Raw genomic sequence first — 60,964 nt, 5'->3', positions numbered from 1 at the left:
GAGATAAAATCATTCCATGCTTAAAAACTGCCCGCTGTTATTCATAAACCATATATGTTCCATTACATGGAGACGTATAGCTTGACGTTTGTTTAGGGCACCTCATAAGTATAGATTACGGCCAGTCTGCCTGCTAGCGTCAGTTTCTTTAGAAACTTGGTAACTTGGTTCATATGGGAGAATGCATCATATTGGGGCAACCAAGTGCAGCATTAAAATGACTGCGCCGACCATCTAATACTGGAAGACACTGTAGGCATACGTGCGACAAATTAACATCAATATCTGCGATATATTTATGGGTGACGTGGTTAAACTTCGTTCTATCTTTTATATATAGAGTCAAGGCTAACCTTGCTATATTTAGGTACTGATTTATTATCGCAAAGTGAAGTCCCGAACTAGTATGCCACTCGTTCTTTTCTCTCCATTCCCGAATTACTAACTACATGGTCACTGCTCTCAGTGGTGAAAATATGCTGTAATGCAATACAGAGGTTCCGTAACGAATTACACGGTCCTCGTGCCGGGGCAATGACTTCAAACACGAACCGCAAATAAAACAGGTTGTCAGGATGATTGCATTTGCACCAAGCGCGGACGTTGACCTAACGAGATGGCTTATCGAGCAAAAACAGAGTTGCAGCTGGGCTGCATCTCTGCGGGATTTCACTGGGGTGGCAATAGGATGTCGGATGAGCTTCCGGCAGAAGAAAGAAAGGGGACCATTGTCCTTTTCAATTTTTTTTCTTTCTTTTATACTGCGCATTGCCATGCATTGACGTACGTATATACATTTATGTAATGTTATGCGTTTCTACTTTGGAGGTGTGACATGGTGCTTTTGCTGTGCTTGTTAGTCCCAATTTTGGAATGTTTCTTGGCTTTGTGATTGCTTCCCACAATTGTAACCACTATGTCTTGTATAGGAGGACAATTCCTCGTCAAGCCACCTTTTGGTCTTTCCAGTGTGCCCCTCAACACCACGATGATGAAATAAAAGATTGATCGAATGGTTGAATGATTGATTGATTGATTGATTGATTGATTGATTGATTGATTGATTGATTGATTGATTGATTGATTGATTGATACTGTCAGCCATTTAAACCTCGCGACAGCGGAAAGGGATCGGTCTGAAATACTTCTGGAACATTGCGGAGCAGGCAAGGCATATATGCGCTTTGCCAACGGTGGCACTCGCTATGTTGAAGCTCTTCAAATGTACTAAGGAGTGTCTACATCGTGCTTCTTATGGTCATTTCTCAGTGCAACTAAAGAGACAATGAATGTTGCTTTGAGGATGAAATGGCAACTAGCAACATATGAAAAAAATTGGCAGACGATCACGAGATTTATGCGCCATATACACGTGAACATCACTCTTCTATATGCTACATGATATTGTTATCACCTATGCAATGAAATGACGGATACTCGCTTCTGAATAATTTATCGTTCTCTGGCAATTTACTTCTTGTTGACCTTTACCACATATGATGTCCAATAGACGCCAATTTTTCTCTAACGAGAAGCTTTTGTGGTTATTGGCACCATCATATCGTACTTTCATGGTCACAAAAATGGACGCTCTTCTGGCATCGAACGAGATGCGCAAGGGTCATATTTCGATATGAAAGGAACTGTCCGAGTCGGCAGCTCCTTTTAACTCGACTCGGCAATCACGTCTGTGATGTCACACAACCTGAGGACCACATTAGAGACATGTTCGCGATTTTTCGAGTCTGCGATGCTTCAACGGGGGAAGGGGGGGGGGGGGGGATACGAAGAGTGTGAGAGAGGGTGTCACGGTGTTTGTCATCAGCCACCTGCCAAAGGCATGCTCGTAATTTGTAACGCTGTAAGGCTCCAAACGGGCGACGCCGACACCGACACTGCTTGGCAATTTTATTACTACATGTGGGTAATAAAGTTCTCTCTCCAAATGTCTGCTTCGCCGGGTCATGACCGGACCGGTGTTTTTGCACGTTACTGGCTGACAGCTTGAGCTGTGCTACATGACGCATGGGTCTCGCTAACTTCTTTATTCTAGGTTTTTCGCGTCTTTCAACTGCAGCTTATTCAAGTACGACAGAATTCTGCGTAACTGACAGGTTTCACATAAGTAACAGGTATCATCTGAGAGCATGCCTATCATGATATTGCTTGATATTCCTTTTTTTTTGTCCACCTTGACGTGCTAGCAGCCGTAAACATATAGAGCACCGCCGGATTCGCCGTATAGTGCAGTAACCTCTTTCAGACATCTGCGACAGGCATGGCGCAAAAGGCAGGAATTAATTACGTCACCTGGCAGCGAGGTGTGCGTTTTAAATATTGCACCCTGCACCTCCACTAGTGTAACGACTAAAGCCCCAAGGAGCCGTGAAAGTACGCGTAGGCGAAAAGCCGGGAATCAGGTCGGCTTCCAGCCCTGATATCAGAGTTCAGCCCCAGCGCTCCTCTCGAGCCAACGGCCGCTTTGTCGTCGTTGTACCCAAGCGCAGCGGCCGCGCAGTGCTAGGCACGTGGCAATATTCTAAGGGCATTGACCGCTTAATTTCACTGATAGATGCTCGCTTCCTTTGTGACGTATAGATACAGATATCCGAGAAAGCTCTGAGTGATAAATCGAACAACGAACATTCTGATTGACATCCGCTCGCGTTGCACTTTTTGAGTAAAGCTGGCACGAGGAGTGGAAGGTAGGGCCTAAATCTAGGGTCACTGAATACCTAGAGAGGAAATCTGGCACAGAGCGCCACCACGGTTGATGAGGACGAACAGAAGAGTCGTCGGTAGAGTGGCTGCGCCGGTCGCTCGATTGTCATCTTTCTATCTTGTGCGCAGGATTCTCATCGCAGCTTCAATAATCTGAATGTATTTTTATATTTGTGTAAGAACGCAGCCTGACGTACCGCCACATCTGGCTGCAAACTTCGCTACAAGCCGTGCAGTCGTAGCATAACGGGAACCACAACGGTTTTGTCGTTAGTGGCGTATTATGCGCGCGTTTTATAGCGCAACTTTTCTCTTGAGCTTCTTTTTAACGAGATAGTCTAAAGACGCCGTTCCGCACAAAGTCTGGCGTTGGATTTATATAGACTTCGGCTTTGTGAGCGTAAAATCTGGAGCATGCATCTAGTAGTGGTAGTTTTTCAGGTAGCATGGCCGTGATTGGTCGGCGGGTATCGTGACGTCACGAAACCACATGACATGACCGCGTTAGCAGGAGCTGCCGACTAGGGCAGCTCCTGTGAGATGAGAGGCTGAGTTAGTAATCGAAGCCATCGAGACTAGATCTTGGAGCCCGATTGGCTGAGTTAGGAATCGAAGTCATCGAGATTCGATCTTGGAGCCCGATTAAGACATTTTACTCTTAGGCCTTGCAAGCAGACTCGTACGTTATGGTTAAAGAGGGTCTTCATGGCTACGTCGGGTGACCTTTTGTATAATGTGTATAGGTTCCGAGTGTATGATAAGTATGCGTGAGATAATAGAGGGGTTAAATAAGTGATTAGTGATCAAGCGCATAACGAAGTGTATGCACGCGAACGAAGATTCACAAGGGGATTCGCGGACAGGAACCAATAATGCTGTTGCGTCATAGCATTAAAGGCGGAGCTTAGCAGTCTTAATCTTTCCGTTTTCTTGCTTTAGTATACTTGCCTTACAAACCTTACCAAGGAGAAAACATTTCTAAAGGATACAATTTTATTATGTAAGAAATGAGTTTTCTGCTGTCATTATTCACATGAATTTCCGTGTACTGCCCGCTGAGCTTGTATTGAACACGAATAATACCAATCGGAAAAGAAACTACAAAATATATTCTGTATTCGCAACAGAAATTGTGTCCAGACTTTGTCAGCGAACCTGTAGTGACGACAGAAATTTTTTAGTAACGTAATAATTTTGTGTTGAAACATAAGTGTACTGCAGAACTACAACAGAAAATTAATACAGAAAAAAAAAATCCACACAACTACTAAAGTACCATACCAACAGGAAAATTTCACGTTAAAACAGAACTGCAGAATATTTTGCCGTACTCTTGACAGGACTGTGTTGTTTTTTTCTTTTGGGTGAGATACTTATCTACAGCTCATTTGAAAAACTATAAAAAATTTAAGTAACTAACTCTATCGGGCAAAATGGCCACATTTACACTGTACCTCGTATGTCGCAGTATACAATGTATTGCTTGTGAGATCTGTAACGAAGCACGTACCTGCCATGCATTTCGACTCTATCATTCCATGGGTTTATTTGAGTCTCAATTCTATTTATTCTCCAAGGCGCATAAAAACTACATCCGCAGCAGGCATCTCAGTTTTGAAAGGCTCCCCTTGGTGGCACTGTAAGCATATTCCGCAGCCGTCCTGTTGACAAATCACAAAAACAAGCCGTAAGCGAGCCACTTGCGGGAGCGTGGGGCCGACACAGTTATCATACTTTGTATTCTTGTTAGTCCGAGTGCGCGCTTTCCATCTGCAAGCGATAGGCGTTGTTCTAATCAGTCCCACTCAATAAACGTCAGTTAGTGAAACTAAAGAAACAAAAACAAGCAAACAAAGTATTTGTGTATTGCCTTCTTGCGTTTTGCTCTCCCGTCTCTTGCAAAAAAGGTCACATAACTGCATTTTCCGCCATGCAATCTTTAGAAAATCAAGTGATAATCGGATAAGAATATCTATTAATCTAGTTTTCATAGTCTTCGTTTTTTATCGCTTCATGGTTCAGGAAGGAATGGCATGTTCCCTTTTACATTATAAAATTAATCGTGGGCTGGTGAAGGATATTCGAGTTCATTTGCCGTGCTCTGAACCAAGAAGGCTTTGGTCGAGGTTTGATCTCACAACTCGCAGTCAGTAACAAAATACCAAAGGCACCAAAGGCACCAAAGGCACCAGAGGTATCAAAGCACAGAGGCTGGTAATTTTTGCAGGTTTGTTCGACGCTCAAGAGCGGTGGTAGTCCTCAAATGCGTAATAAAATTGAGCAAGACCTCTAACTAACTTAAGTTAATGAGGAGAAATTGAACATTAAGAGCCAATCGTACACACGGACAAAATTTCCGACTGTGTAAACAAGTGATTTTTAATCACAAACTTTGAAAAACTTCGGGCGAAGGTCAATTTGTCCTCAGCTTAAGTAGAACCCTTTTCGTTACTCTCCACGTTTCAGTCCCATACGTGAGTACAGGTGAGATGCAACTGTTATATACTTTCCTCTTGAGCGATACCGGTAAGTTGCTAGTCATAGCCTGCGAGTATTTGCCAAATGCGCTCCATCTTAATCTATTTCTTCTGGCTATTTCCCTTTAAAGTTCCGGACCTGCAATTGACAACTGTCCTAATTATACATGTTCGCTTTGCTCTTCTTGTGTTTTGCTACCTATTGCAAGCTGGCGTTGCTCCGCTAGGCTGTTACCTCAGCTTTCTGCATATTAATTTTTAGGCCTGCCTTTCTGCTTTTCCTGTTCAAGTCATCAATCATTCTTAGCAATTCGTCCTCTTAGTTACTTAGCTAAAGCTTAGTTAAAGTTGAAGTAGCTCGCTGCCGATAATAATTTTTTTCTTTTTTTTATTGTTTTGGTATGTGAACGCTCACTCGAGCAAATGCAAACAACGAAAGAGACCGGCAATTGCCTGCGTTCGGAACGTTTTGACAACTTTCGTATGTAGTGGTGTTCAAATCCTCTCCACAGACCAGGGGCCAACTTCGGTGTCACTTTAACGGGTTCGTTCCCATTTGACCGATGTATTTCATAGACTATTTTGTTGAAGAAAACAATTCTCGTTATCTCTTTTCATCTACCCTCCATTAAATACGCCTCTAGCGCAGGCATCACCTTGCCTTTTCGCAGATTTTCTACCAGCAGCTGTGTCACATTCTCTGATTTAATGCGGCAACCGGACGTTTTTCTTTCTCTCTCTCTCTCTCTCGCGGAGCAGTATGACATCGAACCAGTCCTCACGCAGACAGAGAATTCAGCGGGCGGAGCACTGTTGTATAGTGCAACGGGAGCATTCGCATTTGCCCGTTTAGACGCCGTCCACCGAAGAGGAACGTACGAAAGGGAGCACTTGTGTGCCTTTCGTACTACAGGGGACAGTTGCTGGTAACCAGGCGCATGGCGGCGATGCGATGCTTTCAGCGCGCAGTATGGGTGTCTCGAAGTTTCTTCTCCGAGGCCATCCCGTCCACCTGTCGAGCGGACGTTATAACGACGGCAACGCCCAGCACATCTCACCGTCTTTCGTTCGACCGTCGGCGCTGCCACGGCAGGTATGTGTACGCCGCCGCGACATTAGTGTCAAAAAGGCCGAACCTATAGCGCTGTATGAAACGAGAAAGGGAACGCTTGGTTCGCGCTCAAGAATAGAATTTATTTCCACTTCTGCGACAAACTTGAGGACAGACGTTGAAGGGACATTGAGGACTATTAATCGTTTATCGATAGACTACCGGATTTTAACGATGAAAGCGATACTTCTAAGGAAAGCAGAATCCGTATTAGCTTTACAAACAAGAAAGAAATGAAACACACCGATAGGTTTCTCCATCACCGGCTGATTTCTTAAGGGAACTTCGCTTCCCTAAGGGAACAGGATTTCAGAAGCTGGGCTCAACTGCCGTTCACTCCAAAGCCGTTATAACGGAATACTTTTCGGCGTAAGCATCACGAGATTGAATCGAGTAGCGGGAAAATTAAAAAAAAAATATGCGTGCGATTTTCCCAGCAATAAACGCACCTTTGTCGACGCTTACCCAGTAACGAAATTTTGGTCTTTTTCTGGGAAAGAGTTTGCGAACATAACATTTCACGCATTGTGTAACTTTCGACACATAGCCAGAAACGAAATTTTGGTCTTTTTTGAGAAAGAGTTCGTGAACATAATTTTTCACATATTGTGTAACTTTACCACACAATAGGTATCAGGTATTCTCTCGGCAGCTTCCTAGTTTTATTCTTATTATTACTACAAAATGCGTCTCATTGATTTTCTACGGCAACTTGATCTGTTTTTCTGTGACTGCTGTACAAACGTTGGAAACCAAATATTGCTATTCATCGGAAGCTCAGACCATTTCTATCAGTATGTTCATAAAGGCATGTTACGATATTCCATAGGGGCCTCACAATTGAACGCGCGCCCCTCTGATTATCATAATTACTCACTGTGAGCGCAGGACTCACTTCAAAAGCAATCTTTTTCTGCTAATTGGAAGACAGCACACGGCAATGATGCGATGTGGTGACTGCGACTTTTGAAATAACACAAAGCATTTACATATACGGTCATGAAGACGTCTAGGTTAGCAACTGACCGGGCGCCCTTTGACGACGGCAACAGACACCGATAATGATTGTGTGCGAGCTTTATTGAAAACTAATCGGCATCTATGTGCCCGTGTGCTTGTAGAATAGGTAGAGATTCCACTGAGATTCCACAATTGCCGTATGCCAAGGAAGATACTCCCCTGATAAGGCTGGGGCAGGTAGGTCACCGCCGCTTGCGGTGGGGGCTAGCCTGCCACCGAATTTTTATCTGTTGTAGGCCGTCATTGCACCCGGTGGTGGACGACGGCTGTTGTTGCAGTGCGCGTCTTTCTCTCCCTCTTTCTTTTCTTTCTTCTCTATTTTCTCTTCTGTCTGCACGAGGCAGCGGAGGTGGCTCAGCTGCAGAGCCAGTAGCAGGCCCGTTCATTTTCTTTTCCTTCTTCCTACAGCCATACAACAACACAATTGCCGTGTGCCGTCTTGATCATGAAAAGGGCCTAGTTAGGCGATTTTCCAAGTTTTATTGCAAAGCTTTTCAGCATACTGCTGTTCCAAAATTCACTCTAGTTCCCTCGACGCAGCTACGAGAGGCTCATAAGCGTCTACTCCGCCTTTTCGAAGCCAACTGAGCTCGTCGCATTGTGAACCGGAAGTCACACCCATCATCGCCCGTAACGGTTTTCTAACCGCGCTTATACGCGGGAAACTGTCTCATTACTTTCAGGATGGATCCCGCATGACGACGTTGTAGTTAAAAGGCTCAATTTTTAATCCGAATCACTAATTAACGCTAATCGGTTAGAAACTGCAATTATTGCAGTGCAGTCGTACTTGATGTAGGCTATCCAACGATACATGACAACGCTGTCGTGCAAAGTTCAATTTTTAACCAAAATTAGTTAACAGTAAACAATTCAGACAATTATCCTGGCGCATTTATAGTCGATAGAATCTATATAACGGTATATGACGATGCTGTAGCATAAATACGCAATTTTAATCGCAGTTCACTAATTAAATGTAATTAATTAAAACTTACCATTACTATTGCGTTGCAATTATACTCGACGTAAGCCATTCAAGTTCCAACTAGATATGACTTAATACTGTAGCGTAAAGCTTAATTCTCAGTCACTGTTAATTAACGGTTAATAATTGGCTTACAGATAGTCCAGAGCGATTCTCCTCAACATAACCTCGCCAACCTGAAAAAATTGTAGTTTAAAGCTCAGTTTCAAATCACAGTTTACTAACTAATCACCATTAATTTCGACGCGTAATTAGTAAAGCACTATTATACTCGACATAAGCTACGCAATGACATAACACAATAAAGAACATGCCTTGTTTTAGAGTGAGTGCTTTACTCAATGCAGAAGTCGAGCCGCGGCTGACTGCGTCAGTTTCACCTTTTGCTCAGCGTCAATGTCAAACATACGAGTTCAGCCATTCCATAGCAACACAAGTTTGGTTTGGTTTTGTAAGGTTTAATGCACAAAAGTGACTCACGACTCGGGCAATGAGCGAACCGCGGTAGAAGGCTGCAGACATTTCGAATACCTGGTTTTTTTTTTTTTTTTTTTTTTTTTTTTTTTTTTTTAACGTGCACTAATATCGCACAGTACACGGGTGCTTTGATCTTCGCTTCCATCAAGAAAAAATCTATAAACCAAACTAAACCAAATTTGTGTTGCTATGGCTGAACGCGAATGTTTGACGGTGAAGCTGAGTTCAAGGTCAAATGAACGCAGTCGGCAGATCCAGAAAAAGCCATACAACAGATATTTTTTTTTTTATTGCGAGCCGGGCTGCAATGAGCAAAGAGGAAAGCTACCTAGAAAAAAAGAAAGCATGCGAGGAGTAAATTACATGGTAATATTTTTTTTTTTCTGGTCTTGCTTTCGACCTGCACATATATGGCGGTAGGTTCGGTGAGCGAGCTCTTTCCCACCGTCCTGTGTGGTTCGTGATAATCCCACGGCCAACCAATCGGCGCACACTCGTTGGGTAAATCGAAGACACAAAACTTGCGTCTGAATTTGAAAGGCTTCTACAGTGAATCGCAAGATATTTCGTTTGAGGACGGTGATTCCGCCATGGTACCGTAGGCCACTGACATCGCACGTAATGCAGGCATTCTTGCCTTTCGCCTCCATCCGACTACATCTCCTTGGACTCAACATCGGGAGGCCATAACCGTGCACTGTAAGACATCACCGAAGTGGGCGTTTGTGTTTACCGTAATAGGATATAAACAGTGCTCTGTAGCATATTAAGGCGAAAGCCTTTAATGGCCCATGCTGTCGTGGACAAAATGTGTCCCGCTTTTGCGGCGGCTCTGATTGGCCGAGGCGGGATGACGTCATAGAGGTCTCGACCAATCACAGAGCACCACCACAGTATGCGCGAATGGGTGCCTTATATGGCCGTATGCCAATCAATTAATAATTACTAATTAGTGACTAAGTAATCAATTAATTCAGAAAAAATTATTAATAAGGTAAGTCTTAATTTTAACGACTAATCAATGAGGTATATAAAAGCACTTTGTTAATGTATATTTACACAGTTATTTATTTGTTAATAATGGCTTGTAATAATTAATAATGATTACTAATTAGCTTCAGTTGCGTAGCAGAATGTGGCACTCAGGCATTCGCCTTTCACTACTTTAGTCGCTAAAGTCCTTCGTATTTTTTTGGATGGGTAATATGTATTTCGCTTCAGCGCGTGTTTCTCGGCTTTAGCACATCATATCCTATTCTTTCCTTCCAGAAATGAAGCCCTGCGCCTTGCTTATACACATCACCAACCACCTGACAGCGCGCACTCGACCTCACTACCACCGATCATCATGCTGCACTGCCTGTTCAGCTCCCGAAGGAAATGGGATGCAGTGTCCGCAGCGGTCGCCAGTGCAACCGGACGGAATGTAATTGTACAACAGTGCTCTGTTTTTCGCGCCACTGGAATGCAGTAGAAACATATGCTAAGCAACGAGACACTGAATATATGTAGTGATTTAGCATCAACTGACTGGAGTAAGTATACAACAGTTACAGCTGTTCTAAACTTCTCACGTTTGTCCGGCTCCAAAATCAAGAGGGTCAATTTTGGACAACAGGGGAAGGGGGGGGGGGGGCTTTTGGTTTAAAATTGAGGTCAGGTTCGGACCTATGTCAAACTGTCCGTTGGGTTAATGCACACAAGATCGCTAGTCAAGTCAAGCTTTTAAAATGTGTGAGGGAGTCGCACCGACCTCCTCTGGCCATTGAAATTGTAAAGGGGACGTGACTTTCTGTGTCGATAAATTCTTAAATTGGTTTAGAGAAAAGGAAAGGTACATGTATCTGTGACACTTCTCGGTGGACACCTGAACCGCGCCGTAAGGGAAGGGAGGGTGGTGTGAGTTTAAGAGGAAATAGAGAAAGAGGTGCCGCAGTAGAGGACTCCGGAATAGTTTCGACTATGTCGGGAGGGGAGGTGGTGAAGGGTGGCAGTTTCTGGCCCTACGGGGCTGATGATAGTGTTAGCTAGTCCCTTTGGGCTGGGACGGTAGGTCAGCGCCGCTTGCGGCGGGGGCTAGCCAGCCACCGAATTTTATCTGTTGTAGGCCGTCATTGCACCCGCCACTGCTTCGGTGGTGGACAACGGCTGTTGTTGCGGCGCGCTTCTTTCTCTCCCTGTTTTTTTTCCTTTCTTCTCTATTTTCTCTTTTGACCGCACGGGGCAGCGGAGATGCCCCGCCGGTGTGGTGCAGTGGTAAGACGCCCGACTACTGTGCCGGAGTACCCGGGTTCGAACCCGACTTTGGCGGCTGCGTTTCGATGGAAGCGAAACGAAGAGGCGTCCGTGTGCTGTGCGATGTCAGTGCACGTTAAATATCCCCAGGTGGTCGAAATTACTCTGTAGCCCTCCACTACGGCTCCTCTTTCTCTCTTTCTACTTTCACTCCCACCTTCCTCCCTTCCCTTACGGCGCGGTTGAGGTGTCCACAGAAAACAAGTGAGACAGTTACCGCGCCTTTCCCTTCTTATAAATCAATCAATCAGGCAGCGGAGGTCCAATTGCGATGTCAGTGCACGTTAAATATCCCCAGGTGGTCGAAATTACTCTGTAGCCCTCCACTACGGCTCCTCTTTCTCTCTTTCTACTTTCACTCCCACCTTCCTCCCTTCCCTTACGGCGCGGTTGAGGTGTCCACAGAAAACAAGTGAGACAGTTACCGCGCCTTTCCCTTCTTATAAATCAATCAATCAGGCAGCGGAGGTCCAATTTAGCTAAGACTGCATAAATGTAATGAGGACGCTATTTCTAAAAATACTTTCAGATGGTACACTCAGGCAACGATCGCAAAAGAGAGAATCTGCGCGGTAGCCTGTCCCCTGCCCATCTTCCACAGATCAGTATAGTTTTGCGCTACTGGCGGCTCCACCAACTCATCAAAGGTCGCGTCTCCCTCCAGCTGACACGGTCCATAAGTGATGCTCGCCGGGAAGCAGGGTCTTTTTTGTTATAATAGACTCTCCACCGCTTCATTTTGAATTATGAGCGCGCACCGCGACACGGGCCTTGCCCCTTCTTCACACGGCGTGCGCTTTAGTTCTTACCTGGAGCTAGTGATGTTCTGTCCGAACAAGTATCTTGACCAGCAATTTCTGTAAGTTCCAAACAGTTTAGTTTTACACCTAAATACCGATGTGAGTTTGTGCGCCCAGAAGTAGGCACTATTACCTTATTTCTTTCACGGACCTTTTCTGGTAATAAATGAGTTGCCGAAGGAGGGGAACATGGATAGATTTTTTTCCCACCGTAAATTTTATTAGCGCATGGCCCATCCTGACCACAATGACAATGACTACGAAAAATAATACGTAAATCAGCTTTGATTACTTTAAACGATGTTGTGCAATGTGCAGCACATGACTACAAACATTTACGGAAACGGCAGCAATAAACACGTGAACAGAGAGATACCGGATTGTTGCAGTTTTCCTTAACTGGCCACCCGTGTCAAAGGTTCAGTTCAGTTCAGTCGTTCAGTCGTGTCCGACTCTTCGTGACCCTATGAACCATGTCACGCCACGCTTTCCGGTCTCTCACTATCTTCCTAACATCACATAACTTCATCAAAGGTTAGGAGGTTTCAAAACAAAATTAACGGGCTCAAGCTCTGCCTGAAGGGCATGGCACCATAGCGGCACGTGGCCCTTCTGGGGGTATACTTCCGCATTGTGAAGTTAATGTAGACGCAAAATTTGCATTCACAAAGCCCCTTTCAAACTCATAGTTCTAGTAACTTTAAAACTTACAACGCGGAGGCGCCATCTGTGACCTATCAGGTCTCGATTAGTTCCGGTGGCTGCCGAATGTCAGCCCCAAGTTTTACGACACATTTTTCTCAAACGATACCTATTCGACCGAACTAGCTGCATAGTCTAGCGCGTAAAATATTTCAGACCTTTCGCAATTCTCCATCCCTCACATTCCCGGAGCAAATCACTGAAAACGACAGCTTTGCCCACATAACCCCACCTGGTTAATGACAACCCACGTGGCAAGTTCTAAACACGGGGCCTATACGAAGTGGAGTCTACACGTGTCCCATGCCTACATGGATAGCAGTGATCGTCAGATGAACGCGTAATTTATGACATGTACTACACCGACGGTGACGCACTCCTTACGTAGCTGAAACAGTAAAACTGTGCAGCCGTATAACACTTTAAGAGGGAGAACAGTCTCTTTACAGTACTCGTGGCGGCTTTCGGCGTCAAAATTTCCTTGCACGTGGGCATCCACAGGTATTCGCGGTGGACCTACGCAACCACGGTGACAGCCCGCATACGGACGATATGGACTATCATCTGATGTGCGCCGACCTGGAGCTGTTCCTCCGAGATCGGGGCTTCAGCAGGGCCTCATTAGTGGGACACAGCATGGGTGGCCGGATTGCAATGAAGTTCGCCACCACCAGGGTAAGAGAAATCTGCAAAACCCCAGTGAAACAGGCATGCAAGTTGTTCCTGTCAGCTCGCGCTGATAACATGGATAAACTGTCCTAATCAAAAATAACCTATCCTCAGAAGTTATATCCGTAATTAAGAATGTAAACATGACCGGTCCCAGCGTTGACAACATCCATGGAAACCATGTGAAAGTTATCCGATGATTGCTCGCATCAGTTCACAGCCACATCTGCAATTTTGTTTTTAAACGTGAAGTTATCCCCAGCGAAAATAATGCGTCGCCAAAAAAGGTGATCCAACTATGCCAAATAATTATCGACCGATTGCCATTCTTCCATTTTATGTACAAAGTTTTAGAAAAATTAATTGAAGTAAGGTTATAAAGGTATATTGAAAAAATTAACAATTGACAGATAGTCAACGTGGCTTTCGGCGCGGACTATTTACAGGTACGGCGATAGCGTCTCTCGTAAATTTCGTTCGGCTGGCTATTGATGAAGTAATGTTTTCAGAAGCAGTATTCATAGATTTCGGTTAAGCATTTCATTCCATCGATCACTCTATCTTGTTGCATAAACTGGAATTATATGGTATGACTAGACGTCCCCTAATTATTTTAAAGAGCTTTTTTGGGGAACGAGAGCACACTGTCTCTAATAACGACCGCATATCTAACATTGCTCTAATTAACAAGGCGGTTCCACAGGGTTCTATTCCAGGCCCTGTATTGTTTCTACCCTATATTAATGATTTGCCGCCCTCTGTTAAGCATTGCAATAGTATATTTTACGCAGATGACTCTACTATGATATCATGGCTTCCAGACATTAAATAGCTCATGTTTAATCTATAGAATCACCTTATTTGTCTTGAGCATTGGTGCCACATTAACCGCCTGTCCGTGAACATTACTAAGACTTACTTCCCCCCTTCCCCCTTCTCAGAAGCCATTGCCAATCACATCACTACATATTGCATTTCTACTGCGTTCTCGTCGCAAGACCGAGTTTCATATTTGGATGTTGTCATTGGTCCTCCCTTAAAAATCCATGATCATGTAACTGAAACTTGCAAAAAAACTTCCGTATGGGTTACGCGCAATAATTAAAGCCCGGAGCTATTTCCCATCATATTTTTCATATTCGTCGTTGGCCTTTAATGAAACTGCAAAAGCAAGCCATGCGCATCATAACCTCTTCCCTTCGAATGCCATCATCGCGCATTATGTTCATGGATTCAAACGTTCTATCGATCTCGGTCCTTTATTTTTACAACATCGGTATTATATTTTGGTAAGGACATCATCAGCTCCCGCTAAGAATATCTCCTCTCAGCACTAACAGCATCACACGCGTTGCGCTGCGCATTAACTTTGCACTACTAAGGACAGAAACAAATACGTGAAGCAATGCCTTCATTTTTCTTCCATATTATTCTGGAATTCTTTGAACTTAGACATCGAGGAAACTAATACACTTTCTTTGTTCTAGGTTTTGCTTTCAATGTGTGATTTTAATGTTATTTATCTTATGTATCGTGACATCCGTGAGTGTTTTATTGTACCTTCAATTGTATTATATTTTCTGTATTTAAATCTTCCTGTAATGTGCATTACACCATGTATCTAGCTATTTATTGTCTATGTTGCTTATTAATATCAGTTTTGCACATTTACCCCGCCGGGGTGGCGCAGTGGTTACGGCGCTCGACTACTGCTCCCAAGGACGCGGGATCGAATCCCGGCCTCGGCGGCCGCTTTTCGTTGGAGGCGAAATGCAAGGCGCCCGTGTGCTGTGCGATGTCAGTGCACGTTAAAGAACCCCAGGTGGTCGAAATTTCCGGAGTCCTCCACTACAGCGTCTCTCATAGCCTGAGTCGCTTTGGGACGTTAAACCCCACAAACCAACCAACCAGTTGTGCACATTTCTATTATTGTTTAGTTGCTTATTGAAATATTGAAATTTATTTCCATTGGAGTTCCCCCCTGCGCTCTTCTACCATGGGGCCTCTCGCTATATATGCTTGCAACTTTGTTTTGGATTTGCTTATTTCCAACTTCAGCTTCCTAGCTACATGGTTATACATGCAGATTGCTCTATACTATGTGGTTATTTATGCAGTCTGGCTTTTTGAAGACATGGGCGGTTATAATTGTTACCAGCCTGAGTAAGGATTAAATAATGGCCGAAAATCTGGCTTGCGTCACTTTTGATCATGGTATTGATAAGCAGGCCCCTAAAACTAACTAGCTAGTTATTCACTAACTTACCTATTCACTGGTACTCTGCCGCGGTAGTGCAGTGGTTAGATGCGCTCAATTTGTGCCCAATTAAGGATAATTAGAACTTGCTGTTAGGCGAGTTGGTTCATACTGGACAAAGAAATAGGATGAGCAAAAAGGACTATCACTGAAGAGGAGAACACAGGACAGGCGCAGATTTCAACTAAATTTTATTGAAACCACACACATATTTATATACATCGTGCTCACACAAGCGCAAAGATGGATCGGAAGCAGTGACAAAGGCAACAGATAAACTATGTATATATATACGGGAGATATTTAAACAGTGGCGTCGGGAAAACACATTTCTCTTCGGTACAGTTTGATAGAAGTGTAACATAAAATTTAGTTGAAGTCTGCGCCTGTCCTGTGTTCTCCTCTTAAGTGATCGTCCCTTTTCAGCATCCTATTTCTTTGCCCAATTAAGGATGCGGGATCGAATCTCGGCCGAGGCGGCCGCTTTTCGATGGAGGCGAAAAGCAAGGCGTCCGTGTGCTGTGCGATGTCAGTGCACGTTAAAGATCCCCAGGTGGTCGAAATTTTCAATATACGGCGTCCCTCATAGCCTGAGTCGCTTTTAGTCATTAAACCCCGTACACCAAACCAACCTTATTCACTAGTGCTGGTGAGCGCCACTTTGCTGTGTACGACTTTATTCCGTTTTTGTTTCATCCTGGTTCTTCACTCTTTGCCATTTGAAGTTGTTTTGTTTCTGATTTCTTACTGCTATATGGCTGCACAGGCCCCACGTCAACAGCGTGACTGGCCCAACGTAGGGCGGCAAAACATTTGGCTATATTCTCAAAAACTGACGCACTACGTCGCCAGCAGACACCAGGGAGACACAGAGTAAAAGTTCTACGTCCCAAAATGAAAGAGGACTTATTTGTCAAAATATGCCCCCCCCCCCCCCCTCCTCCCAATGAGTTCCTTTTTTTTTTATAGATTTTCTTGCGCTTGGTGCAAACATGTTGTGTTATCAAGCAGAGATAGTTATTGATGTCATGCAGATACTGTTATAAGGAACCTGAGCAACAGCTGTTTCAACGCTTTTCTGTGTACTGAAACACTCTGGTTAAGTGGCCGAGAGTGTATTTCTGTATTGAAGCGTGAATTAATTTACCTCCGTAGTTTCCGCAGTTGCTGCAGTTACCAGTCAAATTTTACTCACCATCCTTTTGTTCCTGACTGTATCGGCCGATGATGATGATGCACTCCACGTGTCCTCGAAGGGGTAATTCAAACAGTGGTTTCGCGCAGTATCCCCAGTCTAACGAGGTTAGTCACGGGATAATTTAGTAAAAGCAGCAACTACTACCTGAGATCAAACCCTGCTAAGAATGTTATAGGTTGTATATGTCGAACTCGAAAGAAACATAGCCGCCGGAGTGGAGCGGATTCCAACCCGAATAATTTCTCGTAGGAGGCGAGTACGCAAAGTCGTAGCCATCGTTTTTTTTTTTGTTTTCTTTTTGCGTACATCGAACATTTCTTCACCGTAATTAACGCCGCGCTTCTAGCTATCACCGCAGCCGACCCCACCCTCTTTGTGGACTGAAACGCACGTCCACCAACTTCCAACTCTGTGCAAAGCTTTCTCACGTCCTACTTGGTGCAACTACGTTAATACCGTGCCACATTTTTCTGATTAACTCGGCATTCTTGGCCCAAAACAAGCCGACGCAATTCATTGGTTCACACTGCGTGATTTGCACTCACTGGCATTCCGCGGTGAGGTGCGGTGTGGATAGTTTTGGTAAGCTTTGTGTGATTACCCTGCCGGCGGAGGCAACTCCTCCTGGCTCGGGTGCGCGGGAGGCGCCCGTGTTCCCGGAGCTGCTGGGGGGACGAGATACTTTTAGTTTTCCGCTGCCGCTTACCACGGCCGTCTACCGCTACCGCGTGCCGTCAGCCCAGCACGCGCTGATTGGTCCCTGCGTGCGGAGTCCACTGGAACTTGGCAGGAACGTGGCGCCATCTGTCGCCCATGGGATGATCTGCGCATGCGTACTGTCGCTTGTGCGGTAGCGGTAAGCGATAGCGCTAAACTACATGTCTCTTCATCACTACTTTCTGTGCAGCGAGACGCGGTGGAGCGCTTGGTAGTGGTGGATATCGCACCGAGCAAATTGCCACCAGCGCTCGCAGGGGAGTGGCTTCCTCGGTACATGAATGCCATGGAGACCGTCCTGGGGCTGCTCTCCCCGCACATGAGCCTGGACCAGGCTCTCCAGGTGGCCGACCAGTTCCTCAGCAGCCCCGTAGCAGTGAGTGATGGCTTCAGAGCGCAAAGCATTTTAAAATCCGAATTCGAAGGGGATCGAACGTAAATGGCGTCTGAGTTCGAGTGAGCCGGAAGCTCGAACACAGCGAGCTGTAAAGAGTGATATTTCCCTGCACTCATTTGTCTGTTCGCTCAGATGTCTTGCGCACACATTGCAAGGCGTAAGGAAATCGGCTCGCCACTTCGTCTCGTCTCCATCTTTCGGCTTGAAGACGGATAATTTAACATTTTCATCGCGAACATAGATATTAAAGGGACAGAGAAGACCAACTGCATCCAATTATTGTTCCCAGTGAGTTCCATATGTCTTTTTTCTTTTTTTTACGGTTTACGGCAGCAAATATCTTATTTGCGGCTGACTAAAGTGCATTCAAAAATTTTCGCGTCACTCGATTAATAAACATAACGTTCACATCGGCAAGGACTGCGTGGTTGTTGCCTATTGAAGTGCATAGCGACCCAGCGTAGTCTGTAATGTCTGAACCCCAAAATTCAAAGTAGACGTGACCGCCGAGGTGGTGCAGTGGTTAGGGCGCTCGACTTCTGTGCCCAAGGATGCGGGATCGAATCTCGGCCGCAGCAGCCGCTTTTCGATGGAGGCGAAAAGCCAGGCGCCGTGTGCTGTGCGATGTCAGCGCACGTTAAAGAACCCCAAGTGGTCGAAATTTCCTGAACCCTCCACTACGGCGCCTTTCATAGCCTGAGTCGCTTCGGGAAGTTATGATCCATAAACCATCAATGTAGACGCATTAAGTTAATTTGTGAAACGTGTCTGTGGTGGCGACATTTTTTCCTTTTGAAGCTTATAAAAGCTTCAGTGCAGGAGTGGTCCAAAGCTGCCGACTGTTTTCCCTATACGGTTAGAAAATTTTGACATTTTTTTGAAGCAAGAAATTTTTTTTTGTAAAATCAAGAACATTTTGTCTCCATCGTAGGGTCTTTTTCTCCTTTTTGGGAAGTTTGTGTACAAGCTTGTCGTAAATGGTTTTCTTTACAGTTTTCATCTGATATATTTGGACGTGGTCAGAGGACGTCAACACACTTGACAAATTTTTAATAAGGGAGTAATTACTAATTGAAATCCACCCAAGCACAGCCATACGGCTACAAAGAAAGCTATTTTTCTTTCAAATATGGCACCCGTTGTAGTGATATGGCGCAGTGGTCCCTTTCCTTGGCACCTCCTCGAGCCACATCATCACGCTGCACATGGAGTCTGTTTTACGACGTATAGTTCAATAAACCATTACCTTAAATTTCTACACGCACTTCTCGTTTTTCAACTAGGAAAGAACAAAGGTGTAATTTAAAGAAAATACTACTAAGAAGATATAAACAAGGTTCTGTGACAACTCTATCACGCAGACGGGCAATATACTCATTATTATAATTTTATATTTGAACTCATCCTTTTTTGTTTCACGGTTTAAGCAGTCTGATGACCACTGCGACGAACAAGGTGAGTTCCGGTAACATGAGGCGTATAAAACTAATGCACCCTGTTCAGGCCTTCACCATCAGCTTCGTCAGCCTCCCCCAACAGTAGAAACGGCAGAAAATGGACAACCAGCTAGCTTATATTGTATATCACTGTTTCCGTATGCAGTATACACGATCTTCGCTCCTCATATCCAGCCACCATGCAGCTGGGCGAGATAAAATTTCACGCGCTGATGTATGTTTGCAGTGTCCTGCGTGTCATTACACTGAACTGTGTACTTTATCTTGTAGCGCCATTTGTGTTTTGTGTTTTGTGGGGTTTAACGTCCCAAAGCGACTCAGGCTATGAGAGACGCCGTAGTGGAAGACATCGGAAGTTTAGACCACCTGGGGTTCTTTAACGTGCACTGACATCGCACAGCACACGGGCGCCTTGCTTTTAGCCTCCAGTGAAAAGCGGCCGTCAAGGGCAGGGTGTGAACCCGCATCCTTGGGCACAGTAATCGAGCGCCTTAATCACTGCGCCACCCAGGCGGGGTTATAGCGCCATTTAAAAGTGTTCCTTTATGTTAAGCTGTCAATCAGTTGAAATATTTTGTAATTTTCGGTTGACAGAAGAAATGGTTACTTGAAATCATGCCCGTGACCCATACCTGGTGCAATGCTTCCAAAAAATAAAGGTAATTTGTTTCAGTTTCACCAGACGTCAGGTGCGAGGGTATTTGAGAAGAAAAAATCTTCTGGATCGACTATGCATCTTCATATTTTTTTCGAGCTTGAACATTTTTCGCATGTAGAGAACTTAAGCAACTTTCGTTTTAAAATCTAGAGGAAAATGGCTCTGGAGGTACGCAACGCTTAACTGAGTGGACTGGGAATAGGATGCCGTGCTGTATCGAATATAGGGCCAACTTATTATGACCTTAGTGACATAATTATAATTCGAATCAAGAAAAGGCACTGTCCGCTGACGAACGCTTCAACACGAGCACTTATCCTTGTCTGGACGAAGACAAGCCAAACGCTACAATTGCCTTCTCGAAACCATGGTTAGTTGACATATAGATATTCCCCTTTTCCTTAGGTAGAAGTTTGCAGTTCGAGAGCCGCGTCCACAAGAGCCACGGTATTTCCACCGTGAAAATATTTGCGCTCAGGTTACCGTACTAAGAGGAGCTACTGTTTTGGAACTACTGCGTCGTTTATAATCTACTCAGGTCTTTTTAGGGATGGGGCGCACAGGTAAAATATCAATAAAAAGTATGAAGGTCGCATCCTGAAAACTTTTCCACATGTGAAATGGCTTTAGCAAGAATTTAGCCCTATATATATTGGCATAGAAATTGCACAGCAAAGAATAGCTATACAGGTCTAAAACATAATTGCTGCTGTTGAAGTAAAGGATGGCTAGTCTGTCTTGACGATTTCTCGCAAGATTAATCCAACGGACGTGGCTTAGATTACCGCAGTTAAAATGCTTCCTGTGCGTATGTTGTTGCTGTGTTGGGTTTATGGGGCAGAAGCCACTAGACTGTGCGTATAAATTGCCGCTTTATTGCTATAGATTGGTAAATATCTGTCGTAATTCCTGAATGCATTAAGTTGTCGCACATGCGGTCCAATCTGGATTTGCTCACGTTTTCGCTTATCCCGCTTTCTGACAGAACCCGTGCATTCGGGAGCTCCTGCTGTCCAACCTGCGCAAGGGACCGCGCACATTTGAATGGCAGGTCAACCTTAAGGCCATCATACAGAACTTGGCACCTGTGACTGCCCTCGACTATCTCAACAACGAAAGTTCCGACGTGGATGCACTGTTCGTCAGAGGCGGGGATTCGGTTTACGTAGAGTAAGCACAAATTGGCTGCTACTTATTATGCGCCTTTCTGCAGGGGCAACGAAAACACTGGCGTGTACTGAAGGCCCCGCAGAGCGATAACGATAGAGAAACCAGGTTACTTATAGTGCGTGCCAGCCCCCCCCCCCCCCCCCCCCCCCCCCTAAACACTCGCGACAATTTTATTAGAAACACCACAAGTTACCTGCTTAAAGAAAACTTTGTGTGGTGATATTACAGCGTGTTGGTGTGTATCGGGCTACTGAAAATTATTATTAGCAGTATCTCATTGGCCATCGTGATCGGAGCTTCACGTGAGGAATGTGCTGATTAAATAGGTGTAATTAAAGCGGAATTTTGTTGCGGTTTTGAAGCCAACGGGGATTGTATGAGGACGGCGTTAAAGATTGTTCGAGCCAGGCATTTTCACAAGAAAGCTGTGAAGGGGAATATAAAATGGCGCGCTCTGTCTGGTGGGTAGGCAGTCCTGTCGTGATTCGTATGCATGTGATAAGAAAAAGAAAAAAATACTGATATGAAACTTCATGTTACAGCGCTTTGGAAGGTTAAAAATAAAAGCCTGCTCCTTAAAGCAAGTACAACTGGTATAATACGAGTAACCTGAGTAGGTGAACACAACGTTGTAGTTTTGCAAGAGTTCATTTGTTTTAGATTAAGCTGAGTCGGGTTCTGGAGAGCAAATGCGCGTTGCAGCAACCGTCAGATCAGTATTAATGAGCTAGATATTTAACCGGGTGAAGATCTACACTTGGACTACGACGAAGGTAGCCATGAACGCGGTTAGCATTGTCCAACGTCGAGGCGTTACGCATTTAGACCAAATGAGAACAATAAAAGTGTTAATAGATAAATATTTAACTGAAGCGAGTTATTGGATATTTAACTAATCGGTAGTCGAGTAATTTTGCCGCATGTCAAAGGAAACGCTCAGTGTTACGACAGCATTTAGGGCCGACGGGCGTTTGCGACAATACTTATCCAGCTTTAACGATTCAGGTTGAGTCCCCTTAAAATCAGCTACCTTGTTAACAGTCAAGTATAAATGAAAACAATTATCGCCAAATTAGTGGATATTTTATGAAATAATATTGGGCATTCGGTAATGTAAACCAAGGTGTGAGGACACAAAGAACAGCGCTTTGCGACTCACCTGATAGAAGGTGAGATGGGAAGCAGCCACTGTTGACCCGCACAAATCGTTCAAGGTCTGTAAAGAAATATTTTACATAGACGAGGTGAAACGTCATCACAACATGAATTATGACTATTTCTGGCATTCTTATGTTAAAACAACCCGCGCTTGGAGTTCAGTGCGAAGGCTAAGCTAAAATTATACTTATATATTTGCAACTGATGAATATTGCTTAAAACATGTGCCCGGTTGCTGCTAAAACAGCCCCCGCTCGGAGCTCAGAGCAAAGGCTACGCTAAAATTATACTTATATATTTGCAACTGATGAATATTGCTTAAAACATGTGCCCGGTTGGTGTGGAAAGCCTGATAACAGGAAATATAAAGCATAAGTAAACCCTATACATAACTTTAATTACATCAGAAAGGCTGCCCTAGTTTTCGGCACAGAGGCCTCTGTCTTTTCCAGGGTGACATGGACAAAGATGAGCCATTCCATCGGAGAATCTGTAAAGGTTTTTGAGGCATCCACATATTTGGTTGAGCATGCACAGCTACATTTTATTTTTCACGTGCAGAACACCGGAGATACAATAATAAAAAACCTGCCGCTCTAGAATGTAGTGGCGTTGTGACAGATATCCCGGTTGACCAGTGTCTTTTTTTAAATTGTGAACTCGACATTTGATTTGCTGGTGCCGCTAGTTTTCACAGGGTGCCGCATGGTATTAACGATTGGTTTATAGGCTTAATTCCTCAAGCGACATCAGTTATGAGACAATTTTGACCGCCAGAGGTTTTTTAAAGTTCACTGAAATCGTACAATACATTAGCGCGTTGCCTCCGCTGAAACACGGCTGCCGCAGCTAAGATGAAACACGCGTACACAATATGAGCAGTTGGGTGCCTTAACCATTAAGCCACAGCGACGGGGCACGGTATCGTGAAAAGCTCGGGCACGAAGGGCAACTATGCATTTTAAAATGGTCAGCACATGCATGACGATACTTTCAGGCAACTAGAATAGACGCTAATTTCAATTTATTTTGTTCTGCCCTCTATTGGTTTTGATTAGCGTAATTTTACAGCCAACTTGGTGCACGACTGGCAGTGTGTGTGAATACAAAAATATTCTTTTTGCTCACCATTCACTCTGTTACATTGCGCATATTACCTGCTCTGAAAAAATAAAATATAACTTCCACTTCCGATTCGTTCTGACAGTGACGACCAGGAAGCCATCAAGCAGTGGTTTCCCAACGGTCGCATCGTCGCCATAAAAGGCGCCGGCCACTGGGTGCAAGATGATAAGCCAGAAGAGTTCGTGGCCCTGGTTGGAGACTTCCTGTCGGCAGACTCAAGCAGAAGATTTCAAGAAAAGGAGCTTCGTTTTGCGGAGCTGAAGAAAAATCAGGCACATTGAACGACGAGAGTATAATCCGTTGCGGCGACATGTATAGAAACTTGGGATTGAATCTACACATATCTGATGCTCCCTGGCACGGGAAGTTTCGGCAAGACCTCCAAGATCTATATATGGTTTCGACTACCACCGAGGGTAGCAACAATCGGACCAGCTTATGCATTTTGCGAAACTCAGTTGAAATCAGCCTATCGATCAAGTGCTTATGTCACAAGGCACCTGTCAATTAAGTATAATAGTTTGTGTTCTGTTATCTGTGAAGCTGAATGCTGATTTCATGTATTTTTTAAGTGGCGACTACCATGCAAGCTTTGTGCTTTACGTATGCTGAGCATAGGCACGAAATGGAGTAACCCAAGCAGCACACCAGCATTGGTCCAACAATGGTTCATCACTGGAAAAGAATGGCATCAATATTGGACTGATATTGGCATTTGGGCATTTTACTACATTCTCCATTCTTGGCCCATCTTTCGTTCCAAGATTGGTCCAGTGTTCAACCAAGCTGGAGCCACCAATGTAGGCACAATATTAGACTTTCCATTCATGCACCATGATTCTTGCCAATACTGTCCAGCAATATACCATCATTGTATTACCAATATTTGTTTAATACCAGCTATTCCATTGATGGCCCATTGTCAATGCCAATATCATACCAATGGCTAGCCATTGCAGGTGCACTGGCTACTCCATTCATGCCGCATATTGTCGATACCAATATTAATCCAACGGTTTATGGGTACACCGGCTACTCCATTCATGTGCCATTGATGATGTCAAGATTACACATTTTGTGGCACTGCCTGTGCAGGCCATAAAATGCAGCCTTTTTCATTCTAGCCATATTCGTGACAGCACATCGAACTTGCTGGGACAATAATGGCCTTTCAAATAGGAGTGGCCATAAAAATTCAAATTGTTGCTCATGAGAAACCAGTAGATATTCACAAAACAAGGGCATGGTTCACAAAAAGATAATATTTATTGCAATTGTTACTATAGACGGCAGTTGTTACTAGCCAGTGCTGAGGGCACACACAGGAGCAGTTAGCGGGGCAGTGGCAGGGTTGGTCAGGGCAGGGCGGGCTCTCGGGAAGTGGAAGGGGCCAGGGAGCTGGACGGCACACTCATAGGCGTAGTGAGGGGGCTGACCCTGCAATTGCATTAACAGGTGGCACGCCTGGTTCGCCAGGGGAGGTTTCAGCATAACGCCTTTTTCTTCCACCCCCCCTGTCACAGAAACCAGGCAGCCACCTGCGAATAAATGCGTGTGCCTCCAAATCGTCCACCCCAACTTTTTCGCAAATGGCACCTGCACAAAAACAATGAGGAACCAAAATTTACAACACTATCACGAGGCATATAAAATCGCGCGCATTATTTTAGGAAGATGTAGAAAATTCCAGGATTCATGTACCGAAATTTATGGTCAATGAGAAACACTATACTGATGAGTTCCAGATTAGTTTCAGCTGCCTTGGGTTTATTAGGATGAAAGACGCACATACATTGCATAGCATGTGCCCTGTTGCATTTTGATCGCCTCCACAGCAATACGGCTGAGACAGCCAGTGTTTCATCCCACACTAGGAATTAGTGCTTGATTATCGGCTGTCTCCGCATATGACTGGCGCGCTAGTTTTTTGCCGCTCCTACGCTTTCTGCGATGTGCAAACAGTTTATACTAACAATCGTTACGAAGAGAATGTTCGGCGACCATTTTCATTTTTTTTAAATGGCTAGATATAATATACACAAGCGATCTAAGCCCACGACTGCTGCACTGGCCGCTGGTTAGCTGATATACGCTTTTGACTGGTTTTGTGGGTAGTTCACTTAAACGGGTAGCTCACAGGTGCATCATTATTACACATATACTGCTTGTCCAAGCAAATTTGATCCAAGGGATAAAAAAAAAACATTTCGGAGGCAGGCAAAGGAAACCAGATATATATTGCTGGAAGCTACCTTGAGCGCCATAGAAAAGGTTTTGTTTGGAATCCTTATTGACATTATTTACCTAAATTATAGATTAATGACTTACACAATAAATGGTGTTGCTACTTTGAAGAGTACCGGCACAATCCACGTTTGATTATTTGTGATAAAGAATCCTCACGTCTGCATTTTGAACGCCAGATACAATAGGAAACTACGAAAATACAGAAATCTGATTCCCGGACAATACAATTGAGGACTTGGCTTGGCTCGACAGCCCTGTGTAGCGTTAGACCTACAAGTTGCCTATGGTTTCTTCGTCCGCGCCAGCACATCGTCCAACAAGACTGTATTTGTATTTTACAGCTGAAAAATACTGTTAAACTAATTTATATCCTTACCGCTTTGTAGTCATTATCCGCATTGCAAAGTTCGGCGCGCTCATTTTAACTCGAGCCTTCATGTGCGCCAAAGGGCCGACGCGAAGCTACCATCGCCAGCATATCACCCTTACTCATGCATGGGGCTAGCAATCTTAGCGGCAGGTTGTTTTGTCCGCTCAAAATGATGTTGTGAGCAGCACAGTTGAGGTGCGCGAATGGGCTGGTAACGGTTTCGGTATCTACATAACCCGGAATTTATCTACAGCTGGAAAAAAAGGTACACATGAGGTTTCTAACCGCAAATATTGAAACAGGGGTTTCCGAACGTGCTCACCGACTCTGTAAGTCCTATTTATTGTCTAAAGTGAATATTTAGTGCTTGAAGCGAAGAACCTCACTTCCCCACGTACAAAATAAAAATTTTCTGCGCTGTCCTAAGTGGCTGCCAGCAATGCACCACCGGTTTCCATCGTCTGTTTCTAATGGTTTATTTATAACCCTTGGCTCAAGCTATGGGGCGCAGCAGGTGTAATGTAGCTTGAATAAAACCTGCAAGAGATCATATATATGGGTAGATTTGTAAGGTTTACAGATTTCACTTACAAATTCTACAGGAATCGCGTCACTGCGGCCTTTCTTTAAAATTGACACGTAATAGCGCTATATTCGTGGCTAAAATAAAGTAATCAACGCATTAATTCAGCTTAGCAAATGCAGCTGTAACAGAAAGTGAGGGCTGGCTACACCTAAGGTGTGCCCAGCTTTCTAATTTTCGTAGATGGCACAACCGTTCGAAATATGGAATATTAAAAAAAGCCTTTGATATTGGCTTTCTCACAGCGTATTATGGGTGCCTTAGATAAGAAATATAATCGAGGTCCCATGGCCATCTTTCGTTTCCAATGAAATTCTTATATGTGGTGGGCAAGTATCTCGACACAAAAGAATTAACCTTAGTTTTTCAAGATACGCGTAGTTTCCTCGAAAAAAAACAATTTTATGGTATATCTCTAGAGGTAGAAAACGCTGTTTTTGCCATTTCAAAATGTTGCAAGTTTGGATACCATGATTTTGTCATCTGCTCTTTTTTACTCACTAAATATATGCATGTTTTATATTTACAAACACTATTAGAAACCTATTTTGTTTTTGCATTTGTGTTATTAAAAAATCGCAAACTTTTCTTCAGGAGCGATACGCTGCAAAAATATTCATTTTTAACCTTATGTACTGGCATATGATGCATTAGGTTGGTTGCACTAAATATGTTTTCACTTCCTGACGCATGTTCTTAATTCCAGGCAGTATCTGGAGCTCCAGACCACTAGGTGTGTTCTCCACAACGCATCAAAATTGCTCAGAATTCGAAAACAGCAGTAAAGGGCAAATTTGCTGCAATTAAAAAAAGATCATCTTCGATTTTCATTCAAATCCCTCTCAAAAATCTTCAGTACCTCAAAAATATCACGGACTAAAAAGTGTTGCGTTATACTGTTTAAATATATAACAATAAATATTAAACCGAGTGCTTGTGCTGATAATGGCCAAACTCAGCCTGCATTCTTGCAAGATCCAATAATATCTTGGCACAGAAACTATTTTTCTACATTATCTAGGTTCCATTCTTTATTTGTGAAAAAATTTGAAGCTCTAGATTTGTGTGTGTATCTGCATATTATTTTGAAATTGGACAAAAGTAAGAAAATGGTAAAATAAGGAAAACTGATAAGAATTGAAGAAACGGCCGCAACATCAATTTTTATCAAAATCTGTGGAAACAGTGCAAAGTACTTTGTTAATTTTAGTCAGTAAATATATTGAATTCTGCAAAATGTAATATTAGAAATATAAAAATGCTTGTTTTTGTTCTATAGATGTGCTTATATGGCTCCCTCTTATGGAATAGGCGTCAAAACTTCAATTTAGTATTTGCTTAATTTAGTTACATTTTACCTTAAGTAAAATTTAAAACATTGTCAGCGCTTAACACCGTTTTTCTGCTTCTGGGGCAAATACTTAATATAGCTTAAAATGGTATTATTTCACTATTTCTGCCAATTTCATGGCAGAACGCAAGTGAAGGCTGAACTTTTTCTCGGTCCTGCATTCTTTTTTATTGCTAGGTGCAATAGTATTCAATCTAGGTTATTAATATATTATTCCATTTGTCAGCTTTGACCACCACTAACAATACTATATTTTTGAAGATGATTTTTCAATGTGTAATTTTTATAATTACAATCTTAAGCAAATCGCTTTCCAGCATAATACTTTTGGTGGCGTTACAGAGAACACACATAGCAGCTTAGAGCTCCAAATTCTGCCTTAAATTAACAATATGACCTGCGTAATAAACACAGAATATTTTAGTGCAAACAACGCAATGCGTCACGCCAGTATGTAAGGTTGAACATTAACATTTTTGTAGCGCGTTGTTCTTGAAGCAAAGTTTGCGATTTTTTACTAAATCAACTGCATCAATGAAACACACTTTTAATACTTCTTATACAAGTAAACGTTACCCAAATGCGGTGAGTAAAAAACAGTGGATGACAAAATTTTACGCAACCAGCCGGCCTCCAAACGTGCAACTTTTTGAAACGACAAAAACGGCGTTTTCCAGCTTTAGTGATAGGCGTTTTTTTTTTTTTTTTCGAGAATACTGCGCCGCATCTGGCAAACCTAAGGGTCATTCCTTTGTGTCGAGACATTAGTCCACGACATATGAAAATTTAATTAAAAAAATGGTCATGGCACCACGATTACTGTTCCTGTCCGAAGACATCCATATTTGTTTTCATTTCGTCTCTTCAACAGGCTGGTTTAGCCAATGCGGTGAATAAAAATATCATCGCATATATTAAAGATTTTCGCGCTATATGTTATACCTAAAGCTACCTATATTGTCACAACTGTCATACATTATTTGTAGCTGAAACATCACAAAAGGGATTCGATTGCAAATTGTTCGCTAGTTAAATAGACGTACGAGATGACACACGTATACTTTGTAGAATACAATTTAGGAAAGAGCAGATACAAACTACAGGCGAATAATGCTATGATATGGAGCATATGTATTACTCCGGTTAACAGTAAAAAAATCAACTTTTAACATATTAATATATTCGGCAAACTATTGCATGCTCACATAGGAACACAATTAATGAGCTCATACACGCATCTAATGTCTATGGGCATTAGACGTGTGGATGACTTCGTTTTATTCCAATTCGTGCGTCACTCAAAATAATTGAACGAGAAAAAAGTTAATGTCTACACAATTTTTAGTGAGTATACCACAAATTATACTAAGGTGCTTCATATATGTCACATCACCTAGCAAGTGAAATGGGATAACAGAAGTAATCAGACTCTAACCCTGATCAGCATTTCGCTTTTGCGCCATCTTTGTAAGTTTTTAGGCAGGCTTTTCCACTGATTATCCTCTTCTTTATACCCCTGCCACCCACAAGACACAAATCTTCTGGGGGCACCGAACTGTTGGTTTTCGCACCAGTGATACAACTTAATCGATCCATTTATACGTAGAAAACACTCTCGATGCGCACCTAAAAAAATGAAAGCATGTATGTGTAGGCGAAATCATTCACCGGCGATTTAATATTATGATTTGAACAATAAAATCAAAGGATCACACTCGAAGGAACACAAAAGTGGTGGAGAGATAGGAATTGAAGCAATGAAAGGCGGTTGCTTTCTGAAAAAAGCCAATAGCAAGAGGTCCACCGTCTATAAGAATAGGCAATAAAAATAAGGCATATTTAAAGGTGCATGCAGCAGTTACAGTGATGCAGTGCTACCTTTTTTTTTAGGCAGGCTTTTCCGCTGATTTTCGTCTTCTTTATTGCCCTTCCAACCACAGGACACATATCTTCTGGGGGTTGTCGGTTTTCGCACCAGTGATACAACTCAATCGATCCACTTCTACGTAGAAAACGCTCCCGATGCGCATCTAAAAAAAATGAAAGCATGTATGTGCAGGCTAAATCATACACACATGATAAAACAATATGATTTGAACATTGAAATCAAATGATCACACCCAGAGCAACAAGAAAGTGGTGTAGAGATAGAAATTGAAGCAATGAAAGACGGTTGCTTACTGAACAAAGCCTATAGTAAGAGGTCCTAAGTCTATAAGAATAGGCAATAAATTAAGGCACGTTTATAGGTGCATGCAGGAGTTAAAGTTATGCAGTGTTACCTTTCTGTTTCACTGCAGTGATTGGTATAAATATTACAGCTATTGCTAGGCATCTCAGGTAACCCCATTGAAAACTTAATCCAAGGTACCGAGGAGCAGTGGCTTGTTATTTGCAGCTGTCAACGGAAAGACAGGCTATCCTATGAGTGCATACGCATTTCCTCCTTTTTGTATATACTTGAATAAAAGCGACTGAACAGTGAGTGTTGTAAGAGGTGCAGCGTCCCTAGGAATGGGGAACAAAATTAAGTTTTAGTAAACAGAGGTACAAAAAGAAGCAAAAATGCCTGCAATAATAGCATGATGGCCTACCTTTTGATCAACAGCTGTAAACAAACTGTCACTGCCAGTCGGTTCTTTAGATAGGCTTATCAATGCCAGAGCTTAAAGCTAAGAGCAATATGAGTAATGTTTATTGCGGTCACGGCCGTAAACAATTCTAGCGGAACACTCCATTACTGTAACTATTCAACCGTCCATTTATACATATCGTTCATTAAAGAACCATGCACATCATATTAAGTTGCTCTTTTCTACTCCCAAATGATTTCCTATAGAATTAGAATACGTGGATCGCTGCTTCGGTTTCAACATTCTTGCACGATGGCTATGGCGTGCACTTCATGCATACGGTACGGCACGTGACGTACAAAGAGCTGTAATTGCCGAACAGGCGGATCTGACGTCCTGTCCCATTTCGCCTGAAAGTGCGCGCCGTCATCGAGCGCTTCGCGAGCAATATATTTCGGACGATATGGTTGCCTCATACCGGCCGTCAATGTTTTGTACATTGTGTCCCGCGTGCACGTTGTTTACTTTGCAGTGACAGGGACGCAGTGCACACACGGCTGATGTGCCTTTTTGCTTGTATTGTTATTTTCCCCCGCCCTCGAAGCGCGTCTGCGAAATCGCTCTCCTATTGTCGCCGCTTTCTGATAACGCCCTCACCTGAAGGCACGTGCTCAGAAGGGGGGCGTCGATTAAGAAAATTTTGAAAAGGGGCTCACTTGCGCTGTTCACGGCTTTCAATTCCTCAATATGATATTAACCATTATAAAAGTGGAGGTTCATTATGACTTAATTATAGCCTAGTCATCAAGCGGCATCACGCACATGTCTGCCCCACTGTAAAATTCGCTTGCACAGACGGCACGAACAGTTTTCAAAACTTCGTCTGTACATCTGAAAACAAAAAACTGCCCTTAACTCTTAACAAAATCCAAAAACTGTGTGAACATGGCTTCCTGCGCGCAGAAGAGAGGCTGTCCAAAATATATGTACAAAGCCGGGCGCATAGTATCTGGTTACTAATTGATTGCGGCGCGCTGCACAGTCAGAAAACTGCGCAAATGGCTGCCTGCAGTGTTCTGTCACGTGTTGGTGGCATACACACCTGTTACGCACGGCTCCTCTATTTTCGGCGCAAATGCTATTCATATCGCAGCCAGCAAATAAGTCCACGCACTTGCTTGCATGTAACCCGGAGGAAAATTCGCTTAGTTCTTGAAGTCATGCTTCGCGCAGTTGTTTCGAGGAGAATACGGAAAGAGAACATTTGGGACTGGTAGGAGATTATATAGAACCAATTATGAAGCAATGGCATGCTGCAAAGATATATACTCACGGTCTAAGATGACGGCGTTCACTGAGTCTGATAATGCCGATGGTATCCCGCCGTTGCTGTAATCCGTACTCCGGCGACATTTCACAGCTCAGCTATTCACTGATATGTAGCAAGCACCAACCGGAGCACATGGACATGTATAGGCGCAAGAGAAAATTATGCACAGCACGATGAAAAAGAAAATTAATGAGGGAAGAAATTAAAGAAAGGTTTAAGAAGCTGTCACAAGTCTTGTAGCGTCTCCAACAAGCTCTGAAATGAACGCTTCGGGAGGAGGCCGCACAGCAGCGCAGCTGGGGATGCTGTCTGTTGTGTCTTGCACGTAGACGCGTAGGCGAGGGGGAACAACGACCCGCTCAACCAGCGCGTGATTCCCGCCGCGGTGTTGTGTTCGCAAGGGCTGCGCGTGGGAACGAAGGACCAACGACCCTCTCAACATTCCATTCCTCCTGTACCCTGCCCTCTTCTGCTTGCACCGGCCAGCCGTGACTTCGGACCGTGCCGATGAGCGGCCGCCAGCGCGCACCGCTCGAGTCGACTTCTAATAAATAGTTTTGTTTTGTGTGTTCGCAAACGCATTGTTTCTTCAAGCCAACCACGGACGAACATTTTCTAAAAAAATAGAAAGCCTCCCCATCTACCATCCACATTGTTGCGTAAATCCATACAGCTGGTGCATCGACAAATGCGCGCGTCCCCTCCCTTTCGCCACCTATGATCGAACAAAGGATGGTCGTTCGACCTTTTATATTTACTTCAAAATATTATATACTGTTGCGTGATGACTGATAAATAATGTCAAAGAGGCGGAGTTCCGAGCTTCTCTTCTATTCTGGCCAACTTTGGTTATAGATTATACAAATTATGCTCAAGTTGGCTAGCTGAAAATTATCCGACTAAATATATACATGTTTTTATTTGTATTCAGTTAATGTTCGCTTTTCGGGTATGAGTAGATGTTTTTATAAAAATTCTAAACTTCGGCCCAGGAAACGAAAATTTTCCTAATTTGCAGGCCTTTATTTCAGAAAAGGTTCATGGTAGAGCAGCAATAATTCCACAATATGTTCTCAGCATAATTATCCGCAAACAGCTAACGCTCATATTTTTATGACATTTGGATACAGAGATACGATCGCGCTAATTTACAGAAAACAGCGAACATTGAAAATTTTTAGGAAAACAAAAACAGTTTTCACATTGTTTAAACTTTTTCCACCTATTCTACACTACCTCAGCTTTCAAAACCATTAAAACACCTTGCATAATTTTGTTGCGCAAGTAATTATGGCCACATCGATAAAGCCTTTGTCTAATTATAGCGCACCGCGCTGTTCTGAACATTCTACGGAATTTGTGAATTGTTCAAGGTTTTTAAATTTTGGCATATAATTTTGTAACAGGGAGAAATATATTTACAAAAGAGGATTAAAGATATATACATTGAGGAACAGCCAAGGAGCCAGACTACGAGGGCCGCCCATTCGACACACTTCTTTTTCTTAATCTTCCACAAACGAGCGCGCCACTTCGTCCTCATCATTCTCCAACTGTAACAATATTTCTTCGCTCATGTTTTGTCTCGACTTCGCAAATCGACGGTGACAGACACAGCAATGAATGATTCAGAATCAATTTTGTGCGCGTCGAGGTCCTGAAGCGCTGTGGCATCAGGCAATACACAGACGTTTTTCGCAATCCCCTTCACCTTAACGCGGATTGCACAAAAAGACGATAACGTTCAATGAGCAAGCAACGTATTCCAAATCATTTTAGTAGAATGAAAGAATTGGAAAGGGAATGGAAAACTGCCTCATTAAAGCAGTGTTTGTAGGCTGCATTCGTTTTTTCGAATGACTCGACAGCGCACATTATTTTCATTCCTGTACAGTTTTTTTTATTCCTTTGCCACCGCCTAGCGCGGTTGGAATGGTCAAACTCTAAACTAATAGGCGGAAAAAACTATTTATTTTTTGTTTATTGGCGATATATACGTTGTGCGCCATATAAATGTACCGGGGCCTTCATGCTCGCAGTCTGCACGAAAAACTGTCATTTTTTTTACCACCGTGTGAATGCCCAAAACTAAAATGGTAACCTCGCGAGTCTTCCGGCTTTTCATTTTCCAGTGATTGCGTCTAGAAAGTACACACATCGTATTCGGTCCTCTCTCCAGGTAAACAGACGATGCTGAGCGTTGTTCCTTATGGATAATACAAAAGCACTAGAACAAAAACATCGCTGAGAAAATGGTCATTTGTTCCTTCAACTTGAGGCAACGTTTTCCTTCTCGGCAATGAAAAAGCTACCTTCTAATCACTAATTTAATGTCACATGATCATGCTATGGCGACACGATTTCGATTTTATGCGCGTTCTCACTGACAACTGGATTTGTACTATAGGTTACGTATAGATGCAGGGATGTAATCGGCGTCCAATACAGGCATATTGGGTCGTGAGTGCTAGCCGGTCTGGGGTATACATATGTGGTCGCACGGTCGTGCTATCATTAGATATAATTGTGCGACAAACGTATGCGCCTGCGACGAAATCTGCATGCATGCCGATAGGCTAAAACCATAAACACATATAGCTGACCCCCAAAGGTGCGCCGCATATGAGCGCACCGAAAAGTCGAATCCAGACAGTTGCAGCGGTACGTGCTTGAATGCGTTATAGTAATTGTCGTCCCGTACGTGGTACTTGGTGAGGTCCGAACGATCGGCTGAAATGTTGTCGGAATTAAATGCCGCGGTTTGGCGTCCAGCGCACGTGTATTCAACCATAAAAATGGAGAATTTGTTTTGATTGAATGGTCAACGGAAAATATTCACTTCGGCAGCCCATTAAAGCTGCGTTTTTAGGATGGCAATGACATTTGCGAGATCAGGGGAAAAAGTGGTCCATCGTGGGCAGTTTTCATACAGGGATAGCTAATACTGGAAAAACACAAGACAAATTGCAATGGTCCATTACAGCCAGTTTAAAACAACGGAACGGTCAACGTCGGAAGAACACAGGACACCTGGGTCCATTGTAGCCAGTTTTAAAAACTGAACGGGCAACGCCGGGAGAACACGGGGCAACATGGTCCATTGTAGCCAGTTTTAAAAAAGGAACGGCCAACGACCGCGGAACACAGGACAACTTGGTCCATTGTAGCCATCTTTAAAAAACTGAACATCCAATACTGGAAGAACAGAGGATAACATTGTCCATTGTAGCCATGTTTAAAAACCGTAACATCCAATGCCGGAAGAACACAGGACAACTTGGTCCATTGTAGCCAGTTTAAAAAACGGAAAATCCAATGACGGAGGAAGGCAGGACAGCTTGGCCCATTAAAGCCAGTTTTAAATCCCGTGCGACCATTATTGGAGGAACAACGGCAATCTTGGTCCAACATAGACATTCTGTATGTACGGCAGTGCCAATATCGGGAACTCACTGTAGATCTTGGCCCAAGCTAGCCAGTGTTGGCTACTGGCAGCGCCAACACTGGGAGAGCACTGGCTAGACTGGGCCATTGTTGGACATCGTGTTGACTGGCATGTCCTATGTTGGGAGCATGCTGGTTAGGCTGGCCCAATGTAGGGCCACTGCTTGCCGTCGTACTTACAACATTGGCCCAATGCTTTGTGCTGCCTGGGAATACGCTACTCGTGCCTATAGCTAAAACGTGCGCTAGATTATAATATGCACTAGAAAAAAAGCTTATCACTTAGCCACATTCTTTTACCTTTTGCCAGTCCACGTGCTTACGTATTTTTGCGCATGCGCATAGGGAACGGTTCATATTGAAGGCAGCAAATAACTGCACCATTTAGGAACTTACATGGCAGCAGGAAATAGCGGTGATTCATCTGATATGGGTCTCAACGTTTTTCACCAAACGGGAAAATTGCGCCATCAGCGTGCAGCTTATGTGAAAGGAGACGGGAAATGGGCTCACGCTGATAAGCCTGTAGAGTTCTTGGACCCTCTCGAGAGGTTTCTAGCAGACTAGGCTACTATGCTACCCATTATTTCGTACTGTTGAACTTCTACAAGCATTGAATATTTAGGTTGTTAAATGCATAGACCACTTTCCTTTTTAGGTAAACGAAAACACTGCTCAATATATAATATCTACAAACGGAAGAAATTTTCTTGTGCGTGTGCTCGTATTTTTGTGTTTACACCCAAGCGGCACAAAGTGAACAATGAAGTGGGGAGCCCAGCTGAGCCCTCAGGGGCAGATCATGCAGTGTCAAGGCGTATTTTGCTACTGGTGCCCAGATGGATCCCCTGTGGGCTGCTCACATATGCCTTCATCCATCCCATTTCGTACCCATGTGGGCCGCCCAAATACGGCTCCCCACATTCAGCCAGGACTGCCGAACATTGACAGGCCATCGAAGTCCTAATCGGTCCTACTCTGTACAGACGTGGGCAGCCCCTGGAATTGCACGCTTTGATGCTCATGACGGTTAGCGCCTGCATACCTTAACTGTACTGATGCTGGTTCTGCGGGTGCAATCGAGTCCGATTTGTGCTTATTCGTGCATTCTCTCTGGTGCCAATGTTGGCATTCTGAGAAAAGCCCCAGTCCTATAGACCTTTGTAACGAAGGCGACCTGGACGTCTCCATAATGCTCGCTGGGCTGTTGTGTGCGCCTGGTGTCAGCACGGTAGTGGCGGCAGCGGAACCAGTTTGCAACAGCCCAGAGAGGAGGCTTTTTGACAGCCTCGTCGCCCGTTGCAAAGGTCTATACACACAGCTAAGCGCGCAAAATAGTACAAGACATTTTTCACATGTTATTCCAATGTGAGGAAAATTTTGAATTTTTATTTTCTAGCATTGGACTATTAGGTTTGCTGATAGGATTCATTTTGTGCCGACTCACAGTGTTTCTAAAATGCTGGTTGGAAAAGCGTCACCTTGAGGTTGTGTATATCGAGTAAGTTTTATGGATGGAAGAGTTGGAGGTAGCACAGTACACACTGGTAAGGCAGCACAGTTATTGCTGCACATTGTCTAGAAATTCTGCCAAATCAGTTCTCTTTAATTATTTCATAAATATGGCGGGAAGTTTTATGTGAGTCGTATAGAAAAAGTACTTAAGGGCACATAATATGAATTACACAAATTAAAGGGAACTCTACACGATAGGACGGAGGAGTTACTTAGTGTTGAGTGCAGACCATCTTGGGGATACTGTGACGTTTCGCGGGCATCTCATTTTGTTTTGCTATATAAAACCGATTTACATGTAGTATTTTCCCTCCAGAAGCTTATGTGAACAGCAGTCAGGCACGGAGGCTTTCCGACCCCGTCACGGCCCAAGCAGGTCATGCAGCGGCATTGTACGCAGCGCCATATGGGCTGGCCCATCTTCTTTCTGCTGGCACTGCATCTGCTCTAAAGCTCCTCACAAGGGAGCGAAGCGGGGAACACGCAGCAAGCCCACTTTCTGGCCCGGTACACCTGAAGGGGGACATGGAGTGGTTTTGTACGGACAGCGATATTTGGGCTAGCCCGTTTTTCTGCTGGTGGACCGCATTTGAGCTGCGTCTGCTTTCAAGTGCCCCGCAAGGGACAGAAGTGGGCAGCATGCGGCAAGCCCGCTTTCCAGATGCGTGAGCGCGTTTCAGATAGTGTATGTTTTCCTGGTATTTACGTTGAATCTGCACTTAAATACCCTGCTAGCGGCCCAGGAGAGCAGCAAGTAGGCATGACCGCCTTCAAGTCCTGTCATGCCACAGCGCACGCAAGCCCTATTGAATCTTGGGGCAAGCAGCCCCTTTAGCGTTACCCCAGGATTTTCTTACTTTAAAGCCGACACTTCCGTTTTCACGTTCCCTAGAGTAGTCTATGATGTACTGTACTGGGCAACAAGAAGGCATGCCCAAATTTAGCCACGCCACGGCCCATGCGGAACCTACTCAGCTTTTCAGTGGGCAGCCTCATTTGGGTTATTAGCCCAGGTGTGTTTTTTTTTTTTTTACGTAATGCCCATATTTGGTTTCCACCAATCCACTGTTCCTCGCAAGGACTAGTATCGTTCTGATAGGGGAAGGTGCTCTCAATTAGCCCTTGCAAAGCCTATATGACACCTGGATGGCCTGCAGAGGGAAAGTCCAATTTAGGCTTGCGCACTTGTTCCTGTAGGCTGAGGCCCGGCGTGGGTATTAGAAGGGGTGCTCCAGAACGCCTTGACCTTGTAGCCCCGTTGAGGCCCCACATTGTGAGCTATGGGGGAAGTGTCGACGACAACATGTGTAAGACAACTTTTTAATCTCTTGAAAAAAAAAAAAATGCGATTTCGAAGTAACTTGATCTGCAACCCAAAGCGAGGTGGAAACTGAGGTACGCAATGGGGAACGGTGTCAAGCATATCAACTGAAACGAATCAAATTCGAGACTGTTAAGTTTCGCCCTGAAGCATTTAACGTAACGGCATTAACGGCTCTCGTTTGCCGGCTCCCGCTACGGACCCCTGTTTGCGTCTATTGCATTTCGCTACTCGCTTAACTCGGTTTTTTTTTTTGTGGGGGGGGGGGGGGGGGGGGGGGGGGGTATACTAAACATGCTCATTAGCATATAGTCGTAAGATGCTGTATTACATGAAATATCTCCTGACACCTCACTTTAACCTAGCAGTACGAGCATGCTTGAGTGGTCCAAGGGAAGTGTGGCTAACTCGTCATCCAGGGATTCTGAAAAATTTGATGTCATTCTCTCATGTCTAAGGCGTAGTCCAGGTTGACAGTTTCTACCAACTTTGCCATATTTTGTGGTATCGTTACATCGTGCGATAAGACTACTATAGTCAGTGCACGGTCACGCCACTTCCGAACTACCATTCCTGTGATTTTGCGTTCTCAACGCCGACAGTGCCGACGCGAGATTTTCTGGAGGACGGGGCCTTTACGATGTCGTATTAAAACCGAGGGTACGACTGCGTAGCTCCAGGATCTATTCTCGCACACTTCACCAAGATTATAACGAGCTTTATTGTAGGGCGAGCTCACTTGCTAGGGTTAGGTCAAGGTAGGCGCTTCCAGGTCCTAGCTCGAACAGTTGGTGCTCGCGCCTCGTGCCGGCGCACTGGCGCCAGGTCTTCTTCTTTACACTACCCTCTTTTATGGTGAAGAATATGGTAAACCCTAGAACGCTACTCTGAAGGTCTCTCATATCTGTTCTGTCCCGCAGCTTTGAAGAACCAAGGGAAACAAGATAATAGTACACTCAGTGCTGGTGCACTGACACGGAGAGCCGTGAACAGAGTAAGGAGGAGTTTCCACATGTTGTAAGGGAGGCACCAGCGATTGAGGAACGCCCTGCATTCAAGAAGACAACGGTGCAGCTATACGTGTATATAAGGGAAGGTTGAGTGCGGGACTGGGACAAAACCAAAAAAAAAGGGGGGGGGGGGGAGGGGGTATGCACTTCCGCCCGATGGTACCTGGGACAACAATGGGCCTTTAATGTCGGTCGCCTCACCACAATGGCTCAGTGCTTATGGCACTTAGCTGCTGATCGAACATGGCGGTTCCATCTCGGCCGCGGAATCTGCTTCTCGAATGACGATTGAGTTAAGCTTGGAACACGTGTGCTGTGCGATGTCAACGCACGCTGAAGAACTGCAGAATGCACAAATGTCGAGTATTAGACTATGGCATCCTTTACTGCCTGAGTCAGTTTCGAAAGTTCGTGTAACCCCTGTAAAGTAAACCATTTATTGCGGGCCTTGATGCAGCTCGCCGGGATAGATTATACTGTCCTTCCAACATACATATGCGTCGGTACTTATTTTAAAGATGTAAGCTGCAACTAACTTGTGAGTGTACTGCGCTGCTGTCATTTTTGCGTCCTGGGAAGTACGTTCAAAAGATCACCCAATCATAGTATCGTAATTGTGAGTGCCATTGCTGTGACTGGCTGAGCATTTTTTTTTGTATTTGCAATTACATTAGCAGAAAAAAAAAGGATACACATAATGAAGAATGATCACGAGACTAACATTCTACCAAAGTAGATTAGACACGAGACCTCGACACTTGGCGAGAAACATTACACTCTTAGTGCTTATGAACCCCTTAAAGAAATGAGTACGGAATATACAACGTGCATTTCATCACGTGCCGGAAACAAAGGAATGAAATAATATGATCAGGGCATTATGTAAACTCAAATCCTAGGTATAAAAAGGTACCAGTTAATTTCTCTGGAAACAAAAATTACGTCACATGATAGGTTAAATTATTACGGCACCAACGGCAAGGAGAAGCGACAGTTGCACACGCGCATAAAGATGGTCTACGAAGAACCAGCGTAGCACAAACAAAACACTTATATGAATAAGGTAATAATTGAATAGGCAGGTCATTTTGGCTAACCCAGAAGTAAACTTTTTACTCGCGCCTTAAAAGCACAAGGTGACTCTGCACCCGCTGCAACGTCAACCAGTTCGGGAAATCGATTTCAAAGCACAGGAATCTGGTAGTGCAGTGGTTGTCTCGTAAGAAGTTATAGCTGTCTTTATTACAAATGAATATTTCCTTAAATATAGGCGCATTACCAACCTCGGTACGTTTCAAGAAATAAATTTAGATTGTTTCTTAAATGGTGAATATTTGTGACGTCATTATTGCGAAAGACCTCATTAGCCGCTGCCATAGCCGTTACTGGGTCCTAGTACTCACATTTCAAGTCGAAGCCACGAAAACCCACGAGCATGCATCTGGCAGGTGACAAGGCCTGCACTGATTGGTCCTTGGGTTGTGTGACGTCATGAGGACAGATGGGATGGTCGAATTGGAATGAGCCGCCAGCTCGGACAGCTCGAGATGAGAATTTAACACCGTGCAATGTGGTGTGCCATCGCTGATTGGCTAAGCTGGCTCGTGACTTCAAAACCACGTGACCTTGCTCGAGTAATTTGAACTCAGGCCGCGGCATAGCTTAAGCTAAGACTGCCCAATTACTGATCGTGACCTGACCTTGGACCTTGACATTTGAGTTAATATTTGGCCTCGTGAGCCGAACCAGTACTCCTTAATCCACTGCCATTGCGATAACCTGGTTAACGCTCTCCTAAAATCTGTTATGCTAACGAAACTGAAGAGGAAGCCACTCCTTTCGGAAATGGGGTCGAAAATTACCGTGGGAATGAGCCACACAAGAAGGGAAACTTAACAAAACTGAAATGATTCCTCAGACGAGACAAGAACACAGGACGTAGATGCAGGCTACTGCGCATATAATGGTTGAGCTCGCTAACTTACCAATTTCTTAACTTGTGCTGTAATATCTGGTGCATTCTTATTAGCACACTGTCCTATATGCTACCACGTTCTTCAGCTGCCGGTCAGAATTGTCCACTCAACACAAATAAAAAGCCCGCTTTAACCAAGACGTGCGAACGTGCCTGCCAGTGCATATATCCTACAGGAGTAACGCTTACTCGATACCCAAGAGGCATGTGAGCTAGGTTGATTCCTATCCCAGTCAACCCAATGTTACTAGACTAGAATGAGTCAACCCACCTCAAATGAGTGGTCAGAGTTATCAGTTCCTCCAATGTTCGCGACAACATGTGGCATCGTTATCTCACACAGCCGGCCATCTAATCAGTTCCCGGCCATGTCACCTGCAAACTACCACCTCTCACAGTTTTCCCCGTCACATATGGCAGACACATATTGTTGAGCGACTTTTAGAGCCCAAGGGTTTTTGCTTATGACCGGTATTAAAGCGCTTGCATGACACCCATGAGGTTCTATAGTCTCGGAACGAGGAAGACGGGACGTATACTCGGAACCTTGATGATGGAGAAGAGTCCAGAAATACACTACCCTGTTGGCATTACATTCTTTACAAATATTTTTGAGCGCGTCACTCCAAAACGCCAAGTGGTGGGCTAGCAACGTTGGAGGATGTGCTGACTTTGGAAAGTGCCCAAAAATTTCATAAAAGTTTATGATTCTGTTTGTGCAATTATCTGAGCTTGCAGAGGCAGCTGCGTAGCCGAAGCGTGCGGCGACATTACGAACTTCCTGTCAGCATTCCGGTACAGCTATATAGCGTAATGTCTGCTTCCCAGCGAGAGAGTCTGGAATTAGCTGTCAGCTTGAATCGAAGAGGACAGCTGCGAAAAACGGCCTGCCATTCAATCAAATAATCTGCGGCGTGCGATGAATCTATATAGGTCTTTGGACGTGTCGCGCGCCAAAGTACGTCGTTCATGCGTCTGCTTTTTGCGGAGTGTGTATGCAGAGAAATTTCTCGTGCAACGCGCATGCTTTGTTGCTTCCCCGCACCATCGCCGCAGTTTTAACAGGTGCGTCATATTCTTGTGTGCCACTTCTCTCGTACGCGGAATGCTAGTGCTGAGCTTAACTGCGTCAGGCTTTTAACTAGGCCGCCTGTAAATGTCTGTAATTTGGCTGTTATAAAAACAAATTTAATTGAAAACTATTGTGCGCCGCTGCATGAGACTCTACTTACTTTTATGCAGGCAAGACATCTCTGCGATTTATTGTGCTTATTCTGTGTCGACGTTTCCTCGGCGTTAAGGACCGTGTTCAGATATGGGTGGGTAAATGGGTGTTACAGAAAAACGGCGGGAGTTGCGGGAATTTCGTAAGGAGAAACGAATAATATCAGGCTTGCGATTCTGTCCACGCTAGGATTTCTGGAATCACCGCATATTGACCTGTTTGGCTGCCTTCTCGATAGGCTACTATAGACGACATATTTTAATGTCGCAGAGGGGACCAGCATTAACGAAGACGAAGAATTTATAGGCTAGAAAATCCAGTCGGAAAAAAACTACAGAAAAAGTTTTGTTGTTACGACAGATCGTCTGTGCTGCTTTTGACGGGAAACCTGTTGTAACAACAGAACGCTCTGTAGTGACATCAGAAATTTTTGTAGCTACAACTGAAAAGTCCTACAGAACTACAGACAACAGAAATATACTACAGTCAAAACTCGATTTAACGAAACCCGATTTAACGAAAATCTCGATTTAACGAAGGTATCCTAATTCCCCCTCAGACGCCCATAGGGTTCAATGCTTTGACTAACCCGAAATAACGAAACCGATTCCGTGATCTGTCCCGATTTAACGAACCATTTTTCGAGAAATAAAGGTGAAAAAGTGTTAATTTTTGGTCTATTTTGTAGACAGCACCGCAAAATTTATTGACTGCGAGTCAGCGGTAACAGCGCGGAGCATCTTCATCCCGTCGATTTTTTCAAACTGCGCGGCGCAAAAGGAGTTTTAATTTTGAGTCGAGCTCAAAATTAAAAAATTTATTTGTCATTAGCTGTGTGGCTTGCCGTCCCGTCGACGAGTGCGACGAAAAATGTGCTAACCGATACGACCACGATAAGCTGGTACGGTTTATGCGGATGCAAATGTTCAATGCATTATGTTCAATGGGTGCTCAGTCGGGGACTTGACTTTATTACTTTTAAAACGAAAGTACTGTTTAAGCGGGTACGTTTTAACGAGGTTTTACTGTAATTGAATGTACTGAATTATGTGCCCAAGAAATGCCTCATTCAATTTAACGAAGTTCTCGATTTAACGAAATAATTCACGGCTCCCCTCAACTTCGTTAAATCGAGTTTTAACTGTACAGAAAAACTACAGGAATACAGAAAAGTACTACAGAACTACAGAAAGATTTGACGTTTACGACAGAACTGCAGAATATTTTGTCGTAATTTTGACACGGTCATGTAGTTTGTTTCGACCGAGAACGCACAAAAAATGAAAAATAGGTGCTCAGATCACCGATTTCGAGAACAATATATGCATTCGTCGACACATATGTTTAGTCGCGGATCCTACGCTCTCCGTATACGCTGCACTCCTATTTACTTCGAAACAATCGCAGACTGTTGTTCGCTCCTCATTCAGGGCGCCACAGTCTTAATGGACTGACAGGAAGGTTTTTATATAGATGCATTTTCTCTTCAATAATTGAGCACGTTTCCAGCTGGGAACCATTGACGGAGTATAGACGTGAAACGTTCGCTTATACGCTTCCTTGTTCAAAATGACGCCTCAGGCATTACAATGCATGGGGCAGCCCATTCACCTAGGGCCACTCAGTAATTTATATCTGTATTTCTTGATGGCGTTGGATGATGTTGAGGTCACGTGAAGGGTGGGAAAAATGACAATATAACACCCGATAGCTGTTAGTTGTCATTCCAGCGCTTGAAGCAGCCAGGCTTAATTATACCTTGCAGTGAAGTTAAGCCTCCTATCGTCGATTATGTTGCAGTTTGTTTCGTGCCTCGCATGAACTAAACATCAACAACACATCACAGCGATCGTTCTGAAGCTATAGACTAGTCATACAGTTATCTCTACGTGTTCATAGAGATGTGAATCCCTCTAAAGCTACAAATTGAAAGCCACAGAAACTATTTTTACTAGCAGTATAACACTTATATTCCTGACGCTGTACATCTGTTGTCATACAACTATTTTTAACCGCCTATAGAGATGTAAACGCCTTTAAGGCTACACACTGCAATCCATATAAACAATATTAGCTGGCTATAGAATATTGTATATACCAAAAGCTATAGACCAGCAGTCATACACCCTTCTTTAGCAGCCTATATAAAGTCGGGAATGCATACACATAAAGGTAGATATTGCCGCAAACCATTCAAATCTGTGTTTGTTCTTTTGCTTTCGACAGCCGCCGGCATGCGGCTTTGTCGCTATGATTGTGGCACGCGTATCAAGTCTGTGTTCTTTGTTTGATCATGTTCGTAGTTGCGAGACACAGCTTTATCAGTTTCATTGTCGTGCAAGATGCTCCGAGATGTTTCTAGAAGATTCCAGCTACTCGCGTATATTTCTGCAACGTTCTAGGTAGTGCTATTCACCGTTCGCGGTTATATCTCGATCTTTCCTTGCAGCCTTTAAATCGAGCGTTGACGCGCGAAACCGGCATTCTTAACATTCTTAGTTCGACGATCGATGAGCACGTTTGCTGCTATGGCCGCCGCCGAGTTGCTTTGTTCTTTTGCGGGTGCAAGTCAGCCCAATAAAGAGTTAATTTCAGTGCTATCACGCCTTTGTCTTCTTTTCGTGTATACGGCCTTGTCACCACTACGTGACAATATGTTGTCGGTTAGACTCCATCCTGGTGCTTAGCCTCGAACTTGACTAAGAATTGTGTGCTATATGCAACGAGAAATTGTATGACACTACCCGGAACAATGTGTGACGAACGGTTGCTTCACAATTCTTATACAGATTTCGAGAAAACATGCACGAATACATACACACATCTGAAGGAACATATATCGTCGGTTCGAATCCCTCTCGTAAGCTGCCTCGAATATATGCTACAAGATGCCGTAAATCACATGACATAAACCGCAGTGTTGTACGACAAACGGATTGCGTCGCAGTCTTGGTACAATTGGGTTGACCACTGCCGCAGCGTGGAAGTCCGTCTGCGGTGAGCGCCTCCGACCCATGGTAGTTTTTGGAGGGGAAGGTGGTGAAGAGTGGCTGTTTCTGGCCCTACGGAGCTGGGACGGTAGGTCAACGCTGCTTGCGGCAGGGGCTAGTCAGCCTCCGAATATTTATCTCTTGTAGGCCGTCATTGCACCCGCCACCGCTTAGGTGGTGGACGACGGCTGTTGCGGCGTGCGTCTTTCTCTCCCTCTTATTCGTTTTCTGTCTTCTATACTTTCTTCTGTTCTCACGAGACAGCGGAGGTGGCTCAGCTACAGAGCCAGTAGCAGGCCCGTGTATTTTCTTATCATTCTTCCTACAGCCACAACAACCAACAACAGTTTTAAAATCTCACCGCAGGCGGACTTCCACGCGGCGGCAGTGGTCAACTCAATTGTACCAAAACTGCGACGCAATCCGTTTGTCGTATAGCATTGCGGCTTATGTCATGCGATTTACGGCATCTTGTAGCATATATCTGCTAGCCGGTTTCGAGGCAGCACCTCCTACCTTTAGTAGTTTTTGGAGGGAAGTGATGAAGAGTGGCTGATCCTGGCCCTACGGAGCTGGGACGGTAGGTCAACGCCGCTTGCGGCGGTCGCTAGCCAGCCACCAAATTTTTATCTGTTGTAGGCCGTCATTGAAGCCGCCACCGCTTAGGTGGTGGACGACGGCTGTTGCAGCGCGCGTCTTTCTCTCCCTCTTCTTTTTATTTTTCTCTACTTTTTCTGTTCTGTCTGCACAAGGCAGAGCAGACAGAACAGAAAAAGCAGAAGTGACTCAGCTACAGAGCCACTAGCAGGCCCGTGCATTTTCTTTTCCTTCTTCCTACAGCCACAACAACAAGTTTTTGGACGACGGCTGTTGCGACGAGCTTATTTTTCTCTCTCTCTCTTGTTTTTTTCTTTCTTCTCTATTTTCTCCTCTGTCTGCACGAGGCAGTGGAGGTGGCTCAGCTACAGAGCCAGTAGAAGGCCCGTGCATTTTCTTTTTCCCTTTTTCTACAGTCGTAACAACAGCTTCTTGGTGTGATGTTCGTTTCGATGGAGGCGAAACGAAGAGGCGTCCGTGTGCTGTGCGATGTCAGCGCACGTTAAAGATCCCCAGGTGGTCGAAATTCCTCCGTAGCCCTCCACTACGGCTCCTCTTTCTTTCTACCCACTTTCACTCTCACCTTCCTCCCTTCCCTTACGGCGCGGTTGCGGTGTCCACAGAAAACAAGTGAGACACCGCGCCTTTCCCTTCCTATAAATAAACAGTAATAAACAGTGTGATGACCAGTGCCCAATTTTCAGTTATTTAAAAATCGAATTGAAAATAAACGTCCCAATATGTATTTGCTGTGAGATGAGGATCGGAAGCCACGGCGGCGCTCGCAGATGCGTGCGCGGAGTAGGTCTCCGTCCAAGTTTACGGCGGGTTTGTTGGCGAAGAAAACGTGCCTTCTGCAATACATTAGTGATTTACAGTCTAGAGCGTTCCAATATTGCAGAAAAAAATCTGTGGATTTTGCCAATGCTGCGGGAAAGCAGCGCGGATTTTGGCAAAAGCAAGGCGCGCAACCACCTGTCTTTTAGATTTACTGGCGTCATTTTGCACGCTTTTTGCGTTGCGCCGAGCTCATGGGTCTGACAGCACACTTAGTGAAATGCTAACAACAAGAGAGGAAATTGCATTTACCTGTGCTCTCTGTGTCGCGACCGTTTTGACATTAGTAGGAAGCGTGTTACAATCCCCTCCGCAGAAACTTGCATAACTCAGGCACTTTTGCAGCAAAAAAAAAGAAAAAAAAAAGGCTTCAACATGGCCTTCCTTATAAAATTTCTCCACCCCGCCTTCATTCTTTCCCTCTGCTGTCTTCTTCGTGTCACTTCGCTTTTCCTCAGCTGTTTGATATGCACCAATGTTAAATTCCCTGATTAATGAGGAAGCTTGCGCCTTTTCTCTCTCGTGCAGTAATGCATAGTCGAATCATTCTCTTATGCAGGCGCAGAGATTGGCTGCCGGGGCCACACTTCGTAGAAGGGCGTGAGAATTCGCATTTGCTGCCTGAGCTCAGACATCGTCCGTCGAAGCGGAGGGTTCGAAAGGGGGCTTTTTGTTCGCCCTTCGTATACCGCACGTGAGAGCTACTGGCAACCGGGCGGTATGGCGGCGACACGAGGCTTCCCGCTGGCGCGAGCATTACGGGTGCACCGAAGTCTCTTCTCCGAGGCCGTCCCGTCAACCTGTCGTGCGGACATTGAAACGACGGCGACGCCCAAGATGTGTCACTGCCATTCGTTCGTCAGTCGGCGCTACTGTGGCAGGTATGTACTTTGTCGTAGCATTAGCGTCGAAATATGAAATAGAACTCTTGCTTAAATAGATATACTTTCATTTATACGCCAAACGAAAAGGCCGTAAAGGGGTAGTTCAGGCACTTACAAGTAACACTGTATTGGCAGATCACTGAGCTTTAATGATGAAGGCACTACTTTTTCTGAAAACAGATTTTATCAGTAATAAAATGAGAAAAAAGAAATAGAGCACAATTGTCTCCATCATCGGCCGATTTCGTAAATAAGCTTCCAGTGTGTCGACATATTTTTCTTCGCTCGTGGGAATTCAAGTGGATAGCCTTTACTGCCAGTCCTTTCAGAACTGTGATCCGGGAGCACCTGTCGGCGTAGGCATCACGAAGATCGTTGAAGTGGCGGGAAATTGAAAAAAAAAAAAAAGAAGAAAAAAAAACATAAAACAGCATTGTGGTCTTTTCTGCAATAAATCCATCTTGTGATGCAATTATCGGCATCATGATGTGAATTATCATCACGCCCAGAAAAGCCATAGAATCGATTTCAGTGAGAAGCAGGTTGGATTAAGCAAGGAGGAAAACTATCCACTCTCTCACCTCCAAAAATAATGAACCATGCTCTTTCTTTATGGAGTAAGCATTACCTACAAGCTAATAAATTCTTCCTTATCTATTGCTGACATACTTGCTGATCGAGATCATTCTCAGTGGGCTGTGGAATTCGCCATAATACCACGGTCAAGCACTCGGCGCGCACTTATTGGGTAGATCTAACGAAACAAACTTGCATCTGAAAGTCTACTATAGTCTATCGTAGTACACCTAGTTTGATGACAGTGATTCCTCTTGGCTTCGCAGGTCACTGACGTCGCATGTAACGCAGGTATCGTTGCTATTCCCTTTCACTCCATTGCATCCCCTTGGGCTAACATTTGGAGGTTACAGCCATGCTCACATTTGCCCTAATATTATATAGACATAGTTCTGTAATATATTCAATCTTCAAGGCATTTTATTTTTGTATTTTGCTTAAGCGCGTGGTTGTCGGCTTCACTGCATTTTATCTTCTCTCTTTTCAGAAATGAAGCCGTGCGTCTGGCTTATACACGTTACGAACCACCCGACATGGTGGAGTCATCCCCACCACCGCCGATCATCATGCTGGATGGTCTGTTTGGCTGTTGGAGGAACTGGGACGCGGTGTCGCCAGCGATCGCCAGGGTGACCGGACGGAATGTAATTGTGCAGCAACACTGATCTTAATTTTGTGCCACTGTGGTCGAAATCACTCCGTAGCCCTCCACTACGGCTCCTCTTCCTCTCTTTCCACTTTCACTCCCACCTTCCTTCCTTCCCTTACCGCGCGGTTCAGATGTCCACAGAAAACAAGTGAGACAGTCACCGCGTCTTTAATAATAATAATAATGATTGGTTCACTGGAAGGGAAATGCGCCGTAACTGTCACACTTGTTTCTGTGGACACCTGAGCCGCGCCGCAAGGAAAGGAGGAGGAAGGTGGGAGTGAAAGTGGAAAGAGAGAAAGAGGAGCCGTAGTGGAGGGCTACGGAGTAATTTCGACCACCTGGGGTTCTTTAACGTGCGCTGACATCGCACAGTACACGGATGCCACTTCGTTTCGCCTCCATCGAAACGCAGCCGCCGAGGTCGGGCTCGAACCCGGGAATTCCGGACAGTAGTCGGGCGTCTTACCACTGTGCCACCCCGGCGGGGCCACCGCGTCTTTCCCTTCCCATAAAACAACAATCAAAGGCCGCGCGTCTTTCGACAGCTCTCGTCAGAGTTTACTTTCCAGAAAGATACTTCCCGCAAAGCATGTGCAGCTCAGCCGTCTCCTCCCTGTGTCCATTTCGACAGGAAATGATTCACACTATGGGCAGGTATGCTGAATTCTTTCTTGAGTCTTTCCTTGCGGTGGGATGTTGCTTGTCCGAGTCCGATGAAAGGCGCAAATAGCTTGAACCAAGTACGCTCAGCAATGGTCCATGCTTGGTGGGGTAAGCAGCGCAGCGCGATGAATAAAAATTCGAGAAGCAGCGTAGTGACATTGAAGACTTCCTGGGCATCTGGGCATCTTGGGCCTTGTGTAAAAAAAAAAAAAAAAAAAAAAAAAAAAAAAAGCCCTCTTTTACACTGCTGTGTAAAAAAGAAAAAAATAGCAGGGAGCAGCATAAAGCAAAGTGGGAGGATGAGGGTTAAATGTTTGAGGGTATCAGGCTGCCGCACCTGGTGGAAGAGGTTAATAGCAGGTAACAGGGGCAGCCCTCAGTCTTGCAGCAGACGTAGTTAACGAGCTTATGATTATGATACAGTCTCCTTCATCAACGGTTTTATCAATTAGGGACACTGCTCGTGCACCACATATTGCGTAATATGGATGGGATGCGTCGCTTAGTCGATTTCGAGCATGTTTGAGCTGACTGTGTACGTGTTGCATCATTCAGTTTGCTTTTATTCCCAGGCAAAGCACTTCATAACGATGAGCTGCCCCTGCTCTTTTTTTCTTAATACAAAACATTAGTAGCACTCTTCACTTTTATTGTTACCGCGAACACCGAATCTTCACCTTGCCTATGATTCGTATAGCAACAGAGCCGTCCACAGTGCGCATGTGCTTGACTCCTAAATATAGTTAGCGGTGCTGTCTCAGGTCCAGTAACCTGACCTAGAATGCGTATAAACCTAAAAAAAAAATAGTTGTGCACTATTCTAGTGACGTGGTTTGGCATCCAGATACGCAAGCGTCATTACTAGGTAATGCAAACCTTACTTATTATCTCCTAAGAATCTTCTCGTGCAATAAATAGGACAACTACGGGAAAACGGTTTGATACATTCTCTCATACTACAAATTCCGCCAATGAAGGCCGATCCTAACCAGACCGACTTAAGAGACGAAAAAAAAAAATGAGAACAGATGGGGCGGGGAAGTATCTCGACCTTCCTCCATATGCTTTGGGCGAATAGCTTTAAACGACAGCTGTTACCGCTGCCTCATCTTTCACGGGACCACATATGTTCCACATTCTGACCACGTGTACCCTATGCGTGGCACACACGTGCGACGCAACTGGAACGGGACTACATGGATAGTAAGAACAGTCACCATTCCCACTTCGAGTTATAGGTCAATTCGCTCTCGCCCTACCATCTGATCTGCTGACCGCCCTGGTTAGCTCAGTCGGTAGAGCGACTGCCCCGGAAAGGCGGTGGTGCCGGGTTCGATTCCCGGATCAGGACGAATTTTCTTTAACTACGAAGTTTCTGAGAAAGCTGTATAGCTTTCCTTTGTAGCCGTATGGCTGCGCTTGGGTGGATGCAATGAGTAATTACTCCCTTATTACAAATCTACTCCACCTTGGGGGATTCCCCTAAAATATTTGACCAACACCCTAAATATAAGTGACCTCCAGTTAATTACGACACACTAGTCGAACGGCAACGCAGTTGATGTAGAGTAGGGTTCATATGCAACTACTGGCGTAAAACTGCGTTACTGTGCAACAGTAGACGAGATGAGGAGAACGCTAGTAGTCCCCGTTCCGGATTTCAGTGTCGAAACTTTCCCGATCGTGGGCTCGCACATGCGCAGGTGTTTGCTGTGGACCTGCGCAACCACGGGGACAGCCCGCACAGGGACGATATAGACTATCATCTGATGTGCGCTGACCTGGAGCTGTTCCTCCGAGATTGGGGCTTCAGCAGGGCCTCATTAGTGGGACACAGCATGGGTGGCCGGATCGCAATGAAGTTCGCCACCACCAGGGTAAGAGAAATCGGCTTGCCAGATAAACCTAAATCCCAGTGAAAAGCTCATGCGTCTCTGAGCAATAAGTTTCAATAATGCATGAAGTGGCTTACTAAGCGCTCTTTTCCGGCGACTACATAATTATAACCAAGGCAAATCTTTAACTACAAGGCAGAGGACAACGCCGAGGGCTATGGAACGAAAAGTGGTAGGGGTAAGGTTAAGAGATAGGAAGCATACATAGTGGGTCAGAGAAATAACTACAGCTGCTGACATTCTAGTGGAAATCAAGAAGAAATGGGCATGGGCAAGACATGCGGCGCGAAGAGAGGATAACCGATGGCCGCTTAGTGTAACAAATTGAATTCCAAGGAAAGGAAAGCGTAGCAGGGGACGGCAGAAAGTTAGGTGGGCGGATGAGGTTAAGAATGCAAGCACAAGCAAGGGTCAAGTGGATGCAGCTAGCACAGGACCGGGTTAATTGGAGGAATATGGGAGGGGCCTTCGCCTTTGTGTGGGTATAGTCTGGCTGATGCTGATGATGATGATGATTATTAATTAATGCGTCAGAGCGGCAGTGAAACCTAGATACACGCGCAGAGAAGAGCGGCTAGCCTGGCACCATTTCATATCTTAGGGAAACGCGCCGTACAGTCTAGCGGGCTTAAAATATCGCATGTATAGTGTGCATTGTGATGCAGACAGACATTGGCGAATTCACCACAAGAAAAAGTCTGGGTGCTTGTTACTACAACTTCGTAGGGTGAGATTTAACGACACGCATTTGCTGTGTTGAATACGCCATTCGCTGGACCATACGCCGGGCTAGGGCGCACGAGTGGGCCATTGAAAAACCTTACTCTCAGATGTCTCGATGCATCCTGCACTGGGACTCGCTTTTTCGAAGTCACTCGCTTCAGGTTACGTGACAGCAAACGTGGTGCCGTGGCTACATCATAGCTGCGTAACATTCTTAATCAGCTGCAAGTCTTCTTCAAATTGTGTCGAGTGCCTGCCATATCGCTTCGTGCAAACATATCTAGCTGTTATCACTGACGCGAGCAACAGCTACCCGGATGCATTTCTGCGGTCTAAAAAAATCGTGGGTTGTGGTCCGATAATGCATTTCTGTATTAAAACGTAAAGCCATGTACGTCCGTAGTTCACACAGCTACCACGAGGTAAAATACTCACCTTTGAGATCATACATCCATAGTGAGAACATAGTCAGGAGTGAAATCCTAACTGAATGTGACTGCAAGCATAGGCTTAACGTGACAAATATTTTTTCCTCAAGCACGTCTCTCTCTCCCAAGAACTGACACATAATGGACTTACCGGGAACGAGATCGCCAACGAGGTCGCCCGAGGATTCACACACCGGGCACCAGCGCGGGCAGACTGCTCCCTGTCCAACAAGCGAGACTTGCCCACAAACAGAGAATGTCTAAAACACTACAGAATAGCCAGGAACCCCCCCCCCCCCCCCCCCTTTCCATAGATCTCTCACAAAGACGGAAGAAGTAATCTGGCGAAAACTGCAGACGGGTACCTTCCCAAATACGTATGTCTTACACAAATGGCATCCTGAGGTGCATTCTTCCAAATGCACAAACTGTGGAGGCATAGCGACCCTAAATCACATGCTCTGGGCTTGCCCAGTGCTAAACGGGATACATGAAAATAAAGAGTCATGGGAATCCTCCCTCCACAGCTAGGCAGACAAGCCCCAAAACAAGTCATCCGTCAAGCCCAGGCCGCCGCCCGAAGCCAACTGATTCCGGCCGACGTCAAGGAGGGAGATAGACGGCGAAAGGGGGAGCTGCGTCTCACCCTATCATCCATACTCTTTGACGAGTGCACATAAAGCCGCTTTCTCTCTCTCTCTCTCTCTCTCACTCTCAAGCACGTCTTTAGCAAGTGCTTATCAGAAATTCACGAATATGTTGAATGATTTGTGAATGTAGCGATAATATTTTGAAAATATAATATTTCGAAACGTGCTGCAGTATATATACAGTTAAAATATAATTTTTTGCTAACGTGTTTCTTGTCTCCTTTCCGTGCAGCCTGGCGCGGTGGAGCGCTTGGTAGTGGTAGACATGGCACCGATCTATTTGCCAGCCGCGCTCACAGCGCAATGGCTTCCCTGGCAGATGTACGCCATGGAAACCATCTTACGGTTGTTCTCCCCACACATGAGCTTGGGCCAGGCTCGCCAAGTGGCCGACCAGTTCCTCAGCAGCAAAGTAACAGTGAGTGTTAGCTAAAGAATGTAAATGACTGTAATTTGAATTCGGAGGAAACAAATGCTGAGTTTTAATTAACAGAGTTCGAAATAAATGGTGTCTAATAGTGTCTGCTAATACACGCCCTATTCACAGGATCAAAAAATCAGTTCGAAAAAAGGCGACGCGCTTTAGATGGAATGCTGTAACAATCGAGTTCACAGTCGTGTTTTTTTTTTATGTGTTTGTGTCAGTTCCGTGGCTGCATTCGTCAGTAGGTCGCCCGGCACAGATCAGTAATTGAGCTAGGGCCCTAAATTTGAGGGGTGACCAGGAGGCCGTTTATAATTTTCACTGCTGTGAGCGGTGCCCTGCGATTAGTTGTGTGTGTGTGTGTGTGTGTGTGTGTGTGTGTGTGTGTGTGTGCGTGTGTGTGTGTGTGCGTGTGTGCGTGTGTGCGTGTGTGCGTGTGTGTGTGTGTGTGTCTGTGTGTGTGTCTGTGTGTGTGTGTGTGTGTGTGTGTGTGTGTGTGTGTGTGTGTGTGTGCGTGTGTGTGTGTGTGCGTGTGTGCGTGTGTGCGTGTGTGTGTGTGTGTGTGTCTGTGTGTGTGTGTGTGTGTGTGTGTGTGTGTGTGTGTGTGTGTGTGTGTGTGTGTGTGTGTGTGTGTGTGTGTGTGTGTGTGTGTGCGTGTGTGCGTGTGTGCGTGTGTGCGTGTGTGCGTGTGTGCGTGTGTGCGTGTGTGCGTGTGTGTGTGTGTGTGTGTGTGTGTGTGTGTGTGTGTGTGTGTGTGTGTGTGTGTGTGTGTGTGTGTGTGTGTGTGTGTGTGTGTGTGTGTGTGTGTGTGTGTGTGTGTGTGTGTGTGTGTGTGTGTGTGTGTGTGTGTGTGTGAGACACCTATGATGTCATCACTGTCTGGACAAAGGAGGGGAGTTTTGTCTAACAGCGATACGACCTTTTGATGGAAAGGATTGTATAAGAGGCCAAATTTGACGGATGGACCAAGTGAGATATTTGTTTTTTTAATTTGGCTCTAGTGGATGGTGCTTTGTGATTGGTTCTTTCGTGTTACGAGACTTCTCTGACGTCATCGCTGTGTTGGCTAACAAGGGGATTTTGTCTTTTTAGTTCGCTAGCACTAGAGCCTCCGTTTACGCCGATGTTTGTCTGAAGCCATTGCCAACTTGGGCAGTACTTTTTATTGGTAGATGCCGAACCCACAGAAACAGCCCGCGTTCACCCTTTTATTTGTCCCTTTAAAGCCGCTGGCAAGAGACGCTAAGTTGTAGCACTGGAAATGCAAAAATAAATAGACATAGTTAAAAATCGCAATGTTGTTACATATATGCAATTGCAGAAGGCAGAAGACGACGATTAGCAACAAAGACAGAAGACGAAGTGATAGCAACGGTTGGTGCTAAGGGAAGGTTGGCGCTGCTCCGTTTTTGTGTGCTGTGTCATCAACTGCTGTGCTTATTGGGTGGGCTAACCTTTCCAAGTATCAATATGATAGTTCTACAATATACTGACTTGAACGAATTTTTTTTTAAGTATCATATTTTTTCTCTTCACTAGCGTATGTAATGCCTGAGTAAGTCAAGTCAGCATATACGGTTGGATTTCGTCTGCGTCGGTAGTAGTAGTAGTAAGTGGTTTTATTGAATAAAAAAAAATAATAATAAAGGAAGAAAAATATTTTTGCCTGCCCCGGTATCTGCTATCGAAATGAACGGAAGCACCTGAACTGGGGCGGCGGAAATAAAGGGATAGCAAGGAGACAGGTAGGAGAAATCAAAGAGGTGAGTGACAGGGAGAAAGGACATTTTAGGTTAAAAGGTAAAGGAGTATAATACAATATTGTACATTCCCACAGTATGAGTTTGTTTGAGGCCCGCCCGTGATTGACTTAGCAACGTCGGTAGCCCAGTCGGAGTTTTGTTGACTTTTTCCCTTATACCGATTTCCAACAGAAACCGTACGTTCGGGAGTTCCTGCTGACCAACTTACGCAAGGGACCCTGCACAATTGAATGGCAGCTCAACCTTAAGGCCATCAAACAGAACTATCTAGAGCTGGCTGCCCTCGATTATCTTCACAACGAAAGTTCCGACGTCGAGGCACTGTTCGTCAGAGCTGAGGATTCTATTTACATAACGTAAGAACATGTTGGCTGCTGCTCATTGTGCGCCTGGTAAATATGTTCAACTTACGGAATGAATGAGTTTGAATCTTTGCCCAAAGTGTCACTTATTGTAATGGTGCCAACAATTTATTATTTAAAAAAATTGTGTTCTTTCTTTTAAATCCGCCGGTCGATTGGTCAACACGTTTTTGTGACTTTTGAAACTAGTCTCCATAAAGTATATGTCTCGGATACAGTGATATCATGGTTACAGTGAACTAGAATATATTGTCACGTACACGGTGACTAAGGATACCAATGATAGCAGGGGGTAGCCCAGACACAAGAACACAGCAGCACAGACGCAAACGTGCAAGCGACACTTTTTCGTCCTCTTCCACTTCGTCCTCCTTTCACACCTCAGTCATGCGCCACCTGGCAACGCTAGGTGGCATTACCCTCTCCCTCCGAAAAAAAAATGAGAAGGGCCGGTAAAAATGGTGTGAAAAGCAAGAGAGTGGTCACAGCGGGTGGCCATACGCTATCGGTGGTAGTACGGCTTCAGTCGCACAATGTGCACAATGTCCGAGCTGTGCTTTCGACGTTTTGGTTGTGTGGCACCGTCTGGGATAACTTCATAACTAAGGTCACTCACACGGCGCAACACTTTGTACGGCCCGAAGTAGCGGGAAAGGAGTTTCTCTGACAAGCCTGGACGGCGAACTGGTGTCCATACCCAGACTTGATCTCCAGGCTTGTAGTCAACCTGGCGGTGCCGGAGGTTGTAACGGTGCGCGTCAGTGGTCTGCTGCTGCCCAATGTGCACACGGGCGAGCTGGCGGGCTTCCTCAGCGCGGATGGCATATTGCTGGGCATCTGAGGATAGCTGGTCATCATCTGGGCACGGGAGCATGGAATCGAGCATGCTCTGAACTTCGCGTCCGTAAACAAGTCGAAATGGTGTGAAGCGCGTTGTCTCTTGTAAGGCTGTATTATACGCAAATGTAACGTACGGCAGCACCTCGTCCCAGGTCTTGTGCTGCACATCGACGTACATTGCCAACATGTCCGCAATCGTCTTATTCAATCTTTCTGTAAGGCCATTGCTTTGTGGATGATACGCTGTGGTTTTGCGATGGGTCGTGCAACTCAGCTCAAATATGCGGTCGATCAGCTGTGATGTGAAAGCTGTCCCTCTGTCGGTAATGACGTAGGAAGGGGCGCCATGCCGCAAGACTATGTTGTGCATGAAAAACTCTGCTACTTCGGAAGCTGTGGCATGAGGGATTGCCTTTGTCTCAGCGTATCGAGTCAGGTAGTCAGTAGCGACTACTATCCATTTGTTTCCGGCCTGCGACAAAGGGAAAGGGCCAAGGAGATCCATTCCAATTTGGTCGAACGGAATGCGGGGTACTTTAACGGGCTTGAGAAATCCGGCAGGCTTCTGGGGCGGTGTTTTACGGCGCTGGCATTCGCGACAGCTTCGTACATAGCGTTTCACTGCTGCGGAAAGTCCTGGCCAGTAATACATGTTGCGCACTCGAGCAAGAGTCCGTGAGCAACCCAAATGACCAGACGTTGGTTCATCATGGCAAGCAAGGAGAATATCCTCACGGAGCTCGCATGGCACTACCAGAAGGTAAGTTCTGTCTTGGCTCTGGGAGTTTCTTTTATACAATACGCCTTGCCGTATGCAGAAGGAACCAAGGTGCCGAGATAGGTGTCGAGGCAGAATCGTATCACGCCCTTCCAGATAATCGATGAGTGGAAGGATGTCTGGATCAGCTCTTTGTCGATCCCTGAGCTCAGATGCGCTGAGGGCTCCTAGAAAACCGCTATCGTAATCGGCTGTAGTATCGCCAGTGTCAACGGGTGCTCGTGACAGCGTGTCGGCGTCTTCGTGTTTGCGGCCGGACTTGTAAACAATGGTTATGTCAAACTCCTGAAGACGTAAACTCCAGCGTGCAAGTCGTCCAGATGGGTCTCGCAGATTTGCCAGCCAGCACAAACAATGATGGTCGGTGACGACTTTAAATGGCCGGCCGTAAAGATAGGGACGAAACTTCATAGTAGCCCATACGACCGCCAGGCATTCCTTTTCTGAGGTGGAATAGTTCATTTCGGCACGAGAGAGAGTGCGGCTGGCATAGGCTATTACTCGCTCAAACCCGTCTTGATGCTGAACAAGAACCGCGCCGAGACCGATACTACTGGCGTCAGTGTGTACCTCAGTGTCAGCCGCTTCATCGAAGTGCGCCAGAACAGGGGATGTTTGAAGGCGCTCACGAAGCAAAGAGAAGGCCATCTGCTGCTCAGAGTTCCACACAAAGGAGGTGTCCTTCCTTGTAAGGCGCGTCAGAGGTTCTGCGATCTGAGAAAAGTCCGCAATGAAACGCCGATAATATGCGCACAGGCCGAGGAAGCGCTGAACAGCCTTCTTATTAGCTGGAACGGGAAATCGTGCGACGGCAGCAGTCTTATCGGGATCCGGGCGCACCCCATCAGCGCTTACAACATGGCCGAGGAACTTGAGTTCTGTATACCCGAAGTGGCATTTCTGGGGCTTCAGCGTGAGATCAGCAGAACGGAGGGCTTCCAGGACAGCTCGAAGGCGTTCGAGGTGTTGATCAAATGTTTCGGAAAAAACAACTACATCGTCCAAGTACACAAGACAGATCTGCCACTTGAGGCCAGTGAGGACGGTGTCCATCATCCTTTGGAATGTAGCTGGGGCAGAGCACAATCCAAATGGGAGTACTTTGAATTCATATAGGCCATCTGGAGTGACAAATGCGGTTTTTTCTCGGTCTCTTTCGTCTACTTCGATTTGCCAATAGCCGCTTTTTAAATCAATAGATGAAAAATACTTCGCACGTCGCAATCTGTCCAGTGAGTCATCGATGCGCGGCAACGGGTATACATCTTTCTTTGTCACATTATTCAATTTCCGATAGTCGACGCAAAATCGAAGAGTGCCGTCTTTCTTTTTGACAAGGACTACTGGTGAAGACCACGGACTTTGTGAAGGCTGCACAACACCATCATCCAGCATCTCCTGAACTTGCGTCTGGATCACTTCTCGTTCTTTGGCAGACACACGATAAGGCTGCTGTCGTATTGGGCGAGCGTCGTCATAAGTAATGATGCGATGTTGTGTGATGGGCGTTTGACGAACCTTCGAGGAAGAAGCAAAGCAGTGCTTGAAGTCTAGCAGCAGTTGCTCTAAAGCCCGCCGTTTCTCCTTTGACAAGTGACAGTTAATGTCGATGTTGTCAAGAGATGGCTCGTTAGTTTCTACTGCCGTGGATGCAAAACAGACCGGATCGTGCGCAACATGGTCAGCAAAAGCGATAGCAGTCCCCGGGAACAAGTGTCGGTACTCATTAGAAAAATTTGTGACAAGGAGTGCAGCCCGGCCATTGTGAAACGACAATAAACTTCGGGGAGCGCAAATGCCATGAGCAAGCAGGAGTGTATGGTTCGCCTCCGCTACAGCATCACCGGTACGGAAATCGTCACAGGTAACTTCCACAAGAGCACTGCTTCGCGGCGGCAGCGAGACGCTCTCAGCGGAAACACGAAGTGCGTTATTGCAAGGACTGCTACTATCTTGTTCGGTAGATTGTCCCATCGAAAACGTGACGAGCCTATTTCGCAGGTCGATAACTGCTCCGTACTCCCGCAGAAAGTCAATGCCGAGGATAAGGTCACGGGAGCAGTCACTTAAAACAACGCAACTAACGACGAACGTACGTCCGTTAATCTGAATGCGAGCCGTGCACATCCCCTTTGGAGTAACTATATGACCGCCGGCGGTTCGAAGGCACACACCTGGCCAAGCAGTGAGCACCTTCCTCAAAACAGTCGCCATGCGACCACTCAAAATTGAATAATCGGCACCGGTGTCCACTAAAGCATTGACCGTAGTGCGACCGTCTAAAATAACCGGAATGTCCAGAGAAACGCTTTTTGCTTCCATAGGTGACGGTACCAGCAGCTCGCGGTCGGATCGAAGCGGCGACGACGGGAGGTCTTCAACGCAGCGACTACCAGCGGCCTCGCCCCCGAAGGTCGCTGTTTTCAGTTTTCCCGACCAGGGCTAGACGAGCGGCCTTGGTCCTCTCGCGAGGAACCGTGAGTGAACGAGGAGGAGCGCCTTGGCGAAGGGGAGCGGGGCTGACGCTGCGAACGAGATGAACGCTGCTCCGCCAGGTACTCCTCAATAACTCGGGGTCGTTGACCAAACCGGGGAGGAGGCGAGTCGATGCGGAAGCCGTGGAGACCGAGGCGTCGATACGGACAATCCCGGTAGAGATGTCCTGGTTCACCGCAGTGGAAGCAAAGCGGACGGCGGTCAGGCGTGCGCCAAATGTCGGCTTTGCGTCGGGGCAGCGGGCGATTGTCGAAGTTCTGCACTGGCTGCACCGAGGGCAGCGGAACTGTAGGTGACGCGAGAATGGGCGGTGGTGAAGGGGGTGCCTGACTCTGCAGAACTTCCGCATATGTGGGACGATTGTCGGTCCCCGACAGCAATGGCGGGCTCGGAACTACAGGCGAAAGAGGGCTCTTGAGTGCCTGCCGCACCTCCTCCCGCACTATAGCAGAAACGGAAGATGGCGATTGCTGCAGAGGGCTCCAGAACTTGCTTAGTTCTTCGCGCACGACGCTGCGAATCAGTTCGCGCAATGCATCGGGATGCCGCTCTGAAGATGCAAATGATTCCTCGGTTGTGCGTGTATGAAAAGGTCGGTCATAAGCCACGGCACGTTGGTGTAGCACCTTTTCCATTGTGGTGGCCTCCGCAAGGAATTCGTTTACAGTCGAGGGTGGGTTTCGCACAAGGCCTGCGAACAACTGCTCTTTCAAACCCTGCATCAAGTGCCTGACCTTTTTTTCCTCGGACATGGCGGGATCGGCTCGCCTGAAGAGGCGCGTCATGTCCTCGACGTATGCTTGGACACTCTCATTCGGCCTTTGGATGCGAGAGTGAATGGCACGTTCTGCATGCTCGCGACGATCTGCGCTAGTGTAAGCCTCGAGCAGTTGACGACGGAATTCCCGCCACGAAGTTAAAGCTTGCTCTCGGTTCTCGTACCAGATACGGGCGCCGTCCTCAAGGCTGAAGTAGACGTTCCTTAGTTTGGTAGCATCGTCCCACTGGTTGAATGCAGCGACACGTTCAAACTGAAGGAACCAGTCCTCCACATCCTCAAAGAGG

At 45.3% G+C, this 60,964-nt stretch overlaps 2 protein-coding genes and 1 long non-coding RNA gene across 3 annotated transcripts in view; 2 read left to right on the top strand and 1 right to left on the bottom strand.

Annotated features, from left to right (window-relative positions):
- Positions 1 to 9,384: 9,384 nt before the first annotated feature.
- On the top strand, positions 9,385 to 23,823 carry LOC146196717 (sn-1-specific diacylglycerol lipase ABHD11-like). Its single transcript, XM_084597064.1, has 6 exons — positions 9,385 to 9,392; positions 10,064 to 10,220; positions 13,093 to 13,266; positions 17,623 to 17,808; positions 20,930 to 21,114; positions 23,480 to 23,823. The coding sequence occupies exons 1-6, from the start codon at positions 9,385 to 9,387 to the stop codon at positions 23,676 to 23,678; spliced, it is 909 nt and encodes a 302-aa protein (XP_084453190.1). The 3' UTR covers positions 23,679 to 23,823.
- An 847-nt stretch (positions 23,824 to 24,670) lies between these two features.
- On the bottom strand, positions 24,671 to 32,224 carry LOC146196716 (uncharacterized). Its single transcript, XR_014705646.1, has 3 exons — positions 31,855 to 32,224; positions 29,827 to 29,978; positions 24,671 to 24,993 (listed from the first exon to the last, which is right to left on the bottom strand). It is a non-coding gene; the product is annotated as an uncharacterized LOC146196716 (long non-coding RNA).
- Positions 32,225 to 47,485: 15,261 nt separating this feature from the next.
- The window catches only part of LOC146196715 (sn-1-specific diacylglycerol lipase ABHD11-like), a 21,455-nt gene continuing 7,976 nt past the window's right edge, over positions 47,486 to 60,964 (top strand). Inside the window, exons 1-5 of the mRNA XM_084597063.1 lie at positions 47,486 to 47,646; positions 48,713 to 48,869; positions 51,244 to 51,417; positions 53,469 to 53,654; positions 55,595 to 55,779. Coding sequence (XP_084453189.1) covers positions 47,486 to 47,646; positions 48,713 to 48,869; positions 51,244 to 51,417; positions 53,469 to 53,654; positions 55,595 to 55,779 — 863 coding nt within the window. The remainder of the gene's footprint in view (positions 47,647 to 48,712; positions 48,870 to 51,243; positions 51,418 to 53,468; positions 53,655 to 55,594; positions 55,780 to 60,964) is intronic.

Source organism: Amblyomma maculatum, chromosome 3 (genome assembly GCF_055883805.1).
Source record: "Amblyomma maculatum isolate TAMU_Amacu chromosome 3, ASM5588380v1, whole genome shotgun sequence".
In the NCBI taxonomy this organism is placed as follows: domain Eukaryota; kingdom Metazoa; phylum Arthropoda; class Arachnida; order Ixodida; family Ixodidae; genus Amblyomma; species Amblyomma maculatum.
The sequence above is the reverse complement of the archived record's forward strand: the minus strand, read 5'-3'. Positions and strand labels throughout refer to the sequence as shown.

Bases quoted from the DNA above. Each gene is read 5' to 3' on its own strand.
- LOC146196717 (XM_084597064.1), top strand. The intron at 10,221-13,092 runs GTAATTGTACAA...GGGCATCCACAG, and splicing joins CCAGTGCAACCGGACGGAAT to GTATTCGCGGTGGACCTACG. The intron at 17,809-20,929 runs GTGAGTGATGGC...GCTTTCTGACAG, and splicing joins TCCTCAGCAGCCCCGTAGCA to AACCCGTGCATTCGGGAGCT.